Source organism: Nomascus leucogenys, chromosome X (assembly GCF_006542625.1).
Source record: "Nomascus leucogenys isolate Asia chromosome X, Asia_NLE_v1, whole genome shotgun sequence".
Lineage (NCBI taxonomy): Eukaryota > Metazoa > Chordata > Mammalia > Primates > Hylobatidae > Nomascus > Nomascus leucogenys.
In genome coordinates this window covers 26,492,418-26,564,506 of record NC_044406.1, presented here as the reverse complement: position 1 = coordinate 26,564,506, position 72,089 = coordinate 26,492,418, and positions in this window count along the sequence as shown.

The window sequence follows — 72,089 nt, the reverse complement described above, 5'->3', positions numbered from 1 at the left end:
GGATGAGCCATGATTAAGGGAAAAAGCAAGCAAGGAAGCCCTAGAGAAACATGAAAAGTCATTAATGTCAAAATCAAAGTTGATGGAAATATTTTTTGAGCAGGAGGTGACAAATATCAAGTAGGAAATGTAGCCACTTCCTTCTAAACTAGAGTTTGTATGAAATAATCAAATATTATGCAGTTACACAAGATGAGGACTTGAGCAATTGGAGACATTGGTTTGAATCATATCCTCTCTAGAGTAAAGCCCAGCTACTCAATCTCTCTCATATGGACAGTAGTCTGGTTTTAAACTTTCCTTATTCAATGTCTTCCAAATTACTGATACAGTAATTGGATCATGTGCTCATTATAATATATCGTTTCACTGTATTGTATCTCCTAAATGGCCAAAAATATGAAGCTAATTTTAATTAAATTACTTTTTTTTTCAGAAACATTTGTCTGATCTGCCTATTCCCTGGTCTCCTGTGGTGTTTAGAGTCCATTTTACTCTGGATTTCTAAAAGTCAGAACCATTTCTTACAAGATCTGAGAACTACTTATGGAGCCCTAGTATAAATACCAAAACACCCATTTTCTGTGTGACACATATTTTACAATCATTATTTCATTTAATCCTCATAACATAGATAACCTTAATGCAGCATTATCCCCATTTGACATGTGAAGAAACTAAGGTTTAGTGAGATAATAGCTATTCCAAAATGATAAAATGGACAGAGCCAGGGTTTATAAAAAGCTGTCTGGTTTTAGAATTTTCAAGTACATAACATTTGATTGATTTCCTGTCAATTACATCTGTCATTGAAATTTAGGTTAGGCACCCAGTTATTTTCAGGCCTTTACTGAATGAAGGTAATGGAAGATACATCCATATTTTATACCAAATTATTTTCTTCCCGAAAAAATCCATGTATAGATTATTTTAGAGAGAGATGATGCAAATGCTTTCAAAAGTACATGTATTCTAAAATAGATTCAGGCAATTTGACAGGATGTAACTGTCAGAAACTAATTATTATTATTTTTATTTGTACGCCATCTGAAAAACAACCATCAGGTTTATTCACAAAAGAAACTGAATAAATTTACTTAGGAGAAAATATAAATGGGAGAGCTTGTTATTGTACAAAGAATGTATTATATTGCCACAATGGGCTATTTTTCTCTATTAGGAATGGCCAAATGCAGTTCCGTATAGCTTCAATATGCCAATAACCTGCTGTATGACAGTGTAAATCATATAAATGCTCTCTGCCTCCGCTTTATCAACTAAAAACTAGAGGATTGGTCTAGATTATCTGTAAGGTCCCTTATAGTATAAAAATTACCTATTGCTTTTTGTATTTATATTTTCATATATCAGACTAATATACATATAGAAATGCCGTGTGTGTGTGTGTGTGTACAATTTCACCCACAGTACAGTATTCCACAAGTAGTATAATCCAAGTATGAGATTTATTTTTCATTGTTTATAGAAATGCTGCATAAATAAGGAGCTCAACAACAAAATGGAAAAACATGTTAAGTCTTCAAAAAGTAGATATTAGCTAATGTTTATGGAATAGCTGAAATATAGCTTTACATCATATAACATAGATAAGACTTGGTCTAGTGATCTCATGACCCAAATGCTTAATACAAGACTCTTCTAATCCAGCCAGGCAATTTCAGATGTCTTATAATCAAAGCTAAGAAACATTAGATGTTTTAATAGCCTTATGAATTTAATAGCCTTAGAAATGTCTATAATTACCCATGTTAGCAGCCAAGATGCCTCTCAGCCAGAGACAGTCAGCCTTTAATAGCCAGCAAGCCACTTTGAATAGGGTTGAAAATACTTTTAAACCTTTTGGGGTTATTAGGGATAATTAAAAGTGGTTGAAAGTGTATAATATCATTTATCAAAGCACTAAAAGATATGCCATAAGAAATATATCTCAAAATTAGCAAATGCAATTAGCATACTTCTTACATTAAGATATAATCAAATAAAATAACCTAAAAAACTAAATAAATATACTATTTTTAGGTTTTATTATATATAACCTATATCATTTAGGTTATATAGCTATAACCTGTATCATTTAGGTTATATAGCTATAACCTGTATCATTTAGGTTATATCTCATTTAGGTTATAGAGCTATAACCTGTATCATTTAGGTTATACAGCTATAACCTGTATCATTTAGGTTATACAGCTATAACCTGTATCATTTAGGTTATACAGCTATAACCTGTATCATTTAGGTTATACAGCTATAACCTGTATCATTTAGGTTATACAGCTATAACCTGTATCATTTAGGTTATATAGTTATAACCTGTATCATTTAGGTTATATAGATATAACCTAAATAAAACAAAGGTATGTACATAAACATATGGACATATGTATACATGTTAAATATAAATATATACACGCACAAAATGAAAGAGAATATATATATATATATACATATATATGTATATATAACCTATTTCCCAAAGTTCAGACCTTCAGAGCCACTGTCTTAACCTTTGACGTGTCATAATATTAAGTCAATCTTGTGTATTGTATATGAAGGGACTTCAAACATTTCATGAAAAATTGAATGGAAAGATAAAAATTAAAAAAACTTTATTTTCAACACAAGCTCCATCAAGTTCCAGACACCTTTACAAACAACAGTATTTAGTCTAACCCTAAAGAACTGAGAGTTCTGGAAATTTAACCCTATCAATACAGTCTTTTTTACATTATGAACTGAATAAAAGTGGGTCCCTTTAAAGATTTTTTAAAATTAGGAAGCAAAACGAAATTAGAAGGAGCCAAGTCAGAACTGTAAGTTGGATGCCTAATGATTTCCCATTGAAATTCTTGCAAAATTGCCCTTGTTTTATGAGAGGAATAAGCAGGAGAATTGTAATGGTGGAGAAAGACTCTCTGGTGAAGCTTTCCTGGGGAGTTTTTCTGCTAGTACTTTGGCTAATTTTCTCAAAATTCTCATAATAAGCAGACATTATCATTCTTTGGCCTTTCAGAAAGTTAACAATAAAAATGGCTTAAACATCCCTCCAAAACTCCAGCTATGACCTTTGTTCTTGACCTGTCTGCTTTTGCTTTCACTGGACCACTTCCACCTGTTAGCCATTGGTGTTAGCTATTGTTCCACCAGTAGCCACTGCTGTGATTGTGCTTTGTCTTTAGGATCATAGTGATAAAGCCATGTTTCATCTCCTGTTACAATTCTATGAAGAAATACTTCAGGATCTTGATTCAATTTGTTTAAAATTTCCATTGAAAGCTCTGCCCTTGACTGCAGCTGATCTGGGTGCAACAGTTTTGGCAACCAGCGCATAAAAAGTTTACTCAACTTTAATTTTTCAGTCAGAATGGTGTAATCTGAACCAACTGAGATGTTTATGGTGTCAGTTATTGTTTCTGCTGTTAATCGTTGGTACTCTTCAGTTAAGGTACAAACAGGATTAATTTTTCTTCATAAATTGACATCTGCCAAGCTGATGGTGTGCTGCTACAGGCTTCAAATTCAACACTGTCTTGTCCCTTCTTAAAACAAGTTATTCATTTGTAAACTGCTGATTTCTTTGGGGACACTTTCACTATAAACTTTTCATGGTGAATGATTTCACTATTCTTATACCCAAGATTCACCATGAATTTGATGTTTGTTTTTGCTTCAATTCTAGCAGAATTCATGTTGTTCTGATAGAATGTATCCTTCTTAGTGCCTCAAACTAGATCTTGTTCAGACATGTTAAAAAAATTTAGTACATTTATTTTGGTGCCAAAAAATTTGAAATCCACGCATATTTTTTCATAACATGCATTTTCCGTAAATTTTTAGAAGACCCCTCATAACTATATGTACATATACATATATATTTATGAAGGGTCTATATACATACATATATATGCATGCATATGTATATAAAATAGTCATTTTACCTGCATAATTTCCAGTCAAAGAGCTAAAACGCTTATGAAAAAAAGTTTCTAAAAATGTTATAGCAATCATGCCAGATAATTTTGAAAGTAAGTGCCACTATTTCACTTTGACCTAGATTCACAATGAAAGCCTTCCCTGCATTGAGTCACTGTCAATTATTGTGATGACTTTCGTGCTCCTCACTGGTTTAATCATGGGAAAAATTATTCTGTACAAAATACTAATAAATCCACACATCTACAGTGAACTCACAAAGGTGCCAAGAACATACATTGGGGAAAGGACAATCTCTTCAATAAATGGTGGTGGGAAAACTGGACATCTATATACAGAAGAATGAAACTAGACCCCTCTCTCCTACCATATACAAAAATTAAACGAAGATAGGCTAAAGACGTATATCTAAAACTTGAAACTATGAAAATGTAAAAGAAAACATTGAGGAAGCGCTGTCTGAGCAAATATTTCTTGAGTAAGACCTCAAAAGTACAGGCAACAAAAGCAAAAATGGACAAACAGGACCACATTAAGTTAAAAAGCTTTTGCACAGCAAGGGAAGCCATAAAAAAAGTGATCAAAAAATCAAAAAAGTGTAGAATGAAAGAAAAGATTTGCAAACTTGCCATCTGACAAGATCAATAACCAGAATTTATAAAGAGCTCAAACAACTCAATAGGAAGAAAACAAATAATCTAATTTAAAAATAGGCAAAAAGATCTGAACAGACATTTCTGAAAAGAAGACATACAAATGGCCAAGAAGTATGTATGTGAAAAAATGTTCAATATTATTAATCATCAAAAAATGAAAATCAAAACTACAATGAGATATCATATTACCCCAGTTAAAATGACTTTCATTCAAAAGACAGGCAATAACAGATGCTGGCAGGGATGTGGAGGAAGGGTAACCCTGATACACTGTTGGTAGGAATATAAATTAGTAGAGCCACTATGGAAAGCAGTGTGGAGGTTTCTCAAAAACCTAAAAATAGAACTACCAAATGATCCAGCAATATCTCTGCTAGGTATATATCCAAAGGAAGAAAATCAGTATATCAAAGAGATATCTGCACTCCCATGTTTATTGCAGCACTACTCATAATAGCCAAGATTGGAAGTCAACCTAAGTATCCACCAACATTGGACTGGATAAGAAAATATGGTACATATACAAAATGGAATGTTATTCAGCCATAAAAGAAGGGAATTTTGTCATTTGCAACAACATGAATGGAACTGGAGGACATTATGTTGAGTGAAATAAGCTAGACACACTTCACATGTTTTCACTCATTTGTGGGAGCTAAAAATTAAAACAACTGAATTAATGGAGACAGAGAGTAGAATGATGGTTACCAGAGACTGGGAAGGGTGGGGAGGAAGTGGGGATGGTTAATTGGTACAAAAATATAGTTAGAAAGAATGAATGAGATCTAGTATGTCATAGCACAGCAAGGTGACTATAGTCAACAACAACTTGTGTATTTTAAAATAACCAAAACAGTGGAATTACAATGTTCCTAAAACAGATAAATGTCAAATGCTTAAGGTGATGGATATCCCAATTACTCTGATTTGATTATTGCACATCATACACCTATATCAAAATATCACATATATCCAGTAAATATATACACCTATTTCATACCCATAATAATTAAAAATTATTTTTTTAAAAAACTTGAACATCACAGGGTTAAGTTGCATGCCATAACCTACAATTCCTAGATAAACAAAGAAGTGTGACTTTGATATATTAATCTTTAACTTGCAGTTGGCTGCAATTTGCAAATAGTTATAAATAAAGAGGAATCTCAGGCTGTCTGCAAACACTTTTAACATACATATTGAAGCTAAAGAAAATCATCTGCTTACTAAATAATTTTAAACTTACATGAAAAATCACTTGTATGGTGATGAGCAGTTCTATAATTAATAAACCAAACAGGGTTAATTTACGTCTTCCTATTGTTGTATTGTCAAAAAGACATTTATTTGGTCCTCTTCCTCATGATTTTCCTAGAACTAAAATAAACAACTAGATGAGTAGGCTCTTTTTTAAAATTTTATTTTTTTCTTTTAATTTTTATGGATACAAAATAGTTACACATATTTATGGGATATGTGTGATATTTTAATATAAGAATATAGTGTATGACAACCAAATCTGGTTTGTTGGGATATCCATCACCTCAAAAATTTATCATTACTTTGTTTGGGGAACATTTCACATCTACTTCTGCAGTTATTTTAAAATACACAACAAATTATTGTCAAATATCATCACTCTATTGTGCTACCAAACACTAGATCTTATTCCTTCTATCTAGATATATTTTTGTACCAATATGCCATTCTCTCTTTATTCCCACGCACCACTCTCCCCTCTTTCTAGTCTGTAGTAGCCATCATTCTACTTTCTATCTCCAGGAGTTCAGTTGTTTTAGCTTCCACATATGAGTGAGAACATGCGACATTATCCTTCTGTGCTTAGCTTATTTCACTTAACATTATGTCCTCCGGTTCTATCTGTATTGTTGCAAATGACAGTATTTCCTTCTCTTATATAACTGAATATTATTCCATTGTGTATATGTCTTCTTTACCACATCTTCTTTATCTAATCATTCATTGAAGGACATTTAGGTTGATTCCATATCTTGGCTATTGTGAATAACGCTGCAACAAACATGGGAGTGCAGATATCTCTTAGATACACTGACTTTATTTTCCTTTGGGTATATACCCAATGGGATTCTTGGATCATATGGTAGTTCTATTTTTACTTTTTAGAGGAATCTCCATACTGTTTTCCATAGTGGCTATACTAATTTACATTCCCACCAACAGTGTACAAGAGTTCCCATCTCTCCACATCTTCGCCAGCATCTGCTATTGCCTGTCTTTCAGATAAAAGCCTTTCTAACTGGAGTAAGATGATATCTCATTGTAGTTTTGACTTGCATTTCCCTGATGATTAGTGATGTTGAGCCTTTTTTCATACACTTAATGCCCATTTGTATGTCTTCTTTTGAGTAATGTGTATTCAGAGTTTCTGCCCATTTTTAATTGGATTATTTGTTTTTCTGCTACTAAGTTGTTCCAATTCCTTATATATTCTGGTTATTAATCTCTTGTCAGTTTGATACTTTGCAACTTTTTCTTCTATTTTGTAGATTGTCTCTTCACTCTGTTAATTGCTTCCCTTGGTGTGCAGAAACTTTGTAGGCTGATGTGACCCCATTTGTCCAATTTTGCTTTTGTTGCCTGTGCTTTTGAGATCTTACTCAAGAAATCACTACCACACCAACGTCCTGGAGTGTTTTCCCAAAGTTTTCTTCTAGTAGTTTCATAGTTTCAGGTTTTAGATTTGAGTTTTTGATCCATTTTTATTTGATTTTTGTATATGGTGAGAGATAGAGGTCTAATTTTATTCTTCTGTATATGGATATCCAGTTTTCCCAATACCATTTATTGAAGAGACTGCCCTTTCTTCAGTGTATGTTCTGGCTGCATTTGTCAAAGATGAGTTGACTAAATGCATGGGTTACTTCTGGGTTCTCTATTCTGTTCCACTGGTCCATATGTCTGTTTTTATGTCAGTAGCATGCTGTTTTGTTTACTAGAGCTTTGTAGTATAATTTAAAGTCAGGTAATGCAATGCTTCCAATTTTGTTCTTTTTGCTCAGGATAGCTTTGTCTATTCTGGGTCTTTTGTGGTTCCAAATAAATTTTATATATTTTTTCTACTTCTGTGAAGAATATCATTGGTATATTGATAGGAATTGCATTGATTCGGTTGGTTGCTTTGGACAGTATAGACATTTTTACAATATTGATTCTTTCAATCCATGAACATAGAATATCCTTCCTTTTTTGCATTGACTTCAATTTCTTTCATCAGAGATGAAAAATAAGATATTACAACTGATATTGCAGAAATTCAAAGGATCATTAGTGGAAATTATGAGCATCTATATGCCAATAAATTGGAATATCTAGAAGAAATGGATAAATTCCTAGATACATATAACCTACCAAGACTGAACCATGAAGAAATCCAAGACATTAACAGACCAATAACAGGTAAAGAGACTGAAGCTGTAATAAAAGTCTCCCAGTAAAGAAAAGCCTGGGACCTGATATCTTCACTGCTGAATTTAAGAACTAATACTAATCCTACTCAAATTGTTCTTAACAGAGAAGAAGGGAATACTTCCAAATTCATTCTATGAGCCTAGTATTACCTGGATAGTAAAACCAGACAAAGACACATCAAAAAAAGAGAAAACTACAGGCTAGTATTTCTAATAAATATTGATGCAAAAATCCTCAACAAAATAGTAGGAAATCGAATTCAACAATCCATTAAAAGACAATTGATCATATCCAAGTGGGATTTACCTCTGGGATGCAAGAATGGTTCAAAATATACAAATAAATCAATGTGATACATTGTATCAACAGAATGAAGAACAAAAACCATATGATCATTCCAATTGATGCTGCAAAAGCATTTAATAAAATTCAACATCTCTCATGATAAAAATCCTCAAAAACCTGGGTACATAAGGAACATATCTCAACATAATAAAAGGCATATATGACAGATTAAAAGCTAGTATCATACTGAGTGGGGGAAAACTTAAATCCTTTACTCTAAGATCTGGAGCATGAGAAGGATGCCCACTTTCACCACTGTTATTTAACCTGGTATGAGAAATCTTAGCTAGAGCAATCTGACAAGAGAAAGATATAAAGGGCATCCAAATTAGAAAGGAAGAAGTAAAATTATCCTTGTTTGCAGATGATATGCTCTTATATTTGGAAAAACCTAAATATTCCACAAGAAAGCTATTAGAATTAATAAACAAATTCAGTAAAGTTGCAGGATGCAAAATCAACATACAAAAATTAGTAGGGTTGATGTATGCTAACAGTGAACAATGCGAAAAAAATAAAAAAGTTATCCCATTTACAGTACCCACAAATAAATTTAAATACCTAGGAATTAATGTAACCAAAGAAGTGAAACATCCCTGCAATGAAAACTATAAAATACTGATGAAAGCAATTGAAGAGGAACCAAAACAAGGAAATATATTCAACATTCACAAATTAGAAGAATCAATATTGTTAAAATGTCCATACTATCCAAAGCAATCTACAGATTCAATGCAATCCCTATCAAAATACCAATGACATTCTTCACAGAAATAGAAAAAACAATCCTAAGATTTCTGTGGAGTCACAAAAGGCCCAGAATAGCCAAAGCTATCCTGAGGAAAAAAAAAACCAAAAAAACTGGAGGAATCACATTACCTGAGTTCAACTTATACTACAGCAAAACAGCATGGTACACGCATAAAAACAGACACAGACCAGTGGAACAGAATAGAGAATGTATAAACAAATCCACACGCCTACAGTGAACTCATTTTTGACAAAGGTATCAAGAACATACACTAGGGAAAAGATAGTCTCTTCAATAAATGTTGCTGGGAAAACTAGATATCCAGATGCAGAAGAATGAAACTAGACCCCTATCTCTCACCATATACAAAATTCAAATAAAAATAGATTAAATACTTAAATATATAACCTGAAATTATGAAACTACTACAAGAAAACATCAGGGAAGCTCTCCAGGACCTTGGTCTGTGCAAAAATTTCTTGAGTAATATCACAAGACCACAGGCAACCAAAGCAAAATGGACAAATGGGATCACATCAAGTTAAAAAGCTTCACACAGCCAAGGAAACAATCAACAAAGTGAAGAGATAACCCACAGAATGTAAGAAAATATTTGCAAACTATCCATCTGACAAAGGGTTAATAACGAGAATATATACAGAGCTCAAACAACTTTATAGAAAAAATTCTATTAATCCAAGCAAAAACAGGCAAACAATTTGAATAGACATTCCTCAAAAGAAGACATACAAATGGCAAACAGGCATACAAAAAGGTGCTCAACATCATTGATCATCAGAGAAATGCAAATCAAATCTATAATGAGGAATCATCTCGCCCAGTTAAAATGGCTTTTATCCAAAAGACAGGCAATAAAAAATGCTGGCGAGGATGTGGAGAAAAGAGAACACTTGCACACTGTGGGAATGTAAATCAATACGACCGCTATGGAGAACAGTTAGGAGGATCCTCAGAAAAACAAAAATAGAGCTAGTATATGACCAAGCCATCCCACTGCTGGGTATATACCCAAAAAAAGGAAACCAGTATATCAAAATGAGGTCTGCACTCTATGTTTGTTGCAGCACTGTTCACAACAGCCAAGATTTGGAATTAACCTAAGTGTCCACCAACAGATAAATGGATAAAGAAAATGTGGTATTTATAAACAATGGAGTACTATTCAGCCATAATAAATAACGACATCTGTTCATTTGCAGCAACATGGATGGAATTGGAGGTCCTGATGTTAAGTGAAATAAGGCCGGCACAGAAAGACAAACATCACACATTCTCACTTATTTATGGGATCTAAAAATCAAAACAATTGAACTCAGGGAAATAGAAAGTAGAAGGATGGTTACAATAGGCTGGGAATGGCAGTGGGGGTACAGGGCAGGGAAGGTGGGATGGTTACTGGGTACAAAAAAAATAGAAAGAATTAATAAGACCTAGTATTTGACAGCACAACAGGGGAACTACAGTCAAAAATAATTTAATTGCACATTTAAAAATAATTAAAAGAGTATAGTTGGATTTTTTGTAACTCAAAGGACAAATGCTGGAGGGAATGGACATTGCATTTTCTAGGATGTGATTATTATGATTATTATGCATTGCATGCCCATACCAAAATATCTCATGTACCCCATAAGTATATAGACATAATACGTACCCACAAAAGTTAAAAATACAAAAATTTTACAAAGTTAGCAGGTCAATCGTGTATGGGAATCAGAATTTACCTAAATTGTGTCTTTTAAGGGGCATTGGGAATAGCGTCCTCCTTCTTACAATCTAATGTATAGAAAGCCTTCATTCATTGTTGCCTCACAGCCCCAAAATTCACCAAAGGGTTTCATGTTCTCATATGCAAATATTTAGAAGAGGTGCATAAGCTGTTACCTTCTTAAAGTCTATGTGTTTGGTTTATTCATTGCCCTAACACTTGTTCTACAGCACTGAGGAACAGAATGAGAGACAAGGGGCAGAAATAGGACAATGGGGAGTAGATGATTATTCTTGGAAACATTCACCAAAAAAGCTTATTTAGAACTCTTTCTGTTGGGAGTTGTGTTTCTCACATTCAGTGGCTTCAGTGAGGCAGCCTTTGGCTATTAAGCATCCTGTCCCAGCTCTACTGAAAGAAAGGAATCCATCATGCAGGAAGAGCACATGTGAGTTACACATGTCTTCCAGATAACACTCATCTCAGAAGATAATATTTTTATTTGCCTGAAGCCAGAATATTTTGTAAACTTTGCAAATGAAAAGCACCATACTCAGGACAGGCAGAGTAAAAGGGTCAAGGGCATTAGCGTCCTAATAGCAAAAGCATCGTGTGTGTGTGTGTGTGTGTGTGTGTGTGTGTGTGTGTAGGAGCAAAGAGAAAAAATATCCAGAACAAAAGAAATACAATAGAGAGTATTTTAAGACCATGTTGTGAGGTGCCACTCAGATGCCCCCTGCAAGACTGAGTCAAGACTAAGGCAATCATTCCCCCTGCTGTTGGGACTGTTACCTGATGGCAGCTTATAGCAGAGACTCCCCCCAGGAATCGTCCTCAGCCAAAGGGGAAATGCCTCACCTAAGGTTATAGACAGAGCATCCAATGACTGATCTATCCAGGGGTAAAAGACCCAGCCCACTTGCATCTTTTAGCTGAATACACTAAACACTGAAGAGCAATTCCAGCTCCCCAGCCCTCCAAGGGTAATGAGGCTTCTCTTTACTGCAGTTTAACCTATCCCTCTGCTCCTTGAGGCTATGCTCACTTTATCACAGATTTTGACCCTGAGGGCAGTCACCAGTCAATATCCTGCCAGCAAAACTCCATCTCAGAATTAATTTCCAGGAAATGTAGCCTAAAACATATAGTTTGAACATTACTATAGCCACCAATGTTAGGATACTGGTATGCATGGAACAACAGATAGCTATGTGGATTAGGATCTGGGACTGGACTCTAAAAGAGAACTCAGCCTGAGGGAAGAGAGAACCAGACAAGTCACTTGATCCAGTAACAACTTCATAGTTGTCAGGGGAGAGGGGCAATTCTAAGTATTATCCACTCTCCCATCTCTTCATTTGAAGCTGAAAACATAACAGTAGTGCATTTTTGGAGGCTAAGATACTGGACAGACATGGCCATCCCTCATGGATACACGGTGGAGGACAGAAGGACAAAAGAGAACAGAAATACATCGTAGGCACTATACAGTAGAACAACAAACATTTTTATGAGAAGATGTGAGACACTTCCTTGAGACTCCAAGAAACTTTGGGGCATTGAGGATTTATAAGTGGAGGAAATTTCTGCTTTAACAGATTGGCTCAAAAGCCAGGAAGTAACCAGGTTAGAATTGACTGGCTTGGAATAGAGGAGACCACTTGAGTAAGAGAACAACTTGATTGCATGGTCAGTCAAAGAAAATGGATCTAGGCAAAGACAAAAATGATACTTTTAAGGATTAAAATAATTTTAGTTTACCATACAAGCTCAAACTGCACATTCTCTCATGTATATATGTATTAGTGAGAGAGAGAGAGAGAGGTAGTCAATTTGTTCATATTGTGCAAGAAGTTCTCTACTGAACAGTGGAGGGAGACAGAATAGCAGAGTGGTGAAGAGTGTGAACTCTGAGGCTAAACTTAGTGTGTGTGAATCTCAACTCTGCTACTTACTAGTGGTTCTTGTTGAATAGTTGGATACAGTTGCTTTGTGGACAAAATGAGTCAAAACTCACAAGTACTCAGAATGCTGAACTTAACACAGTAAGCATAGGAAGGTCTTGCTCTCCAGCTGTGGGGAGTGTGGTCAGCAGGCTGCCTCCATCTGGCGGCTCCTTCAGGGTCAGCCTCAACTGCTGGGAGCTGCCTTGTCAGAGGACCATTCTCTTCTCAGAGCAGCCTGTATCTGGTGACTGAATCAGGCATGGGTGTAAAGGCCCTGCCATTTCAGACAGAGTGGGACACTTCTGATGGGCATCTCGTTCCAGAAGCCCTGGCTGGTTTGGCCAACACTTTTATCAGCCTAGCGTTTGCAGATAGCTTCTCTTTCTGTCCAGCCCTGCCTTCTCCCTTTTCCCTTTTCTTTCTTTTTTTCTTTTCCTTTTTTTTGAGACAGTCTCACTCTGTTCCTCAAGCTGGAGTGCAGTGGCACGATCTTGGCTCACTGCAGCCTCCACCTCCTGGGTTCAAGCAATTCTCTGGCCTCAGCCACCCAAGTAGCTGGGATTACAGGCATGCGCCACCATGCCTGGCTAATTTTTATATTTTTAGTAGAGACGAAGTTTCACCATGTTGACCAGGCTGGTCTCGAACTCCTGACATCAAGTAATCCACCCACCTCAGCCTCCCAAAGTGCTAGGATTACAAGTGTGAGCCAGCTCTCCCCTTTCCTTTCACAGGTATTAATTTCTAATAAGCATCTTGCCCCTCAAACTCTGACTCTGTCTGTTTCAGGAGAATCCAGCCAGCAGTGTGTAAGCCTGTAACAAACAAATCGATCAATTTATATTTATGTGAATGTCCTTTATAAGCCTAATGTCAATTTGAGGAATTGTATTATTATATAAAATATTCATAAACTGTGTTAATAATGGCAAGTATCTAAGGAATGCCAGATGAAGACATATTTATAGTTTTACAAGAGGATAATAACACATTGAAATAAATATCAAGTACTATTAGAATACTGGATATTAAAAACTTGCAACTTTTTATTTGTAAGCCTTCTAGTACCGTTACTATTACACCAAATTATTTACTCATTAATTCAGTGGAGCAATAACTACTGAATACAATGTGCCAGCCCCTGTGACAGACATTGCGGATAATAAAGCTGAGATGAGCCTTGCTATTACGAAGTTTATGGTCTATCAGGGAAGAAAAATATTGAAAAAACAATTAAATAGATAAATATATAATGTAATGCTATCCAGGAAAGGTATTGAGCACTATAAAAGGACATAGCAAGTGTAAGCTTACTAAATCCACAGAGACAAAGCATGCGCTTAAGCTGAGAAGTACAGGATGAGCAGGTGATAGCCATAAAAAACAGATAGGAAACAGTGTCTTGGGTACTCAGTTGGAAGAATTTTTACAAAACATTCCTTCTTTCTTAGCATCCCAGTGGAGCATGTGCTCCATTAAAAATAATGAGTAATCAAGAAAAAAAAACAAACAAAAAACCGGAAAACTTGGGGACAAAGTAAACTGGAGATCCAAAACACAAAACAGGCAGCGGGACCATTGAAGATGATGGTGAAAAAAGATCCCTGGATGACAGCTATGTGCCAGGAATATATGTAGGTCTCGGTCAGGATTTCTCAGCCTTGACTCTACTGACATTTTAGGTCAAAGAATTATTTGCTTAGAGGGGCTATCCTGTGGATTGTAGGATGTTTAGCAGCATCCCTGGCTTGAACTCATTAGGTGCTAGTAGCATCACCCCCAAGTTGTAAAAACAAAAAATAATATCTCCAGACATTGCCAAACATCCCCTGGGCAGCAACCCCTGCCCCCCAACCCCAAATTTAGAACCACTAGTATAGATGTAACATGCATGAATCATCACCCAATCCTTTCTTTTGGCCAACACATGAACATTAAACCACTAAACTCTCTAACTGTGAGTAGTTTTATTTGCATAAAGTATTTGTTATAATTTAAGTTTTGAAAAAAATTCAAAAATTCAGCACTTTTTAAATAATTTTGATTTTAATACTTTGATACCCATTAGTAATTGTATTGTTTTTTAAATTTGATACACAATTTTGACTTCTATAATAAAATACTTATTTAAAAACATGTGAAGACAATTTTATTTTTGTATTTTAAAAATGTAATTAATTTTACAGCAAGCAAATCAAATTTTGTATACTATGAATGCAATTATATTTAAATATTATTTTTAATCCTTTGGCTTAAGGTTATCAGAGACAAATTATGTGAATGTAAAGATTATGAAAACATAAATGATTTTGCTGAAGGAAATGACAGGAAGAAAAAATAAATGTTATGGATTCATAGAGAATTGTGATTCAATTTATATAGAGACTCCAAACATGCAAACTTAAACAATATGTATTGGGAATTCAATATGTATGTTAAACCTCTATGAAAAGGCAAGATATGACAAATATTAAATTCATGTTAGTGGTGGCCTATGAAGCTAAACAGAAGGAAATGGTAGGAGGGACTTCCCTATAGAGATTACAAATTTAATTGTAATGTTTTATTTTTTTCAAATATGAATGAATAAATGGATGTTCACATTATCACTAATCTTGAAAACTTATAAATTGTGTTTAATATATATTGAACTACTTAATATATAACAATAGTATATGTTAACAAATTTACAGATATTAAATGTTTATAAACTAATATTTATATTTAACATTAGTTTTAATATTGTAAATTAGTAACTATCAATATATAGTTTTAATTATAATATATACATATTAACATTTCCAAAGTATCTCATATTTTATATTAAAGCCATAAGAAAATACACATTTAATGAAATATGAAGTTTAATTTACATTAAATATTTAATTTTTATAAATATTATTTGATATATGCTTAATATTTAATAAAAACTTGAAAGGCAGATGATACAAATATAAACCAATGGGAACTCCAGGGGAAATTTTCTATAAAATTAATACCTCAATTATAAAACAAACTATAATATTCCATTAGTTGAAACAATTGATAAAATATAAGAAAATAAATCCATTTTCTCTTGATACTAGAAACATCCTTTTGAATTATCAAAGTTCATTCTAAAGAGAGAAATGGGATCTTTCATTTTGATGGAGAAAGTTCAGAAGACTTTACAATGATTGTATCACATAACATAGATGTTAAACCCTTGCCAACACAGACATGAAATGTCCATACTATCCAAAGGAACATACAGATTCAATGCAATCTCTACCAAAATACCAATGACATTTTTCACAGAAATAGAAAAAAAAAAAAGCTGGCTATGGTGTTCATGCCTGTAATCCCAGCACTTTGTGAGGCCAAGGTGGGTGGATCACTTGAGGTCAGGAGTTTGAGACCAGCTTTGTCTGACATGGTGAAACCACATCTCTAACAAAAATATAAAATTTAGCCAGATGTGGTGGTACACACCTGTAATCCCAGCTACTCAGGAGGCTGAGGCAGGAGAGTCCCTTGAACCCGGGAAGCAGAGGTTCCCGTGAGCAGAGATCATGCCACTGCACTCCAGCCTGGGTGACAGAGTGAGATGCTGTCTCAAAAAAAAAAAAAGAAAAAAGTCATAGAAAAAAATCTTAAAATTAGTATGGAACCACAAAAAACCCTGGATAGCCAAAGGAATCCTGGGGGAAAAGAACAAAGCTGGAGGCATCATACTACATGATTTCAAATTATACTATAAACCTATAGTAAACAAAACAGTATGACAGTGGCATAAAAACAGACACACATACCAGTGGCACAGAATAGAGAGCCAAGAAATAATTCCATGCATTTACACATGGATTTTCAACAAAGGTGCCAAGAAAACGCAATAGGAAAGGATAATCTCTGTAATAAATGATGCTGAGACACTGGATATCCACATGGAGAAGAATGAAATTAGACCCTTATTTCTCTCCATATACAAAAATCAAGTCAAAAGTTATTAAAGATTTAAATTTAAAACCAAAATCTATGAAACCAATAGAAGAAAACAAGAAAACAAACTCCATGACATTGTTCTGGGCAATGATTTTTTTTTAATGCAACCCCAGAAGCATGGGCAAAAAAATGGAAATAGACAAATGGAATTACATCAAATTAAAAAGTTTCTGCACAGCAAAGGAAGCTATCAACAGAGTGAAGGGACAACCTATAGAATGGATGAAAATATTTTCAAACCATATATATGATAAGGGTTTAATATCCAAAATACATAAAAAAAACTCAATAGAAAGAAAACAGATGACCCAAGTAAAAAATGGTCAAAAGACCTGAATAGACCTTTCTCAAAAAAAGACATACAAATGGCCAACAGGTATATGGAAAATGCTCAACATCACTAGTCATCAGAAAATGCAAATTAAAACCACAATGAGATATCATCTCACCCCAACTGAAATGGCAATTATTAAAAAGACAAAAAATAACAGATGTTGGTGAAGATGCAGACAAAAGGGAACTCTTATACACTGTTGGTGGGAATGTAAATTAGTACAACCATTATGGAAGACAGTATGGAGATTTCTCAAAAAAACTAATAATAGAACTGCTGAATGACCCAGCAATCCCACTACTGGGTATATATCCCAAGTAAAAGAAATCAGTATATCAAAGAGATACCAGCACATGCATGTTTATCACAGCACCATTCACAATAGCAAAGATAGGGAATCAACCTATATGGCCATCAACAGAGGAATGAATTTAACAATTGTGGTATATATACACAACAGAACACTACTGGGCCATAAAAGAGAATAAAATCATGTAATTTGTAGAAACATGGATGAAACAGGAGGTCAATATGTTAAGTGAAATAAGCCAGACAAATACCACATGTTCTCACTCATATGTACGAACTAAAAAATCTTGATCTCATGGACATAGAGAATAAAATGATAGATATCAGAGGCTGGGAAGGGTGTGAGGGTGGGAAGGGGGATGAAGAGAGGTTGGATAATGTATACAAACATACAGTTAGTTAGAAATAAGTTCTAATGTTTTGTAGCAGACTACGGTGGCTATACTTAGTAACAATATTTTGTGTATCTCAAAGTAATGAAAAGAGAGGACTTGAAATAATACCAACTCATAAAAATAATAAATACTCAAGGTGATGCATACCCCAAATACCCTGATGTGATTATTACACATTCTATGCATGTAATGAACACTCACATGTACCCCATAAATATGTAATGATAGGACCCTGAGAGGATACTACAGTGGAGAGGGGAACAGGAAACAGTGAAAAAAATAGAGGTGTGAAATTTAAGATGAGAACTGAAATGTTACAATTGTACTGATCCAAATGGGGATTTTAATTGACATTAATCAGAGTAATTTCATTGAAATTGTTGGGACAAGACAATTGTTGAAATATGAATGATAGATAAGGAAATCATGTCAGCAGGCATACGAAAGTAAAACAAAACCATTTTACTAGCTAATAGGAAGGATCCAGAAGAAATTGTAAGACTATATAAAGAAGATAATAGTTAAACATAAGGTTGCTGAGAAAATGGGAGGTCACAGCAATAAAGCAGTACTGGTGAATCTAAATTAGATTCTGTAAATAATTTGCTGTCAACTTTTACTGCATTCCATGGCCTCTACCCTGATTACCTATTTCAAAATGCATGGCTTCGGTAATAAGATAGGCCAGCAAGAGAGCACAGCTGAGTTAGGTAAATCTGTTATCTCTCTTGGAAATTTTTTCAAAGTACATGTTGTATGAGACGATGAACTAGTTGCACCTGGCACGTATTTGGCACTCAATAAATGTCTAAAGAACATATTAATGGATGTCATTTTGGTGAAAGGTTAGAAGTGTCAGTTTGGTATTTCATAGAACCTTTGATTTAACCCATTGAGAACTGTTGGGTTATTGTTCCCTGAGTCTGTTTGTTTCGTGCCTTCAGCACTTACTGGCTAAATGTCACAGGCTATTTCTGTTTTCCTTATGTCCTTTCTTGCATGCCAACATGATGCAGTATTTTGGCATATTTGCTAACTTAAATCTTCTGTCCCTAATTGTAAGCCAGAATCAATGAAAGAAGCATAAGTAAAAGAAAGAACATTAAATTCATTTGGAATTCTTCATTTGAATAATGGACCAGATTCAGCTACTGCAGTGTAGTATCATGAAACTGCCAGAAAGATTTATGGTGATTCTGAGAACAGCTTATTACCTCTTAAAATTTGGACACCAAGCCAAAAAGACTAAACCTCTGTTCTCAAGGTTGCGATTTAAGAAGGGAATCCTACTCAAATCACTTTTTTTCTTCCAGAGAGGAATCAATTCACATGCTGTGCTTCTTTTATATATTCACTTTTAATTTGGCAAATCTTCAGTTTATATGCTCAAGTTTAATCTGGTTCAGAGTTAGAATAAAGTATATTTAACATTCTTCAAAGTACAGCATATGTATTAGGCATCACTTGAATCAAAGCCAACACAATACTTTTATGGCTTTAACATTTTCCAGAGATGTCCAATAGTTTTAACTATCCAATACATTATGTATACTCAGGAAACATAACTCTACAGCTAACTGATGACACTGAAGACCAGGAAGTAGAATGCTTAAAGGTCCTTTATGTATTTTGCTTCATTTAACCACAATATCTCCTTAAAATTCAGTACCAAAATTTCTCCACTTTTTTATGTTCAAAACTTGAAACTCGCAAAAATACAGAACTTGGTCGCTTCCTAAAGAAGCAAAGCCATAAATATTAGGTAAGCTAGATAAAACTGCTTTTTTGCCTCCCCAATATTATCTTTTCAAATACACAGCAACTTAAAGATTAATTATCTTTGACTCAAAAGTAAATAGGCATAGAATGGTGATTCCCTCCCTGGACTACGTGTTTATTTAAAAAAATAAACAAGTCATAGGCCAGTAGTTATGTTCTATAGCTTGCTGAATGAGTTTTCCTTAGGATGATAAAGTACAACCATCGACTCCACCAGTTGGCAGTCTGCCATGACAACTGACAGCAGCCCTGATTATAGTAACAGAGAAACTTATATATGCTGTTGCATGAAATCTGTTGTCCTGCAGAATGCCAGCCATGCACATCACCCTCCTTCCTGGCACAGGCTAGCAGCCATCTTAGGCCTTAAAGCAATCACCTCTGTTCCTAAGCTTAAAACCATAGTCAAAACATTTATGTATTATTTGCTTTTAACCACCCAAAACACTGAAAAATTGCATATATATAAATGACATATTGAACATACATTTATATTTCATTAAAGCCAAAAGTTTTTCCCAATCAGAATAGTAACAATTGACTGTGAAACTCAGGGGAAAGAGTATAGGAAGTTTGTGTGTGTATTGATTGCATTTGTTTTGCTTTATCACCAAATACTGAACTTCATTACCAATTGTCTGTTATCCCGTATAAAAAATGGTGATTGTACTTTCTTCCTGAACATATTACAAGTTCTGCGAGAGGGTTAAAGCAATTTTACATTTACTAAAATAATAAAAAATCAGCCAAAAAGAAAGACACAAGGTAAAGAGGGAAGCCAAAAGTATCAATGTGCAAACACATTTAAATTAGTATAATTTAAGGCAAAATAAAAAGATACGTTACACAATTTTAGGAATGGGAAGCATGTAGTGTGTCTTTTAAATCAATAAAGTATACACATATAAAACTGTAGGAAAAATTACCACTTCCATCTTTATTTTATTGCTAATTACAAAGTAGATATTAAAAATTTTTGAGTTAAAAATCTTATGATCATTATAATTTGTTCAATCTACATAAATTGGGCTACCACCCATGTAAAGTATTACTTTAGAAAATGTAGAGTTCTTCATAGGAAGTAAAAGACAGAAGCTCTATCTTCTATGAGCTAATAATAGAATAAGATAAATGATATATCAACTACTCTCTATCTCATCAGTTATATAAATAAATATATAGATGCATATATGTTCATATATATTTATATCTAAATGTATATATTTATAAATATATTCATATAAAAATATAAATTCAAATTCATTCATGCATACCTATCCGTATGTATATAGAAATATAAATTCAAATAAAATATAATATTAACAAAGTTTCTAGTTTAGCATAATATTCAACAGATTTCATTTATTGCTCTTTCATTAATTAAATATGTTTTCTACCACTACTGAAGTCAGAGCTGGCATTAAGAATGAAATATGATACAATAATTTTATTAATTCCTAAAAATACTCAAATAATAAAAGAAGAAGACATAGAAATGGCCAATAAGTATGGGAAAAGGTGCACGACATCACTAATTATCAAGGTAACACAAATCAAAACTACAATAAGATATCACCTCACAGTTGTTAGGTGGCAATTATCAAAAACACAAGGGATAGTAAGTGTTGTCAAGGGTATGAATAAAAGATATTTCTATTTTTAATTTTCTGAGGAACTTCTATACTGTTTTCCATAATGGCCGTACCAATTTACATTCCCAACAGCAGTTCCTTTTTCTCCACACCCGCGCCAACATTTGTTTTCTCTTGTCATTTTGACAATAGCCATCTTAATGGGTGTAAAGTGATATCTCATTGTGGTTTTAATTAGCATTTTTCTGATATTTAATGATGTTAAGCACCTTTTCACATACCTATTAGCCATTTGTGTATCTTTTAATCATAGAAAACTAAAACTGAAAACAAGCACTTGAATAATTTTTCCACCTCACCAGAACCTATCCACTTAATTTTTCAGGAAAAGATCAAGTTCTAGTTCCCTTTCCATTTCTACAGCAATGAAGAAAGGGCAAAATGTATATAACTGGTATATTTTTGGGATTCTACTACTGCTAGATGAAAAATGCTGTTTTAAGCATTTCCCAGACCATAATTTATAAAATTGAAGACTAACATTATATATTTTTTAAAAATTTTATAAAACAAATTATTAGGGCTTGACTTTCCCATTTATTGATGTTCTTGCTTACTCATCATCCCAGACAGTATGTACAGTTCTGAAGTAAAATAATATTTTAAAATTAAAAGGTCTATTGCTCTGATGCTATTTCCATTCTCCTTCCTTTCTCGTCAGAGTTTATTTTGCAGACCCATTATTTACGTTCTTTGTCTGTTCGAATTGTGACAAGTTTCCGATGATTCATTCTTAATCAATAACCAGGAAGATGAAATTTGGATCTATCGATAAAAAAGGACTTGCTACCTTTAGTTAAAGAAGGAAATAATGGTTCACTGAAAAATGTGTCTTGTTAATGCTGACTCACACAATAGGACCCCATTATGTAAACAGAATTATGAAAGATTTCTGTTTTGCATGTCTTTGAAGGGAGGAAAATGAGTGCTTTTTTAAAAAGCTAGTAGAATAATGGCCATGTTCGACATAATGAAAATTTTCATCTGAGCTATAAACAGCAAAATGAGGACACATACATTAGAATTCCTTTGTAGTAAAATACATGCTATGAACTTGGAAGAAAAAGCCAGAAAAAGGAATCCATGGAAGTTTAAGAGACTAGGCTTGGGAGATGTAGAAATAAGCACATATTAAAGATGTCTAAATAAATATAAATCATTTTATAGAAACATCAAATGTTAGGCTATGTATTTGGAGCTGTGTTATACTTCTGCACTTAAAATATTATATATTCCTTTGCACAACACTCAAGTTAGAAATTTTTGTAAATAAGTTAAGGGATCTAAGAATGGACTTCAAGAGCTGTGGGAACCTCCTGAAATTATAGTGTACCATCTGCCTGGAATTTAGTAGAATTATATAGGATGTTGGTAGTGATGGGAATATATGAAAATTTGAAATTTAGATTCAAGTCAGGTTGTAGGGGATTGGAGGTGGTTCTTGAGCATTAGGAAAAAGAACTATACAAACTTTACAAATAATATTGGTAGCTAATATAAATTAACTGTTTATTATTTTACAGCATTTATTTGAACTAATGCAACTGATTTTCATAACAATCTAATGATGCAAGCACTATTATTATATCCAATTTATAGATAAGTAAACTGAGGCATAAGAAGGTTAAGTAATTTATTCAAGTCCACAGCTAGTGAGTGCTAGATTCTACCAGGTGATGGCAAAAAAGGAAGAGGATTTCCTAAAGAAGATTCAGAAGAAAACAGAGGTTCATTTCTGTTTTTTTTCACCATTTTCTCAGAATCAGGCCACAGGTGATAGCCACATATAATTTTTTTCTTAAAAAGATTTGCAAAATACTTTTATTTTTATTTTTATTTAACAAAAATGGCACCAAGATAACAGGGTATTTTGGGTAAAGGTGAATAACTTACATTTATTGAACATCTGTTATGTGCCAAACATACATGTTGTCTAATTAAATCATTAAATTGGCACTGCATATTGGGTGTTAACCCCATGTTTTAAATATGAGAACACTGAAACCAAGAAAAGAGCAGTAACTTCCAAGGTCATAAGCAAATGAAAGGCAGACCTAGAATTCAAATATAGTTCTAATTGAGTCTAAAACCTGTCTTTTCAAAAATAACATGCTGCTGCCCAGAAAGACAAAGCAGATTTACTTGGTGTATTAAAAATAATCCAATTAGAAAATAATCACCTTGCACAATTAGGAAAGAAAATCACAGCAAGAAGAAAAAATTAAAACAGCACTACAAGATTTGGTTAATAAGATGGTTATAATTAACAACTATTATCAAAAGACAATTTTTAACACACTAATTCCACTCAATGCTATGCTATGCATTGTGTTTAGATTCCAGCTGGTGATATAACTGAATTTTTCTAGCTGAAGCACAGAAATAGTTTTAGTAATTTTAAACATTCCTTTCTTGCCTATAACTGAATATATCTCCAGGAAAGATATCAGTCCATAGTATGCATATTTTAAGTATAGTGGATGATGGGATGATGATAAGGCCTTTAATTTCTAGAGTTTTGTACATTTGTGTGCTTGAAAAATGCACTCTGCTATTTTGATTTAAAACTTGATTAACTATAGTGTATTTAGGGACACTGGTAAACTCTCTTCTGTTTATGACTTCAATGTAAGATGCATAAAATGCCAGTCATGAGTAAGTTTTACCTTCTATTTTTGTAAAAAAAGTGCTTATCAAATTAGTTATTTCAAAGACTAAGAATTTATAATAAGTGCAGTAACATTCAACTAATTCATTTAAAACCTTAGTTTGAATCACCCTTATTATATTACATTATTTAACTACAGAAAGAACATACACACTTCTTATATGCTAGGGCATCTCTCTTTTTACAGTTTTATACAATTCTTTGGAAATTAAAGTAGGTCTTAGAATAAAATAATTTCTACTTTAATTAATTGCATAAAATGAAATGTAGGCACACAAATCTTTGTACATAATACAGTCTACCATCATTTGCTAATCAATTTTTAAAATGATCTAAAATTCATATACATTTCATAGATACTATTATATAGGATATAACAGATCTATGTGTCCCACATTTTTTGCTGTAGATCAATTTGTGAGTGAATTATGGTTTTATATATATTTGCATTATAAAATTGGAGAAAAACATCTTTGATAAGACTTGAAGCAGTAGACACAATAAAATTAAATTTGAAATTTCAAGGGAGTATAAAAAAGTCACATGTTGAAAGCAAAGAAGGTAATATTCAAATAAATATTAGATACTACTATTGTCATTGTACTAATTTTATGAGCAATACAATATCTGTTTAGTGAGGAGTAACTGTTTAGATTCAAGAAAATCAGGAGTCTTAATGTGGTGGTTTTAAAATATAAATTCTTTGACACTCTTCCCTTCTAAAGGTGGAATCTAATTCCCCTCCTCAATGTGGAGAGTTCTTCAGTGATCACTTCTAAAATACAGCATGTAGTGGAAGCGATACTATGTGACTTCCAATGCTAGGTTATATAAAGTATAAATATGTCTGGCTGTCTTTCTCTTGGATAGCTCATTCTTGGAGAAGCCAGCTTCCATATTGTGAGAACGTTCAAGCAGCTCTATGGAGAGAAAATAAGTTCCCCTGCTAACAGCACCAAATTGGCAGCCATATGAGCAAGCCACATTAGAAGCAGATCTTCTAGCCCTATTAATCTTTCAGAGACTGCAGTCATACAAAGATGTGAGTGCAGCTATCCAGTCTGGGAAACACGAATGTGAAGGCTGAAAAAGGCAACATGTCTTAGCATTTAAGGAATGTGGAAGAAATCTAAAGATGGTCAATATAACTAGAGCATAATGTAAAGAGGGTGAGTAGAAAGAGGAACTAGATCATGAGGTAAGCTGCTGAGTTGAAATTCAGTCATTTTTCACTTTGAGGTACCCAGTGTTCATCTCAGTTCTAGTAACTTGATGTCTCAAAAAAAAAAGCATAGCTTATATCAGAAAAGCTACAGAAACAGCCATTTCTACTTATTTAGAGCATTTCTGGAAAGCACATTCACATTGCACTTGCTTGACATTTAATCAGATTTTTAGATTGGCAAAAATGATAGGTTGAAGCTGCTCACTGTAAGTCATAACACCTCATTTGATAGCTTGCTGAATAATAGATGAAAGTATTCTATCCATTTCAATTCATTCTTTCAATTCGTGTCCATGAGTACCAACTAAAATATGATTGCCTTTACATGCAAAAAAGTATAACCTCTGTAATATTATCAGAACTTTATTGCAATTATTTTTTTAAGATATGAACTCAATAACCCCTTATATTTTTCTTCCTCTATCATTTATTTATGGAGAAAAAAATCATAATTTTAACACTCAAAGATATATTCAGGTTTAAAATGGAGGGTATATTCATGGTTTTAATAAAACTAAAAATCTCTCTATTTGCATTCTCATTTTAAATCAGGGTTTCTAGAACATTAAAGACATTGATTCCTTAGCTATTATTAAAAAGGAAAAAGATAACAGATGTTGGCAGGGCTGCAGAGAAAAGGGAACACTTATATACTGTTGGTGGGAATGTAAATTAGTTCAGCCACTGTGGAAAGCAGTTTGGAGATTTCTCAAAGAACTAAACATTGAACTACCAGTCAACATAGCAATTCTATTGCTGGGTATATACCCAAAGGAAAAGAAATCATTCCATCAAAAAGACATATGCACCTGTATGTTCAGTGCAGCACTATTCACAATAACAAAACATGGAATCAACCTAAGTGCCCATCAAAGGTGGATTGGATTTAAAAAATGATATACATCATGGAACACTATGCACCCATAAAAAGAACAAAATTATGTCCTTTGCAGCAACATGGATGCAACTGGAGGCTATTATCCTAAGCGAACTAATGCAGGCACAGAAAACCAAATATCGCATGTTCTCACTTTCAAGTGGGAGCTAAACACTTGATACACCCTGGGTACACGTGGACACAAAGATGGGAGCAACAGACACTGGGGACTACAATACGACGGAGGGAGGGAGAGGAACAAGGGTTGAAAAACTACCTTTTGGGTACTATGCTCACTACCTCCGTGATGGCTTCAATCATACCTCAAATTTCAGCCTCACACAATATGCTCATGTAACAAACCTGCACATGTACCCCTGTATCTAACATAAAAGTTTTTAAAAAAGGATCTCGATTCTAATCCTACTTTACATATAGGCCCCAATTCTACTTTATTAAAACAGGGCAGATTGGGAGAAGAGAACCCTTCACCTCCAGGTATGTTAGCAAATCTACATGAGTCATGTCATGAAGCCTTACATGCAATCATATTCAAGATACACTTTAATTGCGATGCTAAGCTGCATATTATGGGAAAAGCCTTAGAAATAAGGGAGATAAGTGTTACCCTAAATTCAGCCCAGAAAGAATTACAGCAGAGATATATAAAACTACTTTAAATATTAGTATAACTCTTGGTTTTGATTAAATATATTTTATATATGTATATTGATATAACTTAATACCTTAGGTCAAGCTCCATATATTTATTTATTATTAATAAATAAATAAGATAATCAGATTTAATAAATAAATCAGATCATCCTTATGCTATACTTACAATCAAAAAGATGTTTTCAAGAACTTCAGCTGCCATCTTTGGAATATGATCCCTTTGGGTAGATGGGCTTTCATATATATATATTTTTTTCATATATGTATTTATATTTCATATATATGGCCAGGCGTGGTGGCTCACGCCTGTAATCCCAGCTCTTTGGGAGGCTGAGGTGGGCAGATCATGAGGTCAAGAGATCGAGACCATCCTGGCCAACATGGTGAAACCCTGTCTCTACTAAAAATACAAAAAAAATTAGCTGGGCTTGGTGGCACATGCCTGTAGTCCCAGCTACTCAGGAGGCTGAGGCAGGAGAATCACTTGAACCCGGGAGGTGGAGTTTGCAGTGAGCCAAGATTGTGCCACTGCACTCCAGTCTGGCAACAGAGCGAGACTCTATCTCAAAAAAAAATTAATACATATACTTATGGGGCTTAACTGAAGGTATTAAGTTATATTAAAAGTGGTTTAGGTTGGGGTTCATTGCCAATGAAAATAAAGAAGAAGAGTTGAAGTAGGAAATATGTGTGGAACTCACCCAAGCACTGTCTAGGGAACAGTGAGGCTTCATCATAAATATAATTGTGGTACTATTATGAGGATGAGTGTTTAAGCTACCTTATGGTTAACGAATACATCCTAAGATGAATGTGTCTTCTCTCATCATCCCATGCCTCCTTAGTAGTGTTTCAGTTATGGTTCAGCTTCTGACTATAGATCTACCTAAGGAAAGAAAAGATATTGGTCATATCAACTTACACACACTACTGCATATGAACTCTAGTCTATAGATTAAAACAGATTGATAATTTTTATTTTAATTTTACGAATTTTGATTATAAGTTTGTATACAGTTATCTCTTAGCTTAATGAATACAAATCTGATTTTGAGTGACAAACCTGTTCGTGTTGTGCTCTTGAAATCAATTATCTGAGCTACCAGACCTGCAGACCTGAGCCTAGACAACAACAGATTAACCAAAATAGTGTCCCCCAGTGATCCCTTTGGGTAGATGGGATTTCATTATTTTTTACACATCTACATTGCTTTGTCTCACTTTTGAGTTTATAAAGAAACATTTAAGAAACCAGTCTCAAAGGATCTCCTTTAGGTTTCTTTCTCATTGGCACTCCGACTCCCCTCTAAACACATTCTCTTCCCCCACTGTCAATAAAGCAACTCTGAAACTTTCAAAAGGTTAGGAATTGTCTGCTTGCTTTGGAAATTTTAGGGTGATGTACACCTCAATGTGTTCTTCAATCATTTTGCTACATTGATCAGATCAACCTTATGTTATACTTATAATCAAAAAGATGTTTTCACGGACTTAGGCCATATATTGTATTAAAATAAACATTCATACCATGAGCCATGGATTATTTTAGATAAATAATCCTGTTTTAAAACTATTTATCTTTTCAAGATTCCAGAACTAAATTCTGTAGCACAATGAGGTTTTTTTTTAGCATAAAGGAGATTAATATTGAATGTAAATAATCCAATGTTTTCAATGTCCATTTTCCCACTTCTAAATAAGAAAGCATTTTTCATTTAAATATAAATAATTCTATGACAAATTCCTCTTGGTGCTTATAACAAGGAAAAAAAATCCCTCCTCTTGCCTTAGTGCATTTCCTTTAGGTAATAAAAATCCTAAAATGCTTCACATGAAATTTAGAACTTGGTTGCTATAGCTTGCATTTTCTCATATAATATTCCCATTGATCTGAAAGTTCTTTTATTTGTCAGTCTGTCTTATTGTATGTGTGTGTGTTTTTTTTCAGTTATTTGAATGTTTTTTTTATATGTGTATTTATTGTAACCTCCCTCAAAACACTTTCAGAAAGTAGAAAACAAACTATAATCATTTCCTGCCTTAGGACAAATATAAGATAGTATGTTTCATCACCTATATATATTTAAGGTGTGCTACATGATATGCCCTATTAATAACTGTTTTAACATTATTTTATATATATATATATAAAATAAAAACATGGTCACTTTTTTTCCTTTTAGAGGCTGCTAGGATGTAAGTTATGGATTCCTTCCATTTAAACTGCCATAATTGAATTGTGATCTATTGTTTTCTCCAAGGGGACTTCATACTCATTAGTTACGTCCCATAACATATTTTGCTAGATCTGACATGGGGGAGACATTTATTAAACTAATGAAAATAAAAGTTCACAGACAACCTTGAAATGCCAAATATCTGCTAACAAAAAGTCCACCAGCAAACAAATACATAGGAAAAACAGGGATGGTTACGTGAAGATACTAGGCAGCTAAGTGTAACAAAGTAAAGGGCTTGACTACCATGGTAATGATCTGATCACAGCACCTTGGCAGTGCAAACTGTGTTTTATGGTCAAGAAACTGAATCTATAGCCAAATCTTGGTTATCAGGAAACAGCCGCAGAATGGAGAAAATATTTTATTTACATCTGAAATAATCCCCAGCCTTCTGATGACACATTAACCTAATATTTATCATAAGCTAAGCTGAGAGTATATGAACTAAGAAAGGATTCTCTAACTTGTCTACACGATAGGGATCATTTCCTTTCCTTGAAACCTGGAGATGAAATCCTGTGTGTGTGGGATGTAATGAAATCTCATTGGATTCTGAACAGAAAAGGGAGGATTTAGTAATCTTCATTTAAGCTCTTGATCCATCAGGTTTTGCCAGCCAACCGAAGAGAAGATTAAAGGGCAAAAGAAACTGATTTAGAGATCTACCAAGTTAAGACTTTGGGAACTTGCCCTAATTGGCCCAATACCTAAAGTTTGAACCCTGGAGTTACATAAAGATTAAAAATGACCCCAAAGATTGTGTTAGTCCTTCAGTCACATAAGGATGCATGTATTGGTAAATATGATAGTTCTGAACTATTCTATGTAGTAATACATTAAGAATTCTGATTTTGTATCAAAATACATTGGCCCAAATCATAGACAACTCTAATTGTTTCATCTGGACAACCAGCTCAACTAAGAAGGATAAAAGAAAGGGAGATGGCATTTACTGAGTATCCACTACATGTTAGCATTGTTGCTATTAGTTTTCAGATACTCTACTTACTTTAAAACTCAGACTGTCTCTAAGTGGACAGTACTATTGATTCAAGATAACAGCGGTAACTGAAAGTGCATGGAAATGAAGTAAATTACCTATGTTCTGTTTTGTCCTACCTGTACCCACTTCCAACCTAAATTTCACCCAGATGTCTAAAGTCATCACATAACTTTCTTGCTCCTCTCTGCCAAACAAATTAAAGAATATATACAAACACATAAGCATGTGTAGATTTGTAATTAGCATCGCACTATATTTATAAAATGGTTTAAAATTTGGAATGTTTTTAATAGTGGGTCTATCCAGTAATAAAATAAGTCACACTAGGTTTATTTTTAATGTTCTGCTGTAGCATTCAAAAGATTTTGGTAGCAAAATAAGCTATAAATTTAACATTTAAATTTTAATTACCCAACTTTCTGAATACTCCCATAATTCTTTAAATGTTTGGTTTTTGTCTGTTTTGTGGAATTTTTCATGTATACAGCCATATCATGTACAAATGAAGATGTATTTGTAGCCTTTTCAGTATTTATTACTCTTATTTTTCCTTGTTTGTTTTTGCTAGCATTTCCAAAATGTACATAAATAATAATATTTTAGATAGCTCTCTCTCCAAATTTAATAGAAATGCTTCTGGTCTTTTACCATTTAGTGTGTGCATGTACATGTGTGTGTACACATGTGTATGTTAAGTTGAGGAAAACATACATGTGTTGAGGATTAAGGAGATATCTTTATGTTCCTCTTTTAGTAAAAAATTTTATTATTAGGAATGAATAAAGTTTATCAAATGCATTATCAACTTCTATCAAAATTACCTTTTAATTATTTTGACATAATGAAATTCTCATATTAACCATTCTTGTAATTGTAGTATAAATACCAGTTTGCCTTAAACCTTTATTCTTTTAATGTAATTCTAGATTATATTGGCTAATTTTTTTTTTATTATACTTTAGGTTTTAGGGTACATGTGCACAATGTGCAGGTTTTTTACATATGTATCCATGTGCCATGTTGATTTCTTGCACCCATTAACTCGTCATTTAGCATTAGGTATAACTCCTAATGCTGTCCCTCCCCCCTCCCCCAACCCCACAACAGTCCCCGGAGTGTGATGTTCCCCTTCCTGTGTCCATGTGTTCTCATTGTTCAATTCCCACCTATGAGTGAGAACATGCGGTGTTTGGTTTTCTGTCCTTGCGATAGTTTACTGAGAATGATGGTTTCCAGTTTCATCCATGTCCCTACAAAGGACATGAACTCATCATTTTTTATGGCTGCATAGTATTCCATGGTGTATATGTGCCACATTTTCTTAATCCAGTCTATCGTTGTTGGACATTTGGGTTGGTTCCAAGTCTTTGCTATTGTGAATAGTGCCGCAATAAACATACGTGTGCATGTGTCTTTATAGCAGCATGATTTATAGTCCTTTGGGTATATATCCAGTAATGGGATGGCTGGGTCAAATGGTATTTCTAGTTCTAGATCCCTGAGGAATTGCCACACTGACTTCCACAATGGTTGAACTAGTTTACAGTCCCACCAACAGTGTAAAAGTGTTCCTATTTCTCCACATCCTCTCCAGCACCTGTTGTTTCCTGACTTTTTAATGATGGCCATTCTAACTGGTGTGAGATGGTATCTCACTGTGGTTTTGATTTGCATTTCTCTGATGGCCAGTGATGATGAGCATTTCTTCATGTGTTTTTTGGCTGCATAAATGTCTTCTTTTGAGAAGTGTCTGTTCATGTCCTTTGCCCACTTTTTGATGGGGTTGTTTGTTTTTTTCTTGTAAATTTGTTTGAGTTCATTGTAGATTCTGGATATTAGCCCTTTGTCAGATGAGTAGGTTGCAAAAATGTTCTCCCATTCTGTAGGTTGCCTGTTCATTCTGATGGTAGTTTCTTTTGCTGTGCAGAAGCTCTTTAGTTTAATTAGATCCCATTTGTCAATTTTGGCTTTTGTTGCCATTGCTTTTGGTGTTTTAGACATGAAGTCCTTGCCCACACCTATGTCCTGAATGGTATTGCCTAGGTTTTCTTGTAGGATTTTAATGGTTTTAGGTCTAACATTTAAGTCTTTAATCCATCTTGAATTAATTTTTGTATAAGGTGTAAGGAAGGGATCCAGTTTCAGCTTTCTACATATGGCTAGCCAGTTTTCCCAGCACCATTTATTAAATAGGGAGTCCTTTCCCCATTGCTTGTTTTTGTCAGGTTTGTCAAAGATCAGATAGTTGTAGATATGCGGCATCATTTCTGAGGGCTCTGTTCTGTTCCATTGATCTATGTCTCTGTTGTGGTACCAGTACCATGCTGTTTTGGTTACTGTAGCCTTGTAGTATAGTTTGAAGTCAGGTAGCGTGATGCCTCCAGCTTTGTTCTTTTGGCTTAGGATTGACTTGGCGATGTGGGCTCTTTTTTGGTTCCATATGAACTTTAAAGTAGTTTTTTCCAATTCTGTGAAGAAAGTCATTGGTAGCTTGATGGGGATGGCATTGAATCTATAAATTACCTTGGGCAGTATGGCCATTTTCATGATATTGATTCTTCCAACGCATGAGCATGGAATATTCTTCCATTTGTTTGTATCCTCTTTTATTTCATTGAGCAGTGGTTTGTAGTTCTCCTTGAAGAGGTCCTTCACATCCCTTGTAAGTTGGATTCCTAGGTATTTTATTCTCTTTGAAGCTATTGTGAATGGGAGTTCACTCATGATTTGGCTCTCTGTTTGTCTGTGATTGGTGTACAAGAATGCTTGTGATTTTTGTACACTGATTTTGTATCCTGAGACTTTGCTGAAGTTGCTAATCAGCTTAAGGAGATTTTGGGCTGAGACAATGCGGTTTTCTAGATATACAATCATGTCATCTGCAAACAGGGACAGTTTGACTTCCTCTTTTCCTAATTGAATACCCTTTATTTCCTTCTGCTGCCTGATTGCTCTGGCCAGAACTTCCAGCACTATGTTGAATAGGAGCAGTGAGAGAGGGCATCCCTGTCTTGTGCCAGTTTTCAGAGGGAATGCTTCCAGTTTTTGCCCATTCAGTATGATATTGGCTGTGGGTTTGTCATAGATAGCTCTTATTATTTTGAGATACGTCCCATCAATACCTAATTTATTGAGAGTTTTTAGCATGAAGGGTTGTTGAATTTTGTCAAAGGCCTTTTCTGCATCTATTGAGATAATCATGTGGTTTTTGTCTTTGGTTCTGTTTATATGCTGGATTACATTTATTGATTTGCGTATGTTGAACCAGCCTTGCATCCCAGGGATGAAGCCCACTTGATTATGGTGGATAAGCTTTTTGATGTGCTGCTGGATTCGGTTTGCCAGTATTTTATTGAGGATTTTTGCATCAATGTTCATCAAGGATATTGGTCTGAAATTCTCTTTTTTGGTTATGTCTCTGCCAGGCTTTGGTATCAGGATGATGCTAGCTTCATAAAATGTGTTAGGGAGGATTCCCTCTTTTTCTATCGATTGGAATAGTTTCAGAAGGAATGGTACCAGTTCCTCCTTGTACCTCTGGTAGAATTCAGCTGTGAATCCATCAGGTCCTGGACTCTTTTTGGTTGGTAAGCTATTGATTATTGCCACAATTTCAGAACCTGTTATTGGTCTATTCAGAGATGCAACTTCTTCCTAGTTTAGTCTTGGGAGGGTGTATTTGTCGAGGAATTTATCCATTTCTTCTAGATTTTCTAATTTATTTGCATAGAGGTGTTTGTAGTATTCTCTGATGGTAGATTGTATTTCTGTGGGATCAGTGGTGATATCCCCTTTTTCATTTTTTATTGCGTCTATTTGATTCTTCTCTCTTTTCTTCTTTATTAGTCTTGCTAGCGGTCTATCAATTTTGTTGATCTTTTCAAAAAACCAGCTCCTGGATTCATTAATTTTTTGAAGGGTTTTTTGTGTCTCTATTTCCTTCAGTTCTGCTCTGATTTTAGTTATTTCAAGCCTTCTGCTAGCTTTTGAATGTGTTTGCTCTTGCTTTTCTAGTTCTTTTAATTGTGATGTTAGGGTGTCAGTTTTGGATCTTTCCTGCTTTCTCTTGTGGGCATTTAGTGCTATAAATTTCCCTCTACACACTGCTTTGAATGTGTCCCAGAGATTCTGGTATGTTGTGTCTTTGTTCTCGTTGGTTTCAAAGAACATCTTTATTTCTGCCTTCATTTCATTGTGTACCCAATAGTCATTCAGGAGCAGGTTGTTCAGTTTCCATGTAGTTGAGCGGTTTTGAGTGAGTTTCTTAAGCCTGAGTTCTAGTTTGATTGCACTGTGGTCTGAGAGACAGTTTGTTATAATTTCTGTTCTTTTACATTTGCTGAGGAGAGCTTTACTTCCAACTATGTGGTCAATTTTGGAATAGGTGTGGTGTGGTGCTGAAAAGAATGTATATTCTGTTGATTTGGGGTGGAGAGTTCTGTAGATGTCTATTAGGTCCACTTTGTGCAGAGCTGAGTTCTATTCCTGGATATCCTTGTTAACTTTCTGTCTCATTGATCTGTCTAATGTTGACAGTGGGGTGTTAAAATCTCCCATTATTATTGTGTGGGAGTTTAAGTCCCTTTGTAGGTCACTCAGGACTTGCTTTATGAATCTGGGTGCTCCTCTGTTGGGTGCATATATATTTAGGATAGTTAGCTCTTCTTGTTGAATTGATCCCTTTACCGTTATGTAATGGCCTTCTTTGTCTCTTTTGATCTTTGTTGGTTTAAAGTCTATTTTATCAGAGACTAGGATTGCAACCCCTGCCTTTTTTTGTTTTCCATTTGCTTGATAGATCTTCCTCCATCCCTTTATTTTGAGTCTATGTGTGTCTCTGCACGTGAGATGGGTTTCCTGAATACAGCACACTGATGGGTCCTGACTCCTTATCCAGTTTGCCAGTATGTGTCTTTTAATTGGAGCATTTAGCCCATTTACATTTAACGTTAATATTGTTATGTGTGAATCTGATCCTGTCATTATGATGTTAGTTGGTTATTTTGCTCGTTAGTTGATGCAGTTTCTTCCTAGCCTCGATGGTCTTTACAATTTGGCATGTTTTTGCAGTGGCTGGTACCAGTTGTTCCTTTCCATGTTTAATGCTTCCTTCAGGAGCTCTTTTAGGGCAGACCTGGTGGTGACAAAATCACTCAGCGTTTGCTTGTCTGTAAAGTATTTTATTTCTCCTTCACTTATGAAGCTTAGTTTGGCTGGATATGAAATTCTAGGTTGAAAATTCTTTTCTTTAACAATGTTGAATATCGGCCCCCACTCTCTTCTGGCTTGTAGAGTTTCTGCCGAGAGATCAGCTGTTAGTGTGATGGGCTTCCCTTTGTGGGTAACCTGACCTTTCTCTCTGGCTGCCCTTAACATTTTTTCCTTCATTTCAATTTTGGTGAATCTGACAATTATGTGTCTTGGAGTTGCTCTTCTCGAGGAGTATCTTTGTGGCATTCTCTGTGTTTCCTGAATCTGAATGTTAGCCTGCCTTGCTAGATTGGGGAAGTTCTCCTGGATAATATCTTGCAGAGTGTTTTCCAACTTGGTTTCATTCTCCCCGTCATTTTCAGGTACACCAATCAGACGTAGGTTTGGTCTTTTCACATAGTCCCAAATTTCTTGGAGGCTTTGTTCATTTCTTTTTATTCCTTTTTCTCTAAACTTCCCTTCTCACTTCATTTCATTCATTTCATCTTCCATCAGCAATACCCTTTCTTCCAGTTGATCGCATCTGCTACTGAGGCTTCTGCAATCTTCGCGTAGTTCTCGAAACTTGGCTTTCAGCTCCATCAGCTCCTTTAAGCCCTTCTCTCCATTGGTTATTCTAGTTATCCATTCATCTAATTTTTTTTCAAAGTTTTTAACTTCTTTGCTATTGTTTTGAATTTCCTCCCGTAGCTCAGAGTAGTTTGATCATCTGAAGCCTTCTTCTCTCAACTCGTCAAAGTCATCCTCCATCCAGCTTTGTTCCATTGCTGGTGAGGAACTGTGTTCCTTTGGAGGAGGAGAGGTGCTCTGCTTTTTAGAGTTTCCAGTTTTTCTGCTCTGTTTTTTCCCCATCTTTGTGGTTTTATCTACTTTTGGTCTTTGATGATGGTGATGTACAGATGGGTTTTTGGTGTGGATGTCCTTTCTGATTGTTAGTTTTCCTTCTACCAGACAGGACCCTCAGCTGCAGGTCTGTTGGAGTTTACTACAGGTCCACTCCAGACCCTGTTTGGCTGGGAGTCAGCAGCGGTGGCTGCAGAACAGCGGATTTTCGTGAGACCACAAATTCAGCTGTCTGATCATTCCTCTGGAAGTTTTGTCTCAGAGGAGTACCCGGCCAAGTGAGGTGTCAGTCTGTCCCTACTGGGGGGGTGCCTCCCAGTTAGGCTGCTCAGGGGTGAGGGACCCACTTTAGGAGGCAGTCTGTCCGTTCTCAGATCTCCAGCTGCGTGCTGGGAGAACCACTACTCTCTTCAAAGCTGTCAGTCAGACAGGGACATTTAAGTCTGTGGAGGTTCCTGCTGACTTTTTGTTTGTCTGTGCCCTGCCTCCAGAGGTGGAGCCTACAGAGGCAGGCAGGCCTCCTTGAGCTGTGGTGGGCTCCACCCAGTTCGAGCTTCCTGGCTGCTTTGTTTACCTAAGCAAGCCTGGGCAATGGCGGGTGCCCCTCCCCCAGACTCGCTGCCGCCTTGCAGCTTGATCTCAGACTGCTGTGCTAGCAATCAGCGAGACTCCGTGGGCATAGGACCCTCCGAGCCAGGTGCAGGACACAGTCTCCTAGTGTGCCGTTTTCCAGGCCCATTGGAAAAGCGCAGTATTAGGGTGGGACTGACCCGATATTCCAGGTGCCGTCTGTTACCCCTTTCTTTGACTAGGAAAGGGAACTCCCTGACCCCTTGCACTTCCCAAGTGAGGCAATGCCTCGCCCTGCTTCGGCTCATGCACAGTGCGCTTCACTGACTGTCCTGTGCCCACTGTTTGGTACTCCCTAGTCAGATGAAACCTGTACCTCAAACAGAAATGCAGATATCACCCGTCTTCTGTGTTGCTCAGGCTGGGAGCTGCAGACCGGAGCTGTTCCTATTCGGCCATCTTGGCTCCACCCCCAAGCACTAGTTCTTATATATTGGCTAATATTTTATATGGAATTTATATTTAACCATAAAGAAGCAATATTCAGTTGTTTTGGTTTGAATAATATAACTGTATTGTAGCTTCATATAAACATCTTTTATGTTTTTCTGCATTCTTTTTTTTTGAGACCAAGTCTCCCTCTGTCACCCAGGCTGGAGTGCAGTGGCATGATCTCGGTTCACTGCAAGGTCTGCCTCCCGGGTTCACACCATTCTCCTGCCTCAGCCTCCCAAGTAGCTGGGACTACAGGTGCACGCCACCATGCCCGGCTAATTTTTTGTATTTTTAGTAGAGATGGGGTTTCACCGTGTTAGCCTGGGTGGTCTCAATCTCCTGACTTCGTGATCCGCCCGCCTCAGCCTCCCAAAGTACTGGGATTACAGGCATGAGCCACCACGCCTGGCCTTTTTCTGCATTCTTTATGATTTGAAGAGTTAATGCCATAAAATCTATTCCCAATAATTTGAATGAAATGATATGAAAAACAGCAGTATAGGTTTTGACAGAGTAGTTCCTTTGACCACAATCTCTAATTCTTCCAGAGTTAAGTGGTTTATTGTGGCTTTTTAACTGTACTTGAGTCAAATTCAGGATTTTATATAACACTGGAAAATCTATTAGCGCAGAGTTACAGAAAATAATCTCCTATAATCCTTTCATTTTTACATGAATTTGTTATTTTCCACTTTCTCATATCTAATTTTGCATAACTATTTATCAATAGACTATCTCTTAGATTTATCTGTCAATTGCTCTTCTCTTTTCATTTCTTACTTCCTAAAAAAAATCAGTTTCAGCTTATTTCATTTAAGATATTTCTAGACTTCTTTGTTTTTGTCATAATGTATCAACCAGAGAAGCAGAACCAGTAGGGTAGGTATGCATAAGATAGGCATATGTAAAATAAGTATACATAAGAGATATAGACATAGATATATTAGAGAGAGAGATTGATCTTATACAAAGAAAATGATTGTGTTGGCTAGCTAAGGAAGTCCAATATTTGTAAGGACAATTTGGAGATAATTCCTAGTCAGGAAGGAATTATCATAAACATGTTGGGGCCGGGTGCGGTGGCTCACGCCTGTCATCCCAGCACTTTGGGAGGCCAAGGCAGGTGGATCATGAGGTCAGGAGTTCAAGACGAACCTGGCTGACACGGTGAAACCCCGTCTCTACTAAAAATACAAAATAATTAGCCGGCGTGGTGGCAGGTGCCTGTAATCCCAGCTACTCAGGAGGCTGAGGCAGAGAATTGCTCGAACCCAGGAGGCAGAAGTTGCAGTGAACCAAGATCACATCACTGCACTCCAGCCTGCGCAACAAAGCGAAATACCGTCAAAAAAAAAATGTTGGAACCCATGGACATGGGTCAAAACTGTGCCCACAGGCAGTCAGGAAGAGACAATTATGAGAAAGACAAAAGTTGTCCATGGCACAGGTGGACACTACTGTACAGAGGAAGAATATCTTCTCTGTCACAGGAAAGCCTCAGCCCTGCTTTTAGACCTTCTAACTGATTAGGTCAGGCTCAACCTGATTGAAAGTCAATTAATTAGAGTTTAGTTACATTACAAAATCCCTTCACAGCAATACCTAGATGAGTGTTTGAATAACTGGGGACAGTAGCCTAGTCAAGTTCACATATCAAAAAAGCTGTCAAACATATATTTCTCTGTGTATCTTATTTTCCTTTCCAATGATTTCTAAAGTAAACTGTCTTTGACATTTGACGTTGCTACCTTTATAAATGAAAATATCTTATTCAAACTTATTTTCCTCAGTTAATTTCTAAAATGAAACTCTGACTATTAATTTCTTCCTCTCAATTTGTGATAACATAACTCTGGTTTTTGCTGATCCCTCTTCAATTAACTTTCTCTGATATTTGGAGTAAAAGAAATTTGGCAATGGATTAAAGATTTAAATCTAAGACCTCAAGCTATGAAACTACTACAAGAAAACATCAGGGAACCACTCCAGAACATTGGTCTGGGCAAAAATTTCTTGAGTAAAATGCCACAAGCACAGGCAATCAAAACAAAAATGGACCAATGGGATGATATCAAGTTAAAAACTTCTGCACAGTAAAGGAAACAATCAACAAAGTGAAGAGACAACCCACAGAATGGGAAAAATATTTGCAAACTACCGATCTGACAAGAAATTAGTAGAAATATTAATAATATTTATATATTAGTAACTAGAATATATAAGGAGCTCAAACAACCCTACAGGAACAAAAATCTAATAATCTAATTTCTAAAATGGGCAAAGGATCTGGATAGACATTTCTCAAAGGAATACATACAAGCATATGAAAAGATGGCCAACACGCATAGGAAAAGGTACTCAATATCATTGATCATCAGAGAAATTTATATCAAAACTACAATGAGATATCATCTCACCCCCATTAAAATGGCTTACATCCAAAAGACAGGCAATAACAAATGCTGGCAAGGATGTGGAGGGAAGGGAACCCCTGCATGCTGTTGGTGGGAATGTAAATCAGTACAACCACTATAGAGAACAATTTGGAGGCTGCTCAAAAAACTAAAAATGTAGTTACCATATGATGCAGCAATTGCACTGCTGGGTATATAACTAAAAGAAAGGAAATCAGTATATTGAAGAGATATCTGCACTCCCATATTTGTTGCAGCACTGTTCACAATAACCAAAATCTGGAAGCAACCTAAGTGCCCATTAGCAGATGAATGGATAAGGAAAATGTGGTACATATACACAATGGAGTACTATTCCACCAAAAAAAGAATGATATCCTCTCATTTGCAACAACGTAGGTGGGACTGGAGGTTATTATGCTAAGTGAAATAAGCCAGGCACAAAAGGATAAGCATGTTCTCACTTATTTATGGGATCTAAAAATCAAAACAACTGAACTCATGAAGATAGAGAGTAGAGAGATAGTTACCAGAGACTGGGAAGGGTATTGGGGGTATGGGGGGGAGGTGAGGACGGTTAATCAGCACAAAAAGTAGTTAGAAAGAATAAGGCCTAGTATTTTATAACACAACAAAGGGGTTATATTCAATAGTAATTTAATTGTACATTAAAAAATAACTAAAAAGGTGTAATTGGATTGTTTGTAACACAAAGAATAAATGCTTCAGGGGATGGATACCCCATTTTCCATGATGTGATTACTATGCATTGCATGCCTGTATCAAAACATCTCATGTACCCCATAAATATATACACTTACTATGTATCCACAATTTTTTTTAAAAAAGAAATTTGTCATCTAATTTCTGGGTCATACCTTTCTGCAAATAGATGTTCTTTTATCTCCTATTTCTACCGTCATCAGCTCTGCTTTGGGTTTGGAAAGCCAAACTCACCAGAGATCTGGTGCCTGCAAGGTTGGACTTTCCTTGTCTTATAAAAACAAGTTTAATGTGTATGATTAAAAGTTCATAATAGTTTGAAATAATATAGGGGAATATAAGCCAGCATAGAGCTGAAAATATCTTACCATTACTGTTCACAAAGGCCATTAATTCATCTAATCATAAAAATTTTTCCTTTGGCCCTAGTCCCTGCCAGGTGAAACTTCTGGCATATATATGTGTGTGTGTGTGTGTGTGTGTATACATACATATATATTACATCTACATATATAATTTATGTATATGAATCATATATATACATATATCATAATCTGGCAAAATAAATTTTCCATCTGCTTGTACTTTATTACATATAACGATTCAACTGAATTTGGTCTTATATTTCTCCATCATAAGGGCAATTATATAATTTTAAAATTAACAAATTTTAAACATAACAAAATCATTTGCACTAACAACAATTTATACCTGAACCCCATGCCCAAAGGAGAAGGGATAAGGCCAATTTGTGTTTCCTTTTTCTTTTACTAAGTGAATTTATTTACTGGGATTTTGGTTCTAGTCCACTAGAATCAAATTACAATTATGCATACATAATGTAGCTTTTGTTTCAGGAATTATAATCTGCATATTATCTTCTGTAATAGCATTAATCAAAATTACTTAAACATCCCTTTATTTACATGGATACGATTTGCATTGCAACTTCTTTTGCACATACTTCCCTGCTTGTTTATACAAGAAGAGTTTTCTGGACTAGTGCAAGGATGGTAAATTTCCAAGTCTCTTGTTTTTGAGAATTTGTCATCTTGTTTGTAAAAGGCAGTTTAGTTAAATTTAGGATTGCAGTGGGATATATTTCTCCCTGGAAAAGTACTAGATAGGAGTTCCAGGAGCAAAGAGTACATGAGGAGCAGCCATTGCTCGTGCTGGGGCTCAGGGTCACTATCCAGTCATTATCTAGCTCTCATGCAATGATCCCAGAAGAGTAGAAGCCAACCAAAAATTCCCTATGGGGAAACATGGTCCTTGCAGCACAAGCCTGATGAGGCACAGGTGGCCAGTGGTCCTTCAGGCTAATTTACAGCCCTCCAGATGCCGACCCAGATCCTTAGGGGCACCAGCATGACCAAGAACTGGTGTAGCGAAGGCCTTGGAAGCATCAGACTGTTTACCTAAGACAGCCTAAAAGAACCCAGGGCCCTGGCAGCAATCATCTCACCCGTACGAAGGGCCTTGGGGGACCCTTTCTGTGAACCCAGAGCTATCAGCAGAACTAGCCCGTTTGGCCTGGGTCCATCTCACCCTCAGAATCCAGGACTCTTTCAGACTTGTACCTGCCACCTCAGTCGCATCCGAGAGCACTTCCAGACACTTTCTGTCCTGCGCTGGGGGCCTAAGAGCCCTTTCTGAAACCAGACTGCACGTGCACTAGTTTCCAGGGGTGCCTTACAGGTTATAACCTGCTCCCTTCCGTGGGTAACAGGGATCTACTATCATCCTTCCAGAGTGTGGGGGGGGGGCGGGGGGGGCGCGGGCAGGGGCTTAGGGAACGCATTTGGTCTTAATTCCATCCGGCTAGTACCCTGGGGAATCTTCCGTCCTCCAAACTTCCCACCAGCTAGGGTTCCGTGTTGCCTCCTACCACAAGACTGTGCGAGCACTGGGGAACTGAGAAGTTCTGCAACCCGCCGGCCCGCCAGCAACGTAAAGAAAATTTCCAATACCGATAGTGGCTTCCTGCAGGGGAAATATGATCCTTTCAGAACCTTCGGGGTAATCCAGCAATCTAGGGAATACTGAGCCCACTAGGCCACCGTCTCTCTTTCACACAGGTGCCCTGGAATCTTCCGGTGACCAGTTAGCCATCTCCCCAGGGTTCCGGGGATCTCTACGCCCCACCCCCGCCCGACAGTCCTTATGCGGTAGAACCCTGGGCTCCTTCTTTTAGGCTTTAAGTAGCACGAGTCCTTTCAGTTTGAGTCTATTTCGCTTTCTTAGACCCTGGGACACTTCCAGATAACGTACCTGCTACCGTATTGGGGCAGCGAGGAGGGCACTGTTGGACAATATCTACCCAGGAACTGCTGCCCTGGGAACCTTTTTTCTGTGACCAGAATGCCCACGACATGAGATAACAAGGGACCCTAACCAGCTTTTGTGCAGCAGAATATATGGCCCCATTGGCAACCAAACTTCTAGCGTGTTGCTGCCATGGGGTGCCTTTTGGCAGCCGTACTCCATGACACTGATGTGAAGAGGTCCCTTCCGGCCCTAAAAGTTTCTGAGATCGCTCCTGCCTACAGTCCGCGGACATGCTTGGTACCTGATGTTTTTCTGCTCGTAAGTTCTTCTAATGTAGAAACCTGTGCAAGTTCGGTGAAACTACAGACCTCACACTGGGGTATTGCAGGGACTTTCCGTTCAGAAATTGGAGCAATTTTGGCCACACTCTGTACCCGTACATTCCTTCCTCTTCCCCTACGCCCCCACCCCCAACCCCTGCCCCCAGTGTGGGTTCTCAGAGGAAGCTTCTGACCACTGACATGGTCCCTTGCTAGGTTTCCAGGGCCTCTTTTGGCCCGGAAGCATCTAGGTTGCCTGGAAAACAGAGGTTCGTAGGCCACTGGCCTGCCTCTGTAATGCAGAATCCAGAACCCTTCCATTTGCCAGGCAGGCTTGATGCTAGAAAAAAAATCTATGCCCTGTCCAATCTTCATTGCCTGTATGCAATTGAATCTGTAACTCTTTTGATCACATACCTGCCCACGTGCTGGTGTTCCTGGAGACCTTCTGAACAGCAACTGGCCCAGTCCCTAGGTTCCGTGCATCCTTATGGTGCCAGTGTGACTGTGAGCTGGGGCATCTTGTGCCCTTGCACCCCTCACCCTCCCTACAGGCTTCAGAACCCAGAGCCCACTGGACGTTGTGTCCATCCCCACCTCTAGGTCTCTGTCCATTATTCTGGACTTACCCTACCTGGACACTGGCACCCCAGGAGCACTTCCAGATACATTCTGCACTGGTGCTGATGCCATGTAGGCCCTTTCTGAGACCAGGCTGCCTGCCCAGTGGGTTCCAAGATAGGCCTTATGGGCACTAGCCTACATCCATGCCATGGATCACAATTCCCTAAAGGCAGTGGTATAGTTTGGATATTTGTCCCCACCCAAATCTCATGTTGAAATGTATTCCCCAATTTGGAGATGGGCCTGGTGGGAGGTATTTGGATCAAAGGGGCATATCCTTCATAAATGGGCCATTCCCTTGATATTAAGTGAGCTGTGGCCCTGATTTCACAGATCTGGTCCTTTAAAAGGGTGTGGCACCTCCCCCCCACTCTCTCTCTCTTTTACTCTTGCTTTCACCATGTGATGTGCCTGCTCCCCCTTTGCCTTCTGCCATAATTGGAAGCTTCTTGAGACTTCCTCAGAAGCAGCTGCCACTATGCTTCCTGTACAGCCTGCAGAACTGTGAGTCAATTAAGCCTTTTTTCTTATAAACTACCCAGTCTCAGGTATTTCTTTATAGCAGTGCCAGGACGGCCTAATACAAGAAAACATCCATCCAGCACTCTAGTACTGGGACCCCTTTTCTCCACTGCCCCTCTACCAGGGCATTGCCTCAAAACCCTCTGGCCACTAGACTTCTCACCAGCTAGGGTTTTCAGATTCCTGCTGTCGCGTATCCTGTGTCTCTGGGGAAATGAGAGTTATCATATGATCCACCTGCCTTCCTGTGGTGAAAGGAGAGCATTTATATTATTTATATTTGTATTTAGGGTACTGACTTAGGACACGGAAAAAGTAAGTTCTTCAGGCCTTGAGCTAGCTGCAGTTTCAGGAATTATGAGCACTAGCAGCCATCTGCCCCTCTTGTGGCCGCCCCAGGGAAAGGACAGGCCTTTGGGGAGAGGTTTGGGGAAGGAAACCTATGGCCCTTCCAGTCCTGTGACCCCATTTGCAGTGGTACCAAGAATCCCTGTGGACCTTCCCATCACCCTCTGGGCTAGTGCCTATGGTTTCCTGTGTCCTTATGGTCTGTAGACTGGTTGCCCATCAGCTGGGGAACAATGTATACTTGCGACCATCATACTTTTTTTAGGCTGTGGAATCCAGACACCTGGGCATTGTGTCCATCTCTGTTCTGACATTCAGGGTATTTAGGATTCTTTGAACATGTGCCATCCAGGACACTGCTGCCCTGTAGAATCTTTATGAAGCCAGGCTGCCTTCACACTGGGTTCCAGGAGAGCACTTATGGGCACTTACCTGCACCCTTGTGTGGAACACAGGGTCTTGTTAGTAACCATCCTTTCAGAACTACTTTCTTACCATACCTCCCTCTTTGTGGTACCCTGGAGAACCTTCTGGTTATCATACTTCTGCCAGCTAGGGTTCCAGGTTTCTTGTTGGCCTCCAGCCCCTAGGGGTGAACAACCTACCTGCATGAGCTGGAAAGAAGAGCATTTTTGGTCACAGCACTTTCATCGGGCAAGTGAACCATGAGCCTTTCTTGCCTTTAGCCAAGCTTCAAGTTCAGAAATTATGACCACTCTCGGCCACTGTCCCTTGCAAGTGCACCCCTAAGAATCTTCCTATCCATAGTCTGACTGCTCACTAAGGTTCTGGTGATCCTTTAGTCCCTACCACCATCCTTCCCCCGGTGCGTGTATCCTGGTGAATCTGACCACGGATGTGCCCCTTCATTTAGGGTTCCAGGGCTCTTTCTGGCCCCATTATCTCATGTGGCGCAGAAACAGAGGTTCTTTGGTCATCAACCCACCTGAATGATTCAGACTCCAGAATCCTTTTGATTACTGGACAGGCCAGGGGAATTTATGTTTCTTCTGCTCCTCAGCTAGTCCATGTATGGAATTGAGCCTGAAATCATTTCAGTCACTGGACTACCCACATGTCAATGTCCTTGGGAAAACTAAGTTTCTTTTGTGACAAGTCTGCCTTCCTTTGGTGGAAGAAGAGCATTTACCATCGGGCCACTGGCATTCTGCGGGAGAACCACGAGTCCTTTAGGCACTGAGTGAATTCACAATCTCAGCAATCATGATTTTTTCAGCTACTGTCTGTCCCTCTTGTGGGTGTCCCCAGGGAAGCTTCCAGCCACCAATCTCTGCTCTCGCCAGCATTCCAGGGATGCTTCCTGTCCTCATACAATCCTTTTAGGGTGGAAACAGGGGGACTTCTCTTACTAGGGCCGTCAGCAGGACTAGGCCTTTCAGCCTGGGTCCGCCTCAACCTCTTAACACCGCAGGATCCTTTTGGACACATGCCAGCTCCTCTGGTGGCGCCAGGGGCAGGGACAGAGGACTTCTGGACACCATCTGCCCCAGCACTGCTCCTTTGGGAAACCTTTTTGCATCCAGACTGACTATGAACTGCAGTCCTATGGGCCACAGCAAGATCACATACTATAGAATATGTGACCCTAATTGAAAATCATGGTAACAAGACTCTAGAGCTTGGGAACCCCTTTTGGCACCTTTACTTCATGGTGTTAGTGACTTCAGGGCCTTTCTGGCCATAACGTTTCCGGGTTCTTCCCTGCCTGGCCGTGCTTGGATTCTGAGAGGTTTTTGGTCATGAGTTTGCCTGCCTGCTCTTGGAACTGGAGCAAGTTTAGTCACCCTATACACCTCATAGTGGGGAAGCCTTGGTACTGTGCTTTCATGGATAAGAGTCATTTCGGCCACTGTCCTTTTCCCCTACTAAGCTAACCGTGTGGGTGCCCTGGGGAAATGTCTGATCCCCTATGTGGCCCCTTGCTAGGGTTCTGTAGCACCTTCTGACCCAGAGTCATCAGAGTTTCCTTGGAATCAAAGTTTCTTCAGCCACCAGCCTGTCTGCATAATGTAGAATCCAGAATTCTTTCCACTTACTGGGCAGGCCTAGCATCAAGATCCTAATGGTCTTTCCTGTCCTACCTTACACTGCTTGCAATGAAACCAAGGTTTCTTTTGGTATAGTTCTTTCCCACTCATTAGTGTCCCTGGGGACCTTTTGATAGCCATCTGGGCCTGCCACTATGGTTCTGTGTGTCCTCATGGCCCCTATGCTCGCCCCAACACTGCAAACTGGGAAATTCAGTCCCCTTAGGCATCACATCCATCCCCATTCCGACCTATGTGAACCCATGGGCTCTTCTTCTGTACACGTGCTGGTTAGGGAACTGGCACTCCAGGTCCTTTCTGGGACCAGATTGCCTGCATACTAGGTTCAGGAGAGCCCTTATGGGCACTAGCCTGCACTTGTACAGTGGAACACAGGGCCTCGTTTGCAACCATCCATCCTGAACCCTGGGACACAGGGGCCTCTTTTTGCTATCACATCTCCATCTTTGGAGTGCCCTGGGGAACCTCCATCATATTTCTGGCCAACTATGGTCCCAGGTTTCCTGTCAGCCCTTAGCTGTGTATGCCCTAGGTAACCAAGGGTTCTTTAGGGACCAGCCTGCCCATCCTAGGTGGAAAAGAGACTATTTGGTCATAGCCCTACCATCTTGCAAGGGAACCATGAACTCTTTGCACCTTTAGGCAGACCAAAAGTTCAGGAATCATGATCCTTCTTGACCACCATCTATCCCTCACGAGTGTGCCCTGGGGAATCCTCCTATCAACAGTCTGACCTCCTGCTAAAGTTCTGGTGATCATTCAGGCCCCTACACAGTTAATCTTTTGGTGTGAATAACCTGGTGAATCTTCTCTCATTAGGATTTCGGGACTCCTTCCGTCACAAGTCATTGTGCGTGTTTGGGAAGGTTCTTTAGCTACCAGCCTGCCTGCACAATTCAGAATCCAAAATCTTTCTGGTCTCTGGCAGGCCTCGCACTGGCAAACCATTGATTCTTCCTGCTTTCAACTACCCCATGTGCAATGAATCCTAGAACTCTTTCAGTCACTTCCCTCCCCACGTTAGTGTGCCTGGGGAACTTTAGGACACCAGCTTTCCTGGCCCCTGGAATTCCACATGTCCTTGTGGCTTCTAGCTTGCCTGAAGAATTGGGGAACCACATACCATCTGATCATCAATCACCCTTTCTATAGGTCTGGGAACACAGACCCCATTGGACCATCCCTGCCTCTCTTGTGTACCCTTCTGACCATCACTTTCCCTCATATGCTGTGGATCTGTGCCATTTGGCATCCAGTCATCCTGAACTCTAGGACCCTGGGTATTTCTTTGTAGCTGTACCAGCCAGGGCGCTGGCACCCCAGAAACACTTCCAGAAACATTCTGCCCTGGCGCTGCTGCCCTCTGGACCCTGTGACCAGACTGCCTCCACATCGGGTGCCAGGGTAGGCCTCATAATCTGCTCCCATGTGGTGGAATATGGGGCCCTATTGACAAACATCCATTCAGAACACAGATGCACAGGCCTCTTTTTACCAGTGCATCTCCATCTGGGATGTGCCCTGCAGAAACTTCCTAGTCACCATATTTCCTGCTCCTTAGAGTTCTGGCTTTCCCTGTGGCTCACAGGTTGCCTGCATGCTAGGGTACTGAAATCTCTTTGCCAATTTTTCCTCTGCGTGCTGTGGAAACGAGAGCACATTTAGTTATATTACTGGCCTCCAGATAGGAAACTATGACTTCTACATGCTCTCAGTTAGCTATCAAGCTGAGAATGCAAAAGCCATTTTGTTCACCATCCATCCATGGAGCTGGTGCCCTAGAGAAACTTCTGACCAACAGTCAGCCTGCTCCCTAGGATTCCAATTTTTTTCCCCTGGCTGCCTTTGTGTTGGTGATATGGGGGTTCATAGGCTGTCCAATCTGCTGTGGAATCCACAGCCTTTTGGGCATCACTCCATCTCATCCTGTGCTGTCTTGGTGCCATTCTGGACATTTGCTTGGCACAATGCTGGTGACCAAATTTTTTGTGCCTCCATAGCACAGGAGGAGGCTGGTGTTCATAAGTGCACCTAGAAACCTATTGTGAGGGCTGTCTGGTCACCAAAAGGGCCCCAAAAGGACCTTGCAGCAGTGCATGGGCAGAAGTTTCCGGAAGAGCCCTGGGGAGGCAGAGGGTGGGATGATGCAAAACTGGAAGATTTCCATATCAGACAGGATGGCTAATAGCCAATGATCCCTGTTTCCAAACACAGAGGATTTAGTAAGGGGCAGAACATCTAAATACAGTTTGCCCATCTACTGGTGTCCTGATGCCTCTTCAGCAAGAGGACTACCCACATTCTGGTAGTATGGGGGCCTTTAGAGGCATTAGCCTGCTTCTGTGCTGTGAAATATTTTTCCAATTGGCAGCCAGCTGTTCAGCACACTGATGCCCCTTTTGGCCACCATACCTCTAATACTCCTGCTCAGGGGAAACTTTCAGGCAGCCACTTCCCATCAGCATGATATCCAGGGGTCATTTCAGCTCCGGTTGAGTCTGTATGCTGCAGAACCAAAGGGTATTCGGCCATTAGTCTTCCAGTGGGATGAAACCAGAATCCTTTTGGTCATTGAATAGGCCTTGTGCCTTTCCTTTCGATGGCCTTTTCCATCCTTAACTAGCCAGTGTGCAATGAAAATTAGTACCATTTCAGCCACTGACATCCCTTCATTAACATCCTTGTGGAACTATCAAATACCAGCCAGCCTGCTCCATAGCATCTATGGGTCCTTTTAGGTACAAGACTATTTGTACTTAGTTTTTGCTGGGAGTTTGGATTGTCACAAACCAAGTACTCTTCTGACTAGCACCCTGCCTGCTGTTGAACTGAGAGTCCTTTCTTCCTCAGTCTATTCTACCTTCTTCAGATTTGAGACTCTTAACTGACACGTGCCTTGCAGGGTGTTGGCAGAGCACTTCCAGTCTAAGTTTGTCCCCGCATTGGTGCCTTGGATGCCTTTTTGGTGACAAGACTGCCCATTCACGGCGGTCTTAGGGACCCTTATGGGCACTAGCTTGTTCCTGTGCTGTAAAATGTAGGACCCCATTGACAACCATTTATCCAGATTGTTTGTACAAGGGGGTAGGTTATGAGCTGAGTTGTGCCCTCCAAAATTCATGTTTAGGTCCAAACCCCCAGTATCTCAGAATATGATTGTATTTGGAGACAGGGTCTTTAAAGAAGTAACTAAAATAAAATGAGGTCATATGGCTGGGCCCTAATCCTATATGATTTAATGTCATATAAGATGATAATGTTCTTATAAGAAGAGAAAATTTGAACACAAACCTGTACACACAGAGGAAAGATCAAGTGAGGGCATGCATTGAGAAGGCTGCCAGTCAAGGAATCTGCAAGCCCAGAAATCTGCAAGCCAGGGAGAGAGCCCACAGAAGAAACCAAACCTGCCAACACTCCGATCTTAGGCTTCCAGCCTCCAGAGCTGTGAGAAAATAAAATTTTGTTGTTTAAGCCACGATGTCTGTGGTATTTTATTATGGCAACCCTAGCAAACTAACACAAGACCCTCTTCTTCTTCTTTTTTTGAAACAGAGTCTTGCTCTGTCACCCAGGCTGGAGTGCAGTGCTGCGATCTCAGCTCACTGCAACCTCTGCCTCCCAGGTTCAAGCAATTCTTCTGCTTCAGCCTCTGGAGTAGCTGGGATTACAGGCATGCAAGAACATGCCCGGCTAATTTTTGTATTTTAAGTAGAGACAGGGTTTCGCCATGTTGGCCAGGCTGATCTCAAACTCCCGACCTCAGGTGATCCACTGACCTTGGGCTCCCAAAGTGCTGAAATTACAGGCTTGAGTCACTGTGCCCAGCCCATGAGGCCCTGTTGTGTTACTAAACCTCCAGCATACTTGTGCCCTGGGGAACCTTCCAGCCACCAGCCATCCTGTCACCAAGGGTGCCTAGCTTCATTCTGTCACCCAGCTTGTCTGTTTGCTGGGGGATTGAGGTTTCTTTGGGGATCAGCCTGGTGCCTGCTGCGGAAAAGAGAACACTTTCAGTCATAGTATTGGCCTATTGCAGAACTGCGGGCCCTACAGATCCTCTGCTAGCCCACAAGCTGAGGGAGCAAACCTTTTCATCTGTGGTCTGTCCATAGAACTGGGGAACCTTCTGACCACCAGTCAGCCTGCCCATTAGGTTTCCAGAGTCCTTTCACCTCACCAACCTCCACAGCCTGCCTTTGTATTGAGGGTATAAAGATTCAGGGCTACCAGCAGTCTGAACTGTCGTGGAACCTAGATCCCTTTTAATTTTCATCCCTATTATGCACTGCAGGCCAGGGATGCTTAGGGACACATGCCTGACTTGGTGCTGGTACCCTGAGGGTACTTCCAATCATGGTTTGCCCCATGAGCTGGTGCCCTAGATACTCTATCAGTGACCTGACTGCTCCTCCCTGGTATCCTGGAGGTTCGTATAGTCACTAGCCAACTCCCCTGCCATACAACATTGGCTCTATTAAATAAGCCCATCCAGAATGCTGGTGCTCCGAGGCCTTTTTGGACACTGTACCTCCATTGCTCTGGTGCCCTAGGAAGCTCCCTAGCCAGCTGACCTTCCACTGTTTAGGGTTTGTGGTTTCCTTCTGGCCTCCATTCTGTCCTCTTTTCAGGGAACTGAGGGCTCTTCAGCAACTAGCCTGCCCATGTGATGCAGAAACTAGAACCTTTTCAGTCACAGCACAGGTCTCTCACTGGGGAACCAAGGGCCCTTCTGGCCTTCAGTCAATCTCTGTGTTGTGGAATCTAGAAACCTTTTCCACGGCCCTTCCTATGCATTGGTATCTCTAGCAACATACCAACCACCAGCCAGCCCTCCCACTGCTGTTCCACAGGTCCTTATAGCCTGCCTGTGTGCTAGGGAACTACGTACTGTTTTGACCATCACTGTCTCTATAGGCTGTGGAACCCAGGGCCCTTTGGACATTGGTCATTCCACCTTCTTTGTCCCTGGGATTCCTCTGGACACAAGCCTACCAGCACACTTGTGCCTCAGGGGCACTTTTAGAGACTCCTGCCCTTACACCGATGTCCTACTCACCTGTTTAGCAACCAGGCACCCAAACACTGGGTTCCTGGGGGCACTTATGGGCACACTAGCATGCTGCTGTGCCATGGAACACAAGACCTTGTTGGCCATAAGCCAGCCTGTGTGCTGTGGACCTTAGTACCCTTTTGGCCAAGGTACTTCTCATGTGTTAGTGTCCAAGGGGGGCCTTCTGCCCTCTACTAAATCCTGTGTGTTTGGAAACAGGGATCATTGGCTATTAGCCATCCTGTCTGATATGGAACTCTTCCAGTTTTGTATCATCCCACCCTCTGCCTCCCCAGGGCTCTTCCAGAAACTTCTGCCCATGCACTGCTGCAAGGTCCTTTTGGGGCCCTTTTGGTGACCAGATGGCCCTCACAATAGGTTTCTAGGTGCACTTATGAACACCAGCCTCCTCCTGTGCTATGAAGGCACAAAAATTGGAATATAAGGCCCTATTGGCAACAATCAGTCCAGAGTGCTGGTGTGAGGGAGCCCTTACCGTCACCATATCTCCACTCCCTTTCACTGGTGTTCTGGGGAACCTTAACAACCACAGAATTTTCAGCCACCTAGGGTTTCAGGTTTTCTATCAGCCAAACCTTGTTCATGTACTGGGGAATCAAGGAGTTTCTGTAATCAGCTGCTGTCTCCTGTGGAAATGAGAGCACTTTTGGTCATAGCATAGACCAACCATAGGGAAATCATGAATCCTGTCAGCCCTTAGACAGCACACAAGCAGAGGCATCAAGAGCCATTTTGTTCACTGTCTGGCCACCAAACTGGTGTCCTGGGGAAAGTTTTGGCCAGTAGAAGTCCTTCTTATGAGGGTCCCCAGGGTCCTTCTGCTTCCAGCCTGACTCTGTGCTAGGGAAACAAGAGTTTGTGGAGTATCAAACATCCTGCGAGATGTAGAACTGAAAGCACTTTCAGCCTTGGCCCATCTTAGCTTCTGTGGCCCCATGGCTTTTACAGACATGTGCCTGGAAACAAATTGGTGCCCCGAAGGCCCTTCGACACACAGTGTCCCCTTGCATTGTGCCTTGGATGACCTTTTAGTTACCAGAAAGCCTCACACTAGGTTACAAGGGACCCTTGTACACCAGCTGTCTTCTGCACTGTGAAATTTACAGCCTTATTGTCAACAAGCCATCCAGAAAGCTGGTGATTTAGGGCATCTTTACCTTCATCGCAGTGGTGACTTGGGGAAGTTTCTGGTCACAAGGCTCCCCAACTCCCTGAGTTCTGGAATTCCTTCTAGCACATCTGACTGTGTGCTGGGGAAACCAGGGTTCTTTAGCTACCTGCCGGCCTGCCTGCAATGGAAGGAGAGTGATTATGGTCAAGGCACTGACATCTGCCACAGGAACCCTTAGCCCTTCATGCATTCAGGAAGTCCACAAGCCTGGGAGTTTTGAGGCCTCTTGGCTACCGTCTGTCCCTCACAGGGGTGTCCAGGGATCCTTCTTTTGTTAAAACAAGATCATTTATTTATTTTTTAATTCTTGTCGGTACACAGTAGGGGTATATATTTATGTAGTACACAAGATGTTTTGATACAAACATGCACAACATAGGGAATGGGATATCCATACCCTCACACATTTATCCTTTGAGTTACAAACAATCCAATTACACTCTTTAAGTTATTTTAAGATGTACAATTAAATTATTGTTGACTATAGCCACTCTATTGTGCTATCAAATAGAAGGTCTTATTTATTCTTTCTCTTTTTTTCTGTAACTGTCAGCCAACCCCACCTCACCCTAGCCCACAACTACCATCCCCAGCCTCTGGTAACCATCAATCTGCTCTCTATGTCCATGAGTTCAATTACTTTGATTTTTAGATTCTGCAAATAACTGAGAACATGAGATGTTTGTCTTTCTGTGCCTGGCTTATTTCACTTAACATAATGATCTCCAGTTCCATTCATGTTGTTGCAAATGACTTGCAAAAGAAACTCATTCTTTTTTATGGCTGAATAGTACTCCATTGTCTATAAGTACCACATTACATTTTCTTTCTCCATTCATCTCTAGCTCTTTTATGTGATGGAACCTGCGTTCCTCCTACTAGACTGTCAGCAGGATCAGGTCTTTCCGCCTGGGTCTAATGTACCCTTACAAGGTCCAGGACTCTTCCCGACGTGAGCCTGTCACCTCACTGGTGCCTAGGATCGCACTTTTGGACACCATCTGCCCTGGCACTGCTGCCCAGTAAGCCTTTTTGGCGACCAGACTGCCCATGCACTGGAGTTCTATGGATGGTTAACAGTAGTCAGACACTGTGTGGCGGAATGTACAGCCTTTTTGAGAACCATACTTCCAGCATACTGGTGCCCATTTTGACCCTGTACTCCTAACACAGTAGTGCCATGAAGGCCCTTTCAGTTCTAGACTTTTCTGGATTTCCTTCTGGCACACAATACACAAGCATGCCAAGGGCCTGAGGTTTCACCAGTCATCATTTTGCAAGCCTGTTGTTGAAACTGGATCATGTTTGGTCACAGTACAGGTCACTGCAGGAGTACTCTGGGCCCTTTTTTCCACCGAGTGTCCACCCTTCTCCTATCGAGAGGACCTGTGAAAATACCTGACCATCAGCATGCCCGTTTGCTAGGGTTCTGGAGTTCCTTCTGGCCCAGAATCATCCTGTGTCCCTGGAAACCAAAGGTTCTTCAGCAATTAGCCTGCACATATGATGTGGAAAAGAAAACTCTTCTCTTCCCCACAGGCATGGCTCTAGGGAACCAATGACCCTCTTAGCCCTCAGCTAGCCCATCTGTAATGGAAACTGGAACTCTTTGGTCACTGACTTTCCCATAAGTTTTGTCCCTGGGAACTTTCTGAACACCAGATGGCTTGGTCTTTAAGGGCCGCTGGGTCTTCATGGTCCCCAGCCTGTCTGCATGTTGGGCAACTGTGATAGCTTTTGGACCACAACCTTCTCTGTAGGTTGTGAAGCCTAGAATCTGTTGGGCATTGAGTACATCCCTACCTCTAGGATTCTGGGGCTCTTCTAGACATGTGTTGGACAGTGCACTGGTACCCTGGAGAACTTCCAGACACATTCTCCCCTCGTGCTTATGCCCCCATGGACCTTTTCGTAGACCAGACTGTGCACATATTAGATTCCAGTAAGACCTTATGGGCACTAGATCCATTACTATGGAATTAGGGACCTATTGGAAATCCCAACACAGTGGTGCCTTGGAAACCCTTTCAGCCACTCTATCTCCAGAGTGCTTGTGTGTCTGGAAAACTTCAGGCCACCAGTTTTTCCTCAAATGTAGGGTTAGGTATTTCTGCCTGTCCGCAGCCCATCCTCTGCCTGGAGAACCTAGGGTTCTTTGGCCACCAGACTGTCCATGGGTAGTAGAAATGACAGCATTTTAGGTCACAGTACTGGCCCCTCCTAGAGGTACCATAGGGTCTTTTGGACCTCAGTCTGCCTTACAAGTGAATAAAGCAAGAGACATTTGGCCACTGTTCAACAAATTAGTGCTCCAGGGAACATTTCAGGCACCAGACTTCCCATTAGTAGGGTTCTGGCCTTCTTCCTGCTATACCCTGCTGGCATGCTGCTAATCCAAGGTGGGTTTTTTTTTGTTTTTTTGTTTTTTTTGCCATCAGCCTATTGCCTGCTGTGTCAACTAGAGCACATTTGATCATAGATCAAAGAGATAAATGCAAAACACAAAACATATAAAAACTCCTAGAAGATAGCATAGTACAGAATCTAGGTAACCTTGGTTTTGGCAATGGCTTTTAAGATACAACAGCAAAAGCATGAGTCATGGAAGAAAAAATGGATAAGTTAGACTTCATTAAAATTTAAAAGTGCTCTGTAAAAGACACTGTTAAGAGAATGAAAAGACAAGCCACAGACTAGGAGAAAATTTTTGCAATAAAACATTTTTGATAAAGGACCAGTACCCAAATTACACAAAGAACTCTTAAAACCCAACATTAAGAAAGCAAACATCCCAGTTTAAAAAATAGGCAAATGATATGAACAGACACCTCGCCAAGGAGGTGTTAAAGAATTAATATATTAAAAGATGCTCATCATCATATGTCATTACGGAACTGCAAATTTAAACAAGTTACCACTGCACACTTATTAGAATGGCTAAGATCCAAAGCGCTGACATCAGATGCTGGAAAGGATATGAAGCAATAACTTTAATTCATTGCTGGTGGGTATGCAAAATGGTACAGCCACTTTGGATGACAGTTTTACAGTTTCTTAGAAAACTAAACATACTTTTACAACACAATCCAGGAATTTTCCTTATTGGTATCTACGCAAATGAACTGAAAACTTATATCCACACAATAACCTGCACACAAATGTTTCTAGCAGCTTAATTCACAATTGACAAAACTTGGAAGCAACCAAAATGCCCTTCAATAGGTGTATGAATAAACAAACCATGGTACATCCATACAATGGAATATTATTCAGCAATACAAATAATATGAGCTATCAAGTCCTGAAAAGGCACAGAGAAGCCTTAAATGCATATTGGTAAGTGAAATAAGGCTACATATTGTATAATAACAGAGATTTGACATTTGGGAAAAGGCAAAACTATGCAGACAATGAAAAGATTAGTGGTTGCCAAGGGCTCAGAGAAAGGGAAGTAGGGATGAAGAGGTGGAGAATAAGGGATTTTTAGGACAGTGAAACTATTCTATATTGGTGGCTGTGTGTGGTGGTTCATACCTGTAATCCCGGTGCTTGGGAGGCTGAGGTGGGAGGATCACTGGAGGCCAACAGTTCAAGACCAGTCTGAGAAACATAGTGAGACCCTTTCTCTCTCTCTCTCTCTCTCTCTATATATATATATATATGACATTTAAAAAACTGTAATGGGGGATACATGTCATTATACATATGTGAAATCCCATAGAATGCATAACACCCTAATGCAGACAGTGGACTATAGTTAATAATAATGTATCAATATTGACTCATTAATGGAAACAAATGTGCAACAATAATACAAGATATTGATAACAGAGGAAACTGAGTGTATGGGATTGGGGAAGCAGTAGGAACTCTGTAATTTCTTCTCCATTTATCTATAAACCTAAATGTGGTCTAGAAATTAAGTCTACTAATAAAAAAGAAGAAAAATATCAAATCAATAACCTGACTTTACACCTTGAGAAACTAGAAAAAGAAAACCAAAACCAAAGCTAGGACAATGAAGGAAATAATAAAGATTAGAGTGGAAATGAATGAAACATGATAGAAAAACAATATAAAGAATAAATGAAAATAATAGTCAATTCTTTGAAAAGATCTGCAAAATTGACAGTCCTTTAACCAGACTGACAAAGAAAAACGAGAGAAGATGCAAATAACTAAAATCAGAAAGGAAAGTGGGAGCATTACTAATGACCATTGAGAAAAAATGGATTATAAGAGAGTACTGTTATGAACAATTGCATCCCAATAAATTAGATAACCTAGATGAAATGGACAAACTCTTAGAAATCCACAAGTTACCTAAATTGACTGAAGAAGAAACAGACATCTTGACCAATCTATACCAAGTAAAGAGATTTAATCAGTAATTGAAAATTTACCAACAAAGGAAAATCCAGGACCAGATGGCTTCACAGGTGAATTCAGCCAAATATTTAAAGAAGAATTAACACCAATCTTTCTCAAAAGCTTCCAAAATCTATTTTCTTTGATTGAATAATCACCCCTTAAATAATATATGCAGTTAAATACTGTAACAACAAACTTTTAAAAAGCCATTTATTAACTTTTATTTCAAGCAACTGGAATCATTTAAGCAATGAGTAGCCTTAACTTAAAATGTATATAATAAGGTCGCTTAATAAGATATAATAAGATAGTTTCGTGATCTCCTTGAATTTGAATTTTCTCAATACTGGATATGTAAGACAAAATACAGAAATACATTGGATGCTGAGGTTGACATAACACTGACAACTAATTGAAAGTTTTTATGTTTCATCAGAACAGATTATTCTCATTTATCTACTTTATATTAGTAAAAATTATGAATCTGATTCTATGCAATAAATGTATATTAGTAAAATACCTCTTGTAGCTGTGGAGTTCCATTTTAGATTTACTTGAAGGACTCCACTATTAAAAAACAAGTTTAAAACCACTTTACTGGTTTATTCTGCCTTCTTTTAAGATTTAAATTTGATTTTTGAAACATCCTAGGCATTGTTCCTGGAATTATATAATAGTAACAGCTATAGCCTGGTACTCCTCATGTGTGCATTGCTTACATTTGATTGGCTATACTCAGGGCTAAGCAATTGAAGGCAGAAATATTAATAATAGGAGCTAACCAAAGTTTTCATCCTTGAAAATAAAAATCTAAAACTTGTAAATATTTAGCTGTATAATAAATTGGATTAGAAGTAACTCACTGCCTTATATTTAATGGACAATAAGTACATTTTCATTTTCTATAAACCTAAATTGAAAAGCTTTTGCCCTTTCGAGTCGCTAGTTCAAACAAAAATTATTTAACTAAACCTATTTTTGTACCCTTATCCCTTAGTCTATAGGGATCTTGTTAAAAGAACACTCTTCTGCCTCCATCCTTTAGTGGCTTTTGTTTTCAATCAGAGTAAAATGCCCTTCTCCTCCCCCAACCTCGATAGAGGATAATCACATGGCTCCCTTGCAGACATCATTCATGTCTCTGCTCAAAAGTCACCTTAGTGGTTGAAATTTCCTTCTTCACTTTACATATAATTGCAATCCTCCCCATTACCCTTCATCATATTTTTTTTTGCTTTATTTTTTCTCTGTAGCACTCATTACATGATATATTATACATTTACATGAATACTTGCCTATTATTTGTCTTTCCTCATCAGAATATAAATTCATAAGGTAGAATCTTTATTTTGTCTCCTGCTGTAACGTTAGCATATTGAATAGTGCCTGGCACATATCAGGTGCTCAGTAAACATTTGAATGAATGTATGAACTTAGGATTTCTGTTCTTACAGTTTCTGAAAGTTTGAATTAGATTAAAGCTAATCTAGTCTTCAAATGTATTTGTTCTGCCTAAAGTAATTTTGCGTACATGTACACTGTTTTGGACAATTTTAAATGGACGTTTTACATTTTTCATCATAAGTTTAAATAGATCACATAGGACAAAATTTTGGCATATTGTAAATATTGCTATGTTAAAATAAAGTTGCTGCATCACTCTTAAAAAAAAAAGCTTCCAAAAAATAGGAGAGAACACTTTTTCTTTTTCTTTTTTTTTTTTTTCGAGACGGAGTCTCACTCTGTCACCCAGGCTGGAGTGCAGTGGTGCGATCTCGGCTCACTACAACCTCCACCTCCTGGGTTCAAGAGATTCTTCTAACTCAGCCTCCCGAGTAGCTGGGACCACAGGCGTGTGCCACCATGCTGGGCTAAGTTTAGTAGTATTAGTAGAGATGGGGTTTCACCATATTGGCCAGGCTGGTCTCGAGCTCCTGACCTCATGATCTGCTGGCTTTGGCCTGCCAAAGTGCTGGGATTACAGGTATGAGCCACAGCGCCCGGCAAGAACACTTTCTAATTCACTCTAGGAGGCTGACATTACCTTGATACCAAAACCAGATAATGTTATCACCAAAAAAAGAAAATTACAGACCAGCATCCCTTATGAATATAGCTGCAAAAGTCTCAACAAAATACTAGCAAGTCAAATTCGACATCACACTTATTTTTTTTTACTTTTTTAACTTTTCAAATAAAAGTTAACATGTGCAGGATGTGTAGGTTTCTTACATAGGTAAACATGTCATGGAGGTTTGTTGTACGGATTATTTCATCACCCAAGTATTAAGCCTAGTATCCATCAGTTATTTTTCCTGAGTCTCTTTCTCCTCCCACTCTCCACCCTCCAATGGGCCCCAGTGGGTGTTGTTCCCCATATGTGTCCATGTGTTCTCATAATTTAGCTCCCACTTACAAGTGAGATAATGCAATATTTAGTTTTCTGTTCCTGCATTAGTTTGCTAAGGATAATGGCCTTTAGCTCCATCCATGACCCTGCAAAGGACAAAATCTCATTCTTTTTTATGGCTGCATAGATTTCCATGGCATATATGTACCACATTTTATTTATCCAGTCTATCATTGATGGACATTTTTGTTGATTCCATGTATTTGTTATTGTGAACAGTAGTGCAATGAAAATACATGTGCATATATCTTTATACTAGAATAATTCATATTTATTTGGGTATATACTCAGTAATGGGAGTACTGGGTCAAATAATATTTCTTTCTTTAGGTTTTTGAGGAATCACCACACTATCTTCCAAAATGTTTGAACTAATCTACACTCCTACCAACAGTGTATAAGCATTCCATTTCCTCCACAACCTCGTCAGCATTTGTTATTTTTTGACTTTTTAATAAGAGCAATTCTAACTGGTGTGACATGGTATCTCATTATGGTTATGATTTGCATTTCTCTAATGATCAATGATGTTAAGCTTTTATTCATGTGCTTGTTGGCCACATAAATGTCTTCTTTTGAAAAGTGTCTGTTCATGTCCTTTGCCCAATATTTAATTGGGTTGTTTAGTTTTTTCTTGTAAATTTGTTTACATACCTTGTATTATAGATGCTGGATATTAGACTTTTATCAGATGCACAGTTTTCAAAATTTTTCTCCCTCTATTAGTCTGTTGTCATGCTGGTAATACAGACATACCTGAGACTGGGTAATTTATAAAGGAAAGAGGTTTAATTGACTCACAGTTCCACGTGGCTGGGGAGGCCTCACAATCATGGCAGAAGGCAAATGAGGAACAAAGTCACGTCTTACATGGTGGCAGGCAAGAGGGCTAGTGCAGGGCAATTCCCACTTGTAAAACCATCAGATCTCTTGAGACTTATTCACTACTACAAGAACAGTATGGGGGAAACTGCCCCCACGATTCAATTATCTCCACCTGGCCCCACCCTTGACACGTGGAGATTATTACAATGCAAGGTGAGATTTGGGTGGGGACACAGCCAAACCATATCATTCCCATTCTAGGTTGTCTCTAACAGCACATTTAAAGGATTATAAACCATGACCAAGTGGAATTTAACCCAGAAATGCAAGAGTAGTTCAACATAAAAACATCAATTAATCTAATACATCTGATTAATAGAACAAAGGGGAAAATGCATAATCATCTCCACCGACATGAAAAGAATTCACCAATTCTTCATGACAAGAATTCTCAAAAAACTAGGAACAGAAGAGAATTTCCTCAACATAATAAAGTATGTTTATTTAAAAAAAAAAAAAAAAACAGCTAACTTCATACTCAATGGTTAAAGACTGAAAGCTTTCCCCTAAGCTCAAAAACAAGACAAGGATATCTGCTTTCACCATTGCTATTTAACATTTTACTGGAATTTCTAGCCAAATAATTTAGACAAGAAACAGAAATAAAAGGCATCCAAATTGAAAAGGAAGAATCAAAACTATCTGTATTTGCTTATGACATAATCCTTTATATAGACAATCCTAAAAAATCCTGATATGATTAGGCTTTGTGTTCCCACCCAAATCTCATCTTGAATTGTAATCCCCGCGTGTCGAGGAAGATACCTGGTGGGAACTGATTGGATTATGGGGGCGGTTACCCCCAATGCTGTTCTCATGATAGTGAGTGAATTCTCATGAGATCTGATGGTTTTATAAATGGTAGTTTTTCCTGTGCTCACACACTCCATCTCTCTTTCCTGCCAGCATGTGGAGAAAGTCTTTGCTTCCCTTTTGCCTTCTGCCATGATTGTTAGTTTCCTGAGGTCTCCCCAGCAATGCGGAACTGTGAGTCAATTAAAACTCTTTTCTTTATAAATTACCCAGTCTCAGGTATGTCTTTACAGCAGTCTGAAAATGGACTAACACAAATCCACAAGAAAACTATTACACCTAATAAATTCAGCAAAGTTGCAGGGTACAAGATCAAAACATAAGATTCACTTGCATTTTCATACACCAGCAATAAAAAATCTGAAAAGGAAACTAAGAAATCAATTCATTTATAATAGTGTCTAAAATAATAAAATACTTGGGAATAAATTTAATCAATGAGGTGAAAAAACTGTACACTGAAAAATACAGAACATTGCTCAAAAAATGTCCTAAATAAATGGAAAGACATCCTGGATTCATGAATAGAGAGACTGAATATTGTTGAGATGTCAGTACTACTCAAAGCAATCTACAGATTCCATACAGTCTCTAGCAAAAATCCCTATAAAAACAGCTTTTGTTCTGCAGAAGTGAAAATGCCAATCCTCAACTTCATATAAAATTTCAAGAGATACACATAGTCAAAAATTTTTTGAAAAAAAACAGTGTTGGAGGATTCATAGTTTCTAATTTCAAAACTTACTGCAAATCTACAATGATCAAAACAGTGTGGTACTGCCATAAGGATAGACATATAGGCCAATGTGACATAATTGATATTTCAAAAACTGACCTATGCATCTATGGCAGTTGCTTTTGACAGGAGTGACACACTCATTCAACAAGGGAAGAATCGTCTTTTCAACAGATGATGTTAGGACAACTGGATTTCCACATTCTAAAGAATGAAGCTGGACCCCTCTACATCACACCATATGCAAATGTTAACTCAAAATAAAGCAACAACTTGAATATAAGTGTTAATACCATAAAGCTCTTAAAAGAGAATATAGAAATAAATTTTATGACCTTGGATTTGGCAATGGATCCTCAGATATGACACCAAAACCATGAGTAACAAAAGAGAAAAACAGATAATGAACTCCATCAAATTAAAAACTTTGGTGCACCAAAGTACACTATCAGGAGTGTGAAAAACAACCTACATAATGGGAACATATTTGGAAACTATAGATCTGATAAGGTTTAATATCCACAATATATAAAGAAGATCTACAACTCTAAAACAAACAACACAGTAAAAAATTTGCATAGACATTTATTCAAAAAAAGATAAACAAATGGCTAATAGGCTCATGAAAATATGTGCAACATTAGTCATTAGGGAAATGAAAATCAAAACCACAATGGTATATCATCTCACACCTAAGACAGCTATATTTAAAAATTACAAATGGAAACTAACGAGTGTTGGCAAGAATGTCGAAACGTTGGAACCCTCATATATTGCTGGTGAGAAGGTAAAATGATGCAACTGCTAGGGAAAATGGTGTGGCAATTCCTCAAAAAGCTACACATAGAATTACTAATGACCCAGCAATTCCATTCCTAGGTGTATAACCCAAGAAATTATAGCAGATACGCAGATACTTGCTCTGTTCAATACTTAGATGTTCTTTGCAGTATGATTCACAAAAGAAAAAATTGAGTAAAAAATCTAAGTGTCCATCTAGGTGAACAGATAAAATATGGTATATGCATACATATTATTCAGTCATTAATAGGAATGAATTTCTGATACATGCTATGACATGGAGGAACCTAGGAAATATTGTGTTAACTGAAATAAGCCAGACCAAAAAAAAAAGAGGACACGTATTGTGTGATTCTATTTATATGAGGTACCTCCAATAGGCAAATTCATAGACCAAGAAAGTGTAATTGAGGTTACCAGGGAATGGGGAGGATAGAAAGAAGAGTTATTGTTTAATAGGTACAGAGTTTTTATTTGGGATGATGAAAAAGTTCTGCAAATGGATGATGATGGCTGTACAACATTGTGAATGCACTTAATGATAGTGAATTGTACACTGAAAAATGGCTAAAAGGGAAATTTTACTATAATTTTTAAAATTAGTAATATATTAAAAAAAACTGTTGAATTATACCCTTAGGGGGCTGAATTGTATGATATATGGATTCTATCTCTCTTCAGGTGTTTAAAAATTTTTCATTCTTTGCAAAATCGCTATACTGTTTTCCAGAGAGGTTATACTAATTCACATTACCACCAACAATGTATAAGTGTTTCCTTTTCTCCGAATTATCACCGACATCTATTATTTTGTGGCTTTTTAATAGTAGCCATTCTGACTGTTGTAAGATGAGGAGGGAGAGGAAAGTGGGACGAGAAATTACTTAATGGGTACAGTGTAAATTATTAGGGTGATGGTTATACTAAAAGCCCAGACATCTCCACTACACTATGCAATATATCCATGTAACAAAAAATAACCTGGTCTTGTACCTTCAAATTTATACAAATAATAAAAAAAGATAGTTTCAAGCTGTTTAGGTAACTGAAAACTCTAGACTTACCTAAATTATTTAATTAATAAATATTCATTACATACCTAGATCATTAAAAATGAGACAAAATACTGAAATAGTATTATAAATAATTGTAAGCACATATGTATGGATTTGTTAATGTATGTTTTCATTTTTGCCAAATTAAGAAATTGTAATTTAAGGATGTAGTACTATATCTTTTGTGTAACAACAACAAATAAAGTTGTTATGTGTATATCTTGAAGCTTTGCTAGTCTGCTATAAAATGCCAATGTATGTCAGACAGTTCACAGTTATCCACCTCCAAGTTTATTTGTATAACAGGATTACCAATGGTAAAAGTTACAATCAACATACTGTACATATGCAAGGTAGGCAGAATATATTTGTATTAAGAAAAAGAGAATAGTTTTGTCCTAAGTCAAAAAACTGGTTGTTCCAGAATGGGAAAGAAAAAAGCATAGGATAAAACCTGAATAGATACAAAAAGTTATAAAAAGTCATAGAAAGGGAATTTTGCAGTGGTCAAAACAAAGGTTGATACATTTATTTATAATATTTGGAAAGCACTTTAGTGTCAAATGTACTGATACAAAACTGGAATTCGCTTTTCTCTCTTAAAATGACAATATTTTCTTGAACTACTGGTCTTCTCTTGAGGTTGTAAAAGGTTTTTCTTTGCTTTCTGAGTATTCTACTTTGAAGGTAAATAGTCTACGTCTTATCAGAATAATTTCTGATGCTTTGAGTTGACTTTATCATGTCCCTGATTATTTAAGGAAAAAATTCATCTCACATTCTTTTCTTTTATTCTTTTTTTATATTTTATTTTTTATTAGAGATGGGGTCTTGCTCTTCTGCTCGGGCTGGTCTAGAACTCCTGGGCTCAAGCAATCCTCTGACCTCTGCCTCCCAAAATGTTGGGATTATAGCAATGAGCCACTGTGCCCAGCCACATATCACATTTGAAAGCATGAAGGTTTTTTACAATCATGTTACCTCCCATATTTACTTTTAAATTTTTCATTGTCATTTGGATTAAATAAGTAACCAAGTATTGTTTTCCACTCACTCATGATTTTATTTAATATAGTGTTCAAACCTCCCGACAAATTTTGGCATTTTGTCCTCCTGAAATTAGATCTTAAATGTTATCTTTAGCACCTAAAACTTCCTTTGCATCCCAGAAGGTCCCTGGAAAATCACAAAGGAGTTGTTCTTTCACCTTGTGCAAAGAGAAATACTAGAAATAATTAGGTTTATTTGAAATGTTGTGAGTTGCATAGGAAGGGTTGTTAAATCAGAAGAGACATTTAGCCTTTCCCAAGTTAAATATTTATTGGGTAAAATGTTATTAATATAAATAGTTCAGAAATTATATGAAGTTCCTAGAGATTTTTCCACATCCTTGCTGTCCATAATGTTTCTATTTATCAGAGTCCTGGTGTTATTTCACCTAATATTAGACAACAGTATAGTGTTATTAGTGATAACTTTAATTATTTTTAAAGACATTAACTTGGTCACAATTTTACCTCTTAATATTGAATCTAGTATGTTCTAGACCAGTGGTTTTCAACTGGGGATTCACATCACTAACCTATGGAGTTTTACATTTACTGTTGTTTAGGACCTACTCTAGACTGACTGAATCTCTTTACTTGATATCCTTGATACAGTCTTGGTATATTCTAACTAAATACCTGATATACTTATGGTGTGTTATGTCTCAGGGTTCTTATACATCTGAAGATTTTTTTCTGTTTAATGATTGTGCTTATTCATTTTAATGAATGAGATATCCACTCTTCTTTGAAAAGAAGGCTAATCATGTTATAGATATTTTGTATAAAACTTTTTTGATTGACATTACTGGAATTTGCATGCCACAAAACAACAAAATAAAGAAAACATTTGCAAACTGTATATCTGATAAGGGGTTAATATTAAAAATATATAAGGAACTCATACTAATCAATAGAAAGAAAACCAATAACCCAACTTAAAAATAGGCAAAGACCTGAATAGCTATTTCTCCAAAAGAAACATATAAATGACCAACAGGTATGGGAGAAGGTGCTCAACATCACTAATTATCAGAGTGATGCAAATCAAACCATAATGAGATATCACCTTAAACATGTTAAGGTGGTGATATTGCTTGTCTCTGTGACCTCACCCAAATCTCATGTTCAGTTGTAATCCCTAATGTTGGAGGTGAGGCCTTGTGAGAGGTGATTGGATCCTGGGGGTGGATTTGCCTCTTGGTGCTACTCTCGTGATAGTGAGTGAGTGCTTGCAAGATCTGGCTGTTTAAAAATGTGTATCACCTCCACCCTCTCTCTCTTCCTCCTGCTCCAGCCATGTGAGGTGCTCACTCCTGCTTTGCGTTCCACCCTATTTGTAAATTTCCTGAGGCCTCCTCAGAAGCCAAGCAGATACCAGCATCACGTTTCCTGTGCAGTCTGCAGAACAGTAAGCCAATTAAATCTCTTTTAAAAAAATAGATTATAGCAATGCTAGAACTGACTAATACAGATGACTATTACAAAAAAAAAAAAAAAAAAAAAAAAAAACAAGAGCCAACAAGTGTTGGCAAGACTGTGGAATAAAAGTCAACTCTAGTACACTGTTGGTGGAAATGTGAATTATTATATCCATTTTGGAATGTAATATGTAAGTTTCTCAAAAACCTAGAAAGAGAATTGCCATATGAATCAACAATCACTCCTCTGAGTATATACTCAAGGGAGATCAAATCACCACTTTATAAAGGTATCTGTACTTCTTTGTTCACTGCAGCATTATTCACAATAATGAAGATATGCAAATAACCTAAATTTCTGTTGATATATAATGGATAAAAAAGTAGTGGTGTATATATATACATAATTCCATAAGATTATGAACAAATGGCAGAGTATCCTTTTTTAAGGCTGAATAATATTCACATGGTTATTCAGCCCCAGAAAAGGATATTCTGCCATTTGTGACAACATGGATGAGCCTAGAGGATACTATGCTAAGTGAAATAAGCAGGACAGAGAAAGAAAAATACTGCACAATCTCTCATTAATGAGGAATCTAAAACAAACAAATTGAATATATAGAAACAGAGAGTAGAAAAATGGTTACTAGGAATGGGGGATTAGGGGAAATGGGGAGATTAGGTCAAAGGGTACAAAGTTGCATTTATGTGAGATGAATAAGCCTAGAGAGCTAATGTACAATATGAGGACTACAGTTAATAATATTGTACGGTATATTGGAAATTTGCTAAGAGAGTAAAGTTTAGGTACTCATTACCACACAAAAAAGAAAGGGAACTATGTGAGATACAGATGTTAATTTATTTGACTACAGTAATTACTTCACTGTGTACATCTATATCAAAACATCATGTTGCACACCTTAAAAATATACAATAAAAAAAACTACAGCCCACCTTTATGGATTATCAGATTTTGGTCCTTTTCATTGTCTTTGAGCTACTTCTTCCCTCTTTGTAACTGATGGATATGCAAATTCCATCTTGTCTGGTAGATATTCAATTGACTTTTATTCCCACTGTGGGAGAAAACAGTTTTGTTACCTATCTATAAATTGGATTAGATTCTAAATTGTCAACCCATACCAAATTTTCCATTCTTCCAGTTTCTTTCAATATCTGGTTACATTACTCCAAAGTAACATTTTCAATTTTTTTCCCTCCTTCCTACCTTGGCATCACCAAGAACTAAAACATGACTACCCCGATCCTTATAGGAACTCCAAGTAAACCCATCGCTGTCCTTTTCCGCAGGATCTGAAGGAGCACTGTTACTTAAAGCCCAAACAACTTGATATATACCTTAAAGGATTCATTACTGGCAGACTATGCATGGGCTGGATTTCTCACTGGACAAGTGTCTGAGACACTAAGAAAGTCTGGTAGAATGATCATGCAATGCATGTCCATATAAATGAGGTAACAAATACTGTGAACAACATTACCAAGAGTACCAGAAGCTCAATGAGCAATGCTGCATAATCAAAAGATTTTCATCCATCAGCCTCTTGGAATTTGCTTAAATGGATACCCTTAGTGCTCAACTCCTGACTGTTTACTTTTATTAATAATATGTATCATTTTCATTTTGGGTATCACTCTTTTAAGATGCTTCAACTGCAGGACCCTAAAAACAACTGAGCTCTGCCAGCTGGCCCAACAGATGGTTCAACTGGTCCTACAGGGACAACCCTACCAAGAAAACATTTACCCTGAGGATTATTTCACTTAGCTATTCCCTGTTCTGGTTCCCCTTATCCTTGAGTTGTTCAAGAACAGTCTCTGGCTGAGTCTGTCTTGAAAAAGAGCAGGTACTGACAAGATTGGTGAAACTTTGTGCTTGACGTAACTTTAGACTGACTTGACTAGGACAGCTCGATGCTAATTTTTATGGGAACATCCTGCACTATAACTGCTTTGCTCATCTCAGTCCCAAACCTTTGCCTTGTGCTTAAACACAAACACTTCTTGCCTCAACATGCTCCTTATTGCAATATTTTATATAGTTGTGTAATTTCAAGCCCTCTGGCTAGCAGTTGTAGCACTCACTTCCTCCTTCCACAGCCACCTATCCCATGGTATCTGCATATAAAAGCTTTGCTTGCCTACTCCTTCCCTGAGATGTTTCTAAATTAGGCTTTGAGCATATCCCTAGTGCAACTGTCCTCCTTTTCCCATTCCAATAGTCCCGGTTAAAGTCTTTCTGTATTAATTTCCAGACATACTTTTTCTTACCCTGGACATGACTTTCCAGTCACCACTCTGCCTGTGTGTTGAGTAAACTTGGGTCCTTCCAGTCACTTTCCATCCCACACTGAAGTAACTGGGCTGTTTCAGTTTTCTACCACTGAGCTGCCCACAAGTTAGAGAACCAAGGGCTTTCGCGACCATCCTTCTCCTGTTCTGGTAACCAGGCCTTCCTTCTAGTCACCAACCTGCCTGTGTGGTATGGAACCTAGAGCCTTATCAGCAACCATCTGTCCAGCCGGCTGGAGCCTCGGAGTCCCTTCCAGCCACCAGGGAACCCATATGTTCAGACCTCGTTGCCCTTTCAACCAACATTTTGTCTGGGCGCTAGTACCCCAGGGTCCTTTCTGGTCAGCAGCCTGTCTGTGGTCTGTGGAACTTCAGGCTCTATTAGCAATCATGCATGCCACATACTGATGCCCCTGGGTCTTTTCCAGTCACTGACCCACCCCTTAGCTCTGGACCCAGTGGCCCTTTCAATCATTGTATAACCTGTTGGGGCTTTCTAGCCACCACCATGCCCATCCGCTGAGGAACCCGGGCCCTTCTGGCCATCTACCTGCTCACTTGCTGTGGAAACAAAGGCCTTTCCAGCCTCTGTCTCATACTGTAGCCCCAGGGGGCCCTTCCAGCCACTTCCTTCCTTCATGCTGATGCCCCAAGGGGCTTTTCTGACCACCAGCCTGCCAGTACACTAGGGTTTTGGGGACCTTTGGGCCACCAACCTGCCCTTGCCCTTGGAACCTGAGATGCTTGCACTAGTCTGCCCATGCACTGCAGACCATGCCAGGCCTGAAGGCAGCTATATGTGCTGATGACCTGATTGTCGTGGTGGTGGCCTCACTGATCCTGGCCACCCAGAATCCTGACTCTGTCTAGCCATTTGGTTACTGCAATGGTGCCAAGAAGCTGTCAGATGTCAGAACACCGTGGAGGACAACAGGGGCATCAGAGGTGTGAGAAGAAGCTTACATGGATGTGAGCTCAGCCACTTGGCTTCATGGAGACATGCAGATCCAGGCACCTGGTGCAGCCTCCCTGCACCAAGTGAAATAGATCCTGCTTTGCTGTGACCATGACAGAACAGGCTTTGCTGGGTCCAAGCAGATGAGCTGAGCATGGACAAGGCCAGGGGGAGGTCAGTGGCCAGCAAGTGGGCAGTTGGCCTACTGCCAGGCCTGGAGAGTGGGTGAGAAAAAAAACTAGAACAACGTACTTCATTTGGTCAGCAGGGAGTGCCCAACAACGTTTTGAAAGATGCTCAGGTCATTTATAAAAGGCTTAACGCATATAACTATAAAAAGACTTCTCTCAATTTTTGTCAACCGTTTAAAAGACAACTTTAAATTATCATTTTGCCACATCTAGGCTTCTAGAAATAAAGAGGTTGCTGACATATGGTAAAAATGTAGAGTTAGAAAATCACAGGTCTTGTACGTGACCTTTTGTTTTAAAAAACACTTAAAAATAAATATCTTCTGGAACTGACTTCTAGAAATATAACCACTAAAAGGGACATCAGGGGCAACACACGACCACATTTGTTTGATGGGTTAGAGGAGGTGGAGCAAAAGGCCTTGAGAAGAAAGGAAGAAAGGAGTTCATATTTAGAGGATATTTCATGTTATAACAAATTCATTCCGTGTATGCATTTTTTCTCCCCCAACCCCCACACCCTCCTCAAAACATTTCCCTTACTTTTTGTTATTTTAATTATTTTGTTATTATTTTTCATTGACATACTTGTACATATTTATGGGAGTACAGTGTGATATTTTGATACATGTGTACGATGTGTCATAATCAAATCTGAGTAATTAGTAAATCCATCACTTAAAACATTTATCATTTCTTTATGCATTGGTTCCCCTTTTGTTATACAGTTAATAATATTACTTTTCTTTGAAATATCTAGTCTTCCTACATGTTCTTAGATGCACAAAGCATGTCAAAAACAGTGAAATAAAATAACACATTTTGTTAATTATATTTGTTACAATTCAGATGAAATCATATCTTTTGGAAATGAAATAGCTAAACTTCCTTTGTGAACTGTATTTTGTTTTACCATATTTATAAGTACATAATGGACGAATAAGTCCCAATTTTGCAAACTCTATTATCTAGATGTTAAAGAATTCATAGAATTCTTTGAATTCTTTATTCATATTCAAATAAAGATTAAAGAATACCAATAAAATTCATATTCACATTCAAATAAAGAAGTCTATGAATTCTTTAATTGTATGAATAAAACTAAAACATTGTACACTTTGTATTGGAACTCATAGGAAAGCATATCTTCTGTAAAACACTTTTGGAAATAAATTTAAATTTCTTCAACCACCTCGGAGCAATACACTTGTCTATACTTGTCCACCAAATTGATGGTGAAGAGGGTGAAGTGAGGAGGACATGGTTGAAGACCAGGATGGGAACAATTAGGAGACACCTCAAACCATAAGCATCATTTTGTGTGTGGAGTTTTGCTTAATGGCACGCTGCATAAGTGGACAAATAAGTTCTTATTTCAGATATGCAGACTTTCTAAATGTTTAGAAATGCTCAATGTATTTATACTAGTGGTGGTAAAATAAGACTTTCATATGAAATTTAGGTGAAATGTTACCTTTGAGGAAGGAAATGGCTAAACCTTCTCTTGAAGCAATACTCTTTGTGCTTATGCACTTGGTCTGGCAAGAGGGAGGAGAAGACAGCACTCAGGGCTTTGTGACAATGTGTTCATAGTTGTACCATTTTAGACAAACGCTTGTCCTCTATGTACTGCATATGTCATCTTACTTTGTTGGTCTGTGATGTTTACAATGGACTAACCAGTTTTGATTTTACACCTAGTCTTTCTAGAATTTAAAGAGGCTGCCAGTTATGACAAAAGTAGAGTTAGTAAGCTTTTCTTCATTTCTTGTTAAATTTCATATTCAAGAACATCTTCTGAAAATAACTTAGGGAGATACAATTGTTAAAACCACCTCTTAGCATTACAAATGCTTATACTTGTCCATTTAGTGGACAGAAGTGAAAAGGAATGAGAAAAAGAAACTTTCTAGGCCAAATTGTCCTTATTTAGAAGACAATTTCAAACTACAGCTTTATTACATCTATATGACTTAGTCAATGCTGTTGTGTGTATAGTGAACAAACTTAAGTCCTAATTTGAAACATGTAGTATTTGTAGATGTTAGAAATGTATAACATATGTTAAAAGTATATAACATATAACCACGGATATATGTACGCATTTCTTTTGACCATAAGTATAGTTTTGTACTTATGAATACATTGTAAGAAAATTCAAGGGAAACATCTTTTAGCCATTATTTTAATATTATAGACCTAATAATGAATTATTTTAGAAGCATTATACCCCTTGTACTCCATTGCTTTGTGTCTCATTTTAAATTCAACATTAAGACAATGCAGTACAGGTTGAGCATCACTTATCTGAAGTGCTAGGGACAAAAAGCATTTCAGATTTTGGATTTTGTTCAGATTTTGGAAAATTTGCATATAAATAAGATATCTTATGGATGGAATCCAAGTCTAAACATGAAATTTGTTTCTGTTTTCTATACATATTATACATATGGCCTGAAGTAATT